We start from the raw sequence: 72,089 nt of genomic DNA, 5'->3' as shown, positions 1-72,089 counted from the left end.
CCACGTTTTAGTGTTACTATCTGTTTCTGAATTTTCCTTTGAATATTGAAAATTTTCCTTCATCACCCTAGCCACATTTGAATTTTCCTATCGTTGTTTCTACCATATATTTTATTGATTTTTTTCCCTGGGAATTGGTTTTGTGAATCTTGATACAGTAACTCACTTAGCACAAAAAATTATATGAGACGCTTGTTCCATTTCATTTTTAAATTTGTGCCAAGTGAATTATTGAGTGTAAAAATTGAAGAGTCCAAATCTAATTAGATTCTAAATTAGATTTCAATTAGAGTCCAATTTTTCATCATGTGTTCATTTTTTTAAATATTTGTGACAAGTGAATTATTGGGTGAAAAAAAGATATATATATATATATATATATATTGTGGGGTAGGGGGCCGGATCACATACTGGGCCTTGGGCCCTGTCTGAGGAGGTAAGTGACCCGAAGGCAAGCAAGCAGTACAAATTGTTTTGGGTCAGACTTTACGAGCAGAGCATGGAATTGAAGGTTGTTCGAGGAGGAGTGTCTCCTCAGACTGACTCAAAGTGGGTCAAACACCGGACCTAATGATCAAAGCTACCCCCAGGATGCATCGATGCTAAGGACGTACCCCCGAAACGTGCAAGAGAGAAGAAAACCCCAAAGGAAAAATATAATATATTTGAAGGAAAACTGCTGCCACCACATTAAATGCACCACAGCTACTTTTCTGGCCGCATTTATGTGGAGAAGACTCCTGAACAGTAATGCCTTGGCAACCACGACTCACAGAAAGCCAAGGACGATGCCAGATGGAACAGGTACTCAAGTAAGGGTTTAGATGGCCAACAAGTGTAAGATCAAGATGGTCTACAAGTGTAAGATCAAGATGGTCTGGGGAGGACCATATAACGTGAAAAACCCTCTATGAAAAGAGGGAGAAGAAACTGTAATGAAATCGGCCATAAAGCTTTAAGTATAGAATGTTTGAGAATCAGCGTCCTCGGACCAGTCCGAGAGCATTATTCTTTAACAAACTTTTGTCATCTTTCTCTTCTATAACAGACTTTTTTCATCTTTCTCTTTTTGGCACTAAAACTCATTCTTCTGCCATTTGGTTCACAGGAGCCCAGTCCCCCAACCCATTCTCTACAAATTTAATTGTGTTGGGCTGCTTTGGGCTTAAGTCCACACATCCTTTGGGCTAGAAGTTCAAATTAGGTCCCCACATATATATATATATAAAATGAGAAACCATTACATATTTTAGAAATGTATGGTTTAAAAAAAAAAAATATAAGCTAGTACTATGTAAAATTTGAAACTCTTTTAAAAAAAAATGCATATGCATGGGGCTACACACTAGTTATAGTAATAGCATAATACAATTTAATTGAGTGCTAAAATCAACCAACTTCAGACTTTAATTGTATAAACATTATATCATAGCAATTCTAAAATAGTTGTATAAATCAACTTAATACAAAAATATTTCATAAAAACTTTCAAAGGTTTGTGTCATTTGTATTTTCTAAATGTCAATGGACTTTTTTGTTTCATGCAATGATTGACACTTCACTTAATAGGCTCCTCAAGAAATAGCATAATATATGCATATTGGCCATTTTCCTAATTTGTGAAGGACCATTTCTAACACACATAGTTTGGAAATTATTTTGTCTTCCATGCCATTTTCTTTTGGTTCACTTCCCAAACATTATCATGGATCAAAAGTAATTTTAATAGTTTTTTTTTTTTTTTTGTTACATAGAATACATATGTGAAAATCTGCATATACTGTTTTTGGTCTTTTTTTTAAAAAAAATTATCAAGCATTAACAATAGAGGGAAAATTATGCTATCTAGACCTTTCAATTTAAGATGGTTGTGACTTGCATTGAGGAGAACAGGAAACCTATGGTCGCACTACATATGCATAAAGATGAAAAGCGTTGTCAGTAAAATCATTTGGAGTACAAATATAATAGCATTACTATTAACCACTATTCAATTGGCAAAATTGATCCACATATTGGGCTGATTTGCAAGTTTTGGCAAGTAACAAAAGTTGTTTTTACCAAATAGATAAATAGAGGCCCAAGAAGGCCAGCAGTAAATAGATAAAATTTACTAAATAAAGAATAATAAAAATTCTCACCAATTACAATACAAATTCTAGTATATAACACTAATAACCCAGAGGTCAGTTCGTGTTTTGTCTTTTCCAGGTGAAAAGATAGAGATGCTGAGAGCTTGAGAGAGAGTTGAACAAAAAGTAGAGATGTCTTCGATTTTGCATGGGTTCAACCGTAATCAAAACCAATAACCCAAATACCTAAATTAAAGAAAATCAAATCAATAATCCAAATACCTAAATCTAAGATAAGTATTCAAAATAACAAAACTGAACTGGTAGTGGCTCCGACGATATATGATGGTGGTGGGAGGTTGGCACTTTCAGCCACTGAAGGAGTGAGCGAGCGCCCATGGGCTATGGTTTGGTGGTTTAGAGAATTGAGAGAGGTAGAGAGAACTGCTTCTACAGCTCTTAGAAAGGTAAAGAAGATGGAAGAGGCAAAGAAGAAAAAGGGTTTATCGAGAGAGAGTAGTTTATCGGGTTTGGAAGTAAAAAATTAGGACAAATTACACTTTATCACCCTAAATTATGCACTAGATTACACTTTGCACCATAAACTATTCGACTACACTTTGCACCATAGACTATTTGACTAGACACTTTGCACCCCGGTGTTATTTTTGTTATTATATTTAACAAAATCTTGCTACATATGACAAGCACATGCCTCTTGCTTAGGTGGAACAAAATTAAAAAATTGAAACATCCTTCTTCAAAATCAACTAAAATAAAATCCAAAATTTTCCACATCTCCTTTTGTCTCGTGTGCGTGCCATCGTCTTCCTCAGATTTAGTTTCAAAATATTTAAATTTACCTCTCTAATTCCATAATAGAATTCATTCACTGTACCCCATCCACCTTCCCCGAATCATTGTTTATTTTGTTTTCATCATTGGATAGACATATAAAAATGGCCTATAGAAAGTCACATAACCCTTTCGTGTAATAATCCTTTGGCAGATAATTGGGTGGATTATCTGGGAAAAGATTGGAGCTATTGGTACAAGGGTTCTCTTGAAGGACGAATTGTTCTCAATAAGTGTTTAGATAATTGGGCCGATTTATTCATCAATGATTTTTAGTGATTTCTGCACAAATGAGTGGTCACGACAATGTATTAAAACCCACTGGGTGTTGTCTCCACACTCCATCTCCCATTTTTGTATATGAATTTTCTGCCAATGGTGTCCTTGCAAATCAAAGTTTTGTCTTCAGTGTTATTGAATGACAACGTCAACCTATGATGTGGGAGAGAAGGTTAAAGATTGCAAGGCAAATTGCTCATACTATTTCTTATCTCCATATTGCCTTCCAAAGACCTGTCATCCATGTCAATATGAATATGCATAGTATCTCCTTAGATGTACATGATGTTCCCAAATTGTCCAAATTTTATTTTTCTGTATTGATTCCCGAAGGTGAAACTGATGTGGAAGTTCATTACCGTTATTTGAATTCAAGGTTATATGCCTTCGAGCTTAAACCAACAGACGAGGTAACAGAGAAAACAAACAATGATTTGGGGAAGGTGGATGGGGTATTGTGAATGAATTTTGCTATGGAATTAGAGAGGTAAATTTAAATATTTTGAAACTGAATCTAGGAAAGAGGATGGCACACATGTGAGATAGAGGGAGATGTGGGAAATTTTGGATTTTGTTTTCACTGATTTTGAAGAAGGATGTTTTGGTCTTTTAACTTTATTTCACCTAAGCAAGAAGCATGTGCTTGTCACATGCAGCAATATTTTGTTAAATATAACAACAAAAATAATGCCGGGTGCAAAGTGTGATAGTTTAGGGTGCAAAGTGTGTAGTCAGATAGTTTATGGTGCAAAGTGTAATTTAGTGCATAGTTTAGGGTGGTAAAGTGTAATTTTTCTAAAAAATTAAAAGAAAAAAAATTAATTTATTTAAAAAATATGAATGAGGTGTAAAATTGTGGAGGGAGCAAATGAAGTCAACAAAAAGTCAAAGGCTTCGATTTTATAGTATATATAGACTGTTGTGTAGCTCCATGCATATATATAGGTGTAATTAAAAATAATCACAAATATTCATTTTTTTAGAAGAGATTCAAATTATAAATAAATTTCTAAAATATGTAATGATTTCTCATATATATATAATTGAGAATTTAATTGGATTTAGACTTTTTGGTTTTTTTCACTTAATAATTCACTTGTCACAAAAATTAAAAACAAAAATGGACACGTGGTTGAAAATTGGATTCCAATTGAAATCCAATTTAGAATCTAATTGGGTTTGAATTCTTCAATTTTTACACTCAATAATTAATTTGGCACAAAATTAAAAATCAAATGGGACATGTGGCGCAAAATTAAAAATTATATAGATTGTCTATGGAAATCACACTAAAATTTTAGCACACGTTTTATAGAAAATTATGTACTTTTTCACAATTAAATTGCAAAATGAGTAATTCCATTAATTAAGTGATATCTCATTTGGTTCAAGCCCTATTTTGCCCATGAACAACCGAATTAAATGGAATTTCATGATCTTAAACATAACTCCAAAATTAATCTAATCACATTGGTAGATTTCAATTAAAGCTCAGTTAAATTTAGCCAGCCACATATCATTTGATGAAAATCAACAAAAAAGGGCCTAACTATTAAAATAAAAAAATTCTTTAATTTTAGAGATAAAATTTATATCAAAATTCAAAGTTGGACAAAATACAACATCGACAATACTTAATCTAGTGGGTTTAATCATATCTTAACATATCTTAAGCCTAGTTCCATTAAGATCCTATATATATATTGTAAGGTTGAATTTATTCAACCATCTAATTGGCTTTATTCCGTGCCAAATTTGCTTGTAATTCAGCATTTAGTAACCCTGTATTTAGGTGGGATTGTTGTAAGGGTAGTGAGTGAGATAATGTGAAGATTGCTCAAGAGTGTGCAAGAAAACAGAGTGTCGCGGCTGGGACTCGCGACTGGACTCGCGGCTTCAACCCGCCAGAAGATGCACACGTGCCAAGCATGCTGGTAGATGAACAGTCATGCTAGCTGGAGCACTACAGGACAAAACAGGACAACTGGCCATACGGTTAACTCGCGACTGGAACTCGCGACTTAGTCAAGCCGCGAGGTCAAGCCGCGAGCCACCCCTGTTTTGGAAAAACCTGACGTTTCGCATTCCACTCCTCTTCAGTATAAATACCCTTTTAACCCACGATTGAAAGAGAGCTTCCAGAGAGAATTTTGAGAGAGAAACCCTAAAGAAAAACCAGATTGTTTTACCCACAATCTCTACCTTAGAGTCTCATCAAAATCCCTCACTCTCTTCCTCTCCATTGTCAAATCCTTGAGAGGCCTTTATACCAAACCTGGTTCTCACCATTATCATCTCTGTGAGACAGACGTTTGGAGTTCTGGGAAGCAGTTAGGAAGGAGCCAATATTCATTGGTTGATGCTACGGTGTAGTAGCGGAATCCGGAAAGCTAGAAAAGAAAAAGGTTCGGCGCAACCTCGTTGGAGCAAGAAGCTTGGAGGGCTTAGATGCATTGGGTAGATTAGGCTTGGAGGGTCTATTGCTGTCCTTGTATCCCAACTGTATTTTCTAGTGGATTGATTACCGCTTGGAGGGCGGAGGAGAGGTTTTTCGCCGAGGTCTTCGGTTTCCTCTTCGATAACATATCTGGTGTTATCGCTGTGTTTGCATCTTCCTTCCTCTCTATCTCTGCCTTTACATTATCTGCTGTGGTTTATTTTGTTGTGGCTTAGATAGTTGTTTAATCAATACCATGTTATAGCATATGTTAAGTTTCCGCACACTATTGTTTAACATATTGCGTGTGTTGATTAAATTGGTTTTTGGGGGTCTAAACGTTCAAAAGTGTTTTTGTACACGTTTTTGAACTTTCAATTGGTATCAGAGCGGGTACACAGCTGTTTGGTGTCTTTACCATTTGTGTGATCCTAGACCCCTGTGTTGTGGTTGCTGTTCTTGTTTATACCATGTTGAATTGTAGCTCAAGTGTTTGTGAAAATGTCTCTATGCACATGACTGAAAGGTGTCTTACTGATGACCTTGTAGAGTTATTAAAAACTAAGAAACATGCTAGAGTTTTTGTTCACATGCTGAAATTTCTTGAGAATCAGAATCTTGTCTTACACAGTATCATATCTGAATCAAAATCATTGATTAAGAAATATAAAAGAAAGAATAGAATGTTGTGTGAAATGATTGAGAATCTGAAAATGAAAAATCAATCTAAAAGTAGCATGAAACCTGATGATGAGTTTGTGTTTGAAGGTCAAGAGTGTCTGTCACATGTGAACCTATTTGTGCATACCTCTTTAAAGGTGTTTAATGCTTGTCTGTGGTATCTTGATAGTGGGTGTTCTCGCCATATGACAGGGGATAAGTCACTGTTTAAGTCACTCAAAGAAAAGGTGGGTGACTATGTGACCTTTGGGGATGGAAGCCATGCTCAAGTCCTAGGCAAAGGAACCATTGAGATACCCGGTTTGCCTCTGTTGAAAGATGTGCTGTTCATAAAGGGGCTGAAGGCAAATTTGCTGAGCATCACTCAAATTTGTGATGACAACTTTCTGGTACAATTCTCCAAGAAAGGATGTTTGATTATCAATAAAGAGGGGATTCAGGTTTTGGAAGGAAATCGGACTACGGATAATTGTTATGGAATAGTTCCCACGGCACCAATATCATGTAGAAGTGCTCGGGTAGATATGTTGGAGCTGTGGCATCACAGATTTGGGCATGCCAACTTCAAACAAGTCGCCAAAGTCTCCAAACTTGAAGCAGTTGAGGGACTTCCTAAGTTTGGAAAAGTAGAGAAGACCATTTGTGGTGCATGTCAAATGGGGAAGCAAACTAAGGCAAGCCATCACAAGGTAAATGTGATAGCCACCTCTCGTTGCTTGGAGCTACTTCATGTTGATCTGATGGGGCCCACCAGAACTGAAAGCCTAGGGGGAAAAAGATATATCATGGTCATTGTGGACGACTACTCAAGATACACTTGGGTTGAATTCCTTAGAGAAAAATCAGAAGCTTGTGAGAGGCTAGAGATTCTGTGCAAGAAACTACAAAATGAAAAGGGGATTCCAATAGCCAAGATTAGAAGTGATCATGGGAGAGAATTTGAGAATGCAAGATTCGAGTCCTTCTGTGAGAAGAGTGGTATTAAAAGAGAGTTTTCAGCTCCCAAAACTCCACAACAAAATGGAGTGGTAGAGAGAAAAAATCGTGTGATTCAGGAGATGGCAAGAGTCATGTTGCTTAATAAGCAAATACCTCAAAACTTTTGGGGAGAAGCTGTCAACACCTCGTGTCACATTGGCAATAGGATTTTCTTTCGAGCTGGTACAAAGAAGACTGCATATGAGATATGGAATGAGAAGAAGCCTAAAGTGAAGTATTTCCGAGTATTTGGAAGTAAATGTTATATCTTAAATGATCGAGAGAATCTTGGGAAGTTTGATGCAAGAAGTGATGAGGGTACTTTTCTTGGCTACTCTACTACAAGTCGAGCATATAGAGTGTTCAACAAGAGAACAAAGACTGTGATGGAATCCATAAATGTCAAGATTGATGATGCCTTACCTAAGGTGGAAATGATTGATGATGTAGAAGGGCCGAGCATCGAAGAGCCTGATGTTGAGGTAGAAGCTTTGGATATAGAAGGTGAAGAACCTATACCAGAAGTAGAATCGACTCCCATCAACCCAAGAAGGGAAACGAGATCGATGTCTAGAACTTCAAGTCCTCTTACTCCACCAGAAGTTCATCCTCCTATCTCTCGTAGTGATGAAGTTTCCACTTCAAAAAGGCCTTCCTCAAGAATTCTCAAGAATCATCCGGAAAGTAATATCATAGGATCACTTGATGACGGTCTTCGCCTCAGGAAAGGAAATATTCTGCTAGCCAATCATGTAACATATCACTGTTATCTTGCACAGTTTGAACCAAAGAGGGTTGAAGAGGCTCTTCTAGATGAGAATTGGGTTGAATCAATGCATGACGAGCTGAATCAGTTTGTGAGAAATGACGTGTGGGAACTTGCTCCACGGCCTGAGAACGTTCATGTTATATGCACAAAGTGGATTTTTAAAAACAAAACTGATGAAGATGGGGAGATAATTCGAAACAAGTCTCGATTGGTGGCTCAAGGCTACACACAAGTAGAAGGGGTGGATTTTGATGAATCATTTGCTCCGGTGGCAAGACTCGAATCCATTCGAATCCTCATGTCCATTGCGTGCACCTTGAAGTTCAAACTTTATCAAATGGATGTTAAGTGTGCGTTTCTGAATGGATATCTAAATGAAGAGGTTTTTGTTGAGCAACCAAAAGGATTTGAGGATCCTCATTTTCCAGATCATGTATTAAGATTAAAGAAAGCACTATATGGTTTAAAACAAGCGCCTAGAGCCTGGTACGACCGTCTTACACATTATCTTCTAGACAGAGGTTTCAAGAGAGGGTATGCTGATCGAACTCTATTTGTCAAAAATGATGAAGATTATCTCCTTGTGGCACAAGTCTATGTTGATGACATAGTGTTTGGAGCAACTATCGAAGATCGTGCTACTGAATTTTCTGAGGAGATGAAGAAGGAGTTTGAGATGAGCATGGTGGGGGAGCTCACATTCTTTTTGGGTCTTCAAGTCAAACAACAGAAGGAGGGTATATTTGTATCTCAAGAGAAGTATGCCAGAAATATTGTCAAGAAGTTTGGCCTAGACTCCAAAAAACATGCCTCCACTCCCATGAGCTCTGCCACTAAACTGAATGTGGATTCATCAGGAGTTGAAGTAAGTCCCACGTTGTATAGGAGCATCATTGGAAGTTTGCTCTACCTTACAGCAAGTAGACCGGACATTGCTTTCAGTGTGGGCGTTTGTGCCAGGTACCAAGCTAATCCGAAGGAATCTCATCTGACTGCTGCTAAGCGAATCATTCGATATGTGAGTGGTACTGCAAACTATGGTCTGTGGTATTCAAAAGACTCAAATGCGTGTCTTGCTGGGTATTCGGATGCTGACTGGGCTGGAAGTGTAGACGATCGGAAAAGCACTTCAGGTGGCTGTTTTTATCTTGGTAACAATCTTGTTTCGTGGATGAGCAAGAAGCAGAATTCAGTGTCTCTATCTACTGCAGAAGCAGAGTACATCGCTGCTGGAAGTTGCTGCACTCAGCTTCTTTGGATGAAGAAATTACTTCATGACTATGGAATTCCTCAAGAAACGATGTGTGTCTTCTGTGACAACACCAGTGCCATCAATCTTTCCAAAAATCCTGTTCAGCATTCAAAATCCAAACACATAGAGATACGTTACCATTTCATTCGGGATTTGGTAGAGGAAAGAGTTGTGTGTCTTGAGTTCATACACACTGACAATCAAAAGGCGGATATCTTCACCAAGCCTCTCGATGGTCCACAGTTTGAATCCCTCCGTAAGACCATTGGTGTCGGTACAATTCCTTGACTCTCTTGTGTGTTGTGTGCTTCACTGTTTATATATCTGTCTGTGTTGGAGCACACATTTTTTTTGCAACTTGTTTCTTGCTTGCTTGTTCTTTTGTGTTTGCTGCTGGTTTTGTTTGTGTTTGATTCATTCTTTTTGTTTCTTGAGTCAAAAATCCAAAAATCACATAAAGAATTTGAAAATCAAAACACTTGATTGACTTTGTTGAGTTTTTGTCTTAAAACTCGTTTTGCCTTGTACCTTTGTGCTAATGGCTTTGTGCATTGTCGAGCATTGCTTGTTTTCATGCACTCATATCACTTTGGGAAAAATCTTGAAATCTATGTGATTGTTGTAAATAGATCTTCAAACTTGTCATGAATGATTAGTGAATGGTTATGTTGATCTTGAAACTTGCATAGACTTGTGTCTATATCTCTTCCCATTTTTTATTTTTTTTTTGCTAAAAAGAGCTCCCTAAATGTAAATCTCCAAATGAAAAGAGATATTGAGCTGCAAAAGCCTGTCGCACATTCTAGTATTTGACTAGGAAAAAGGGTAAGCGACTTTAGATTTAAAGTGAAATTTCTTTCAAAAAGGCCAAAGGCCTATTCTTCTAAGAAAAATGTTATATATCCCTCTCACAATGAGAGATGATTGCCTCAAAAGATCAAATGTTATGGCTGAAAGTGGAGTCAAATGAAAGGCTCCAAGTTATGTTATCAAGTTGTGTGGGAAGTCATATATTCATATTTCTATAATTGAGATTGGTCACATGATCTAGTGCTAATTGTGTATGCCTTGGTTGAATTGATCATTGAAGCTTCACATTAGACAAAGGACTATTTCATTGTTGATATCCACACACAACACACAAGTTTATGTTTGATAAATGCCATATTCATTTGTGTGATTGTACTTGATAAAATGTGTTTTCACATACTCAATCTTTGTTAATTCAAGCACAAAAAGATTTTTGAGTGTTTTAGGTGTTTTTGGAAAGTGTTTTGCTGAAAAATCTGAAAATTTCAAAAATACAGTTTTGCCCTGTTTTGGCGGCTCAGTCGCGGGTGTGTCAAGTCGCGAGTTTCAGTCGCATCTTCGCTGGTCAGTTTTGGCGACTTGTTCGCGAGTGGAAGGTCCAGTCGCGAGATTCACTCAGAGATTTTCGCGGCTCAGATCGCGACTCACTCGCGGGTAGACCTTCCAGTCGCGAAAAACACTTAGAAAAATTTTTCAAAATTTTCATCTTGAGTGCTTTGGCGGCTTGAGCTGGCGACTGTGTGGCGACTTGAACCAGTCGCGAAAATCGCGTGTTTTGGTCATACAGGGGCAGTTTTTTTAAAATTTTCTGTTTTCCCTCGATCTTTTTGTGACTGTTCATTGTCTTTTTCTTCTGCACTTTCCCTTTCTCACCGTGCCTTCATTGTCGATCTCCATTGTTTGCTTCTTCTCCGCTAAAAATCGTCGACTCACAGGTATGGTTCCTTGTCTTGCACTCTAATTGTCCTGTTGTTATGGTTTTCCCTCTGGATTATTCACTTCTGAGTGTGGGTTTTGTGTTGGGCTTTGATGTCATCGTTGTCCTTTCTTAGCTTATGATAACCTGTGCTTCTGGTTTTGAGCTCATTTATTTTGTTGGCTGTGTTCTTCATCATATGCTTAGCTAGGGTTAGCTAATTTTTGTCTGATCTGTTGTTGCTATCATATTTCACTTTGATCTTGTGTGGTATCTTGTTAATGTGGTGTTGATTTTGGTCCCTTTACAGCTGTTTTTGTGGGCATATTTGATCTCTCTACTGTGTAGTTCTAAGTTGGGCCTTTGGTGTCCCTCATTGTTATTTTCTGACCATACTCATCCAGCTGTTAGGGTTTCTTCATTGTTCCTACATTTTCACTAACCCACTGCTGATATAGTCTGTTGGATTGTGTTTTTGTCATTTCCCTTGTTTATAATACAGACTGGTCATGTCTCCATTCAAAAAGGCTGCTGTGAAAGGAGGTTCTTCCAAAGGGAAGGAACCCGTAATTGATGTTGATGAAGACACACCTCTCCCGAAAGTGACTCGCTCTTCATCACAGCGATTCGATCCCAATAAGTTCAGATCCTATTCAGCATATCAGTCATATGAGAACTTCTTTCTTCATGCCACACCACTACTAGAGAGAGCAGTGGATCTGCCTTCACTTCACAACACTGACATCCCGATATGCTTTGCTCACAAGGATTGGAATTACCTTCTCTCGGATCCGGATATCGTGTATGAAGAGTTGGTTAAAGAATTTTATGCTAATGCAATTGTGGAGGGAGATGAACTTAAGTGCTGGGTTCGGCAAAAGAGCTTTTCTGTCTCTCCTACATACCTGGCAGAAATTCTTCACATCAACAGACCAATTTTTCGTCATTCACCGGTCTATGATGATCTATGTCCTGATGAGGAGCTTCTAAAACAAAGTCTTGGTCAAGACTTGGAATTCTCGCCAAATGGAAAATCCATCAGTGTTTCCTCCCTTTCTCCGAAACTGCGAGTGCTTACAATTGTGATGTTTCACAATTTGTACCCTTTGTCCAGTACTGGGTATATGAATCTCGGACGAGCTTTGTTTCTTCATGATCTGGTTTCTGATGAAGAAATTGACATTTGTGCTCACATCTTTCATGTTCTGCGCAAAACAGTTCTTCGCAGTGAGTCTCGGATCTGCATTCCTTTCTGCAGTCTCATTTCACGGATCTTGAAGCTCAAGGGGATCTATCCATCGACTGATGAGTCTCCTATCCCCAAACCGAGTCCGATTAACATGCGTACATACAATGCAAGTGTTGGACATAGTCGGAAGAGAGCCAAACCAGAAACTTCTGCATCTCACAGTGACTCTCAGTTCAGCAATCTCTCCCTCGATGAGAAACTTGATCGCATTGTTTCCTCTGTCCACGAGGTGAATACAAAGATGTCTGGACTCACTGCTTCTCTACACCATCAAAGCAACCGATGGGACATGAAGTTTACTTCTCTTCAGACTCAGTTGGATCAGATTCAGAGAAAACTAGAAGAGGATGACTAGCCTATTCCATGACAAAAAGGGGGAGTGATAGGCATAATCAGAGGGGGAGGATATTACCCTAAGGGGGAGTGTCACTATCTAAGGGGGAGTGTCTTTATTTTTTTTGTTTCCTTCTTCTCTTTAAGTTGATATATTATGTTTTGTAAAACTGTTATTCAGGTATTTGTTGGTTTGTACCCATATGCTTTTGTAAGCTTTGAGGGTTTATGGTTTATGCATAGTTTGTAGGCCTTGTGGTATGTACCATGCTTAAGTGCTGCCTTTATGCTATGTGAAATCAGTATTTTAAATCTAAATGTTCTGCATTGTGGTTTATGTACTGTCACTCTTGTGCCCTTGTAGGATTGTTCCTAGATGCATATGCCATGTGTGCTATGCATTGGTTGAGTGTTGAGCATACACGTGTCTTGCCTTGTGCTTGTTAACTTGTATGTCTTTGTGTTCATTCCAAGTGTGAATGAACACTGTGATCACTACTTTGTGGTGTTCACTTGGTTGATCAAGCCATGGTTTGTTCATTAACTCCATCTTATGCTTGATCTCTTTTTGCCTGTTTCATATGCATTAATAATTTTCTGCTTACAATGATCATGGTGTATTGTTGTGTTTCAGGAGTTTGTGTTCATATGATTCAAGTGCTTCACAGCTTCTAGAATTAGGTGTGAGTGAGTTTTGATCAACTGTTCCCAACTCACATGTTAAGTCTAGAGTCTGTTTTAGGGTTTTGTCACGGAATAGCCAAAGGGGGAGATTGTAAGGTTGAATTTATTCAACCATCTAATTGGCTTTATTCCGTGCCAAATTTGCTTGTAATTCAGCATTTAGTAACCCTGTATTTAGGTGGGATTGTTGTAAGGGTAGTGAGTGAGATAGTGTGAAGATTGCTCAAGAGTGTGCAAGAAAACAGAGTGTCGCGGCTGGGACTCGCGACTGGACTCGCGGCTTCAACCCGCCAGAAGATGCACACGTGCCAAGCATGCTGGTAGATGAACAGTCATGCTAGCTGGAGCACTACAGGACAAAACAGGACAACTGGCCATACGGTTAACTCGCGACTGGAACTCGCGACTTAGTCAAGCCGCGAGGTCAAGCCGCGAGCCACCCCTGTTTTGGAAAAACCTGACGTTTCGCATTCCACTCCTCTTCAGTATAAATACCCTTTTAACCCACGATTGAAAGAGAGCTTCCAAAGAGAATTTTGAGAGAGAAACCCTAAAGAAAAACCAGATTGTTTTACCCACAATCTCTACCTTAGAGTCTCATCAAAATCCCTCACTCTCTTCCTCTCCATTGTCAAATCCTTGAGAGGCCTTTATACCAAACCTGGTTCTCACCATTATCATCTCTGTGAGACAGACGTTTGGAGTTCTGGGAAGCAGTTAGGAAGGAGCCAATATTCATTGGTTGATGCTACGGTGTAGTAGCGGAATCCGGAAAGCTAGAAAAGAAAAAGGTTCGGCGCAACCTCGTTGGAGCAAGAAGCTTGGAGGGCTTAGGTGCATTGGGTAGATTAGGCTTGGAGGGTCTATTGCTGTCCTTGTATCCCAACTGTATTTTCTAGTGGATTGATTACCGCTTGGAGGGCGGCGGAGAGGTTTTTCGCCGAGGTCTTCGGTTTCCTCTTCGATAACATATCTGGTGTTATCGCTGTGTTTGCATCTTCTTTCCTCTCTATCTCTGCCTTTACATTATCTGCTGTGGTTTATTTTGTTGTGGCTTAGATAGTTGTTTTATCAATACCATGTTATAGCATATGTTAAGTTTCCGCACACTATTGTTTAACATATTGCGTGTGTTGATTAAATTGGTTTTTGGGGGTCTAAACGTTCAAAAGTGTTTTTGTACACGTTTTTGAACTTTCATATATATATATATATATTGTAGGGACACGGTTTACCGCCCAAGCCCAAGACGTATGGGATCTTGGTCCAATGAGTCCAGTACAATAAATTTGTAGAGAGTGGGTCGAAAAATTAGGCCTTAATGAATTTGACAATGGCTAGAATAGATTTAAAAGATGATCAAACAAGAACAAAGAAAATAAAGCTGAATGAATTCACTCTTCGAGGGGGTATTTTTCCATACAAATCAATAATAGTTGGGTACAAGTATAATTTTGATTGTTACAGTATTCTTTCTCTATTTTTCCGATTCCCATCTCATGGAGGGTTTCTCACATTATATAGCTCTCTTTGGACCATTTTGATCATAGATTTGTTGATCATTTGAACCCTTACTTGAGTGTCTATCCCATTAGACACTCTCTTTGGCTTTTTGTGAGTTGTGGTAGCCAAGACAGTACTGTTCAAGGGTCTTCTCCACATAAATGCGGTCAGAAAAGTAGTTGCAGTGCATTTAATGCGTTGGTAGCAGCTTTCCCTTAGATATTTTTAGATTTCCTTCCTTCTCGTATGTTCATGAGGCACGTCCTTATCACTGGAGCTTCTTGGAGGGTCACTCTAATTGCTGAAATACATACTTGAGCTGCATCCATCATATCGGAGGAGGAGTTCCTCCTCGAACAACCTTCCATTCATTCTTTACTCATGAGACTTTAAATTGGAACCCCTCATAACTATTTGTCCATTCTCGGTTCATTCAACGTCGTCGGATAAAATCCAATGCCCAATATATGATTTTGAGCTCTTATCCCTAAGAGATTCATAATTAAGATAGGAAGTTAAGAGCATTTGCAGCAGTGTAGCTATATTGCTATAATATAGCTACACTGTTGCTAAAATGTTGCTCCAGCAGTGGAGCTAAATCTAAAAATTTTAGCTCCACTGCTACAGTACACATCTAAAAATAGATGTGTACTGTTCATGAGGAGCAAAAAAAAAAAAAAAAAAATTTTAATCACCGGTGAGATTAAAATAATAACTCTCATTCTCTCTCTCTCTCTCTCTCTAAATGTTACTCTCTCTCACTTCGGTCTCACTCCGGCCTCCCTCCCGTCTTACTCCGGTCTCACTCCGGCCTCTCACTCTCTCACTTCGGCCACTCTCTCATTCCGATCTCTCACTTCGGCCTCCCACTCTCTCAACTTCGGTCTGCCGCCGATCCACCCCTTCTGCCGACCCAGCTCGCCGACGTGATCGGAGTGCTTGCTCGAGGTTTTTTTTTTTTTTTTTTTTTTTTTTTTTTGCTATGGACTGGTGGTGGTGGTGGTGGCCGTGGTTGAGGAAAAAGATTGGATTTTTGGGTTTTTTTTTTTTTTTTTTTTTTTTTTTCTTCCCCTACTGTGGACTGCTGGTGTTGGTGCTGGTGGTGGTTGTGGTAGTGGAAGAAGATTGGTGATTTGGTTTTTATTTTTTTTTCTTCCTGGTGGTGGTGGTGGTGGTGGTTGTGGCAGTGGCTGATGGTAGAGGTGGTTGTGGTTGGTTTTTTTGGGTAGTGAGATTTATTATTTTATTGTAGTGGATATAATATTTTATTGTAGTGTTTATATTATTTTATTGTGTTGAAAGCTAAAATAGATCTACTGCTGCGACATATGTATAGGTAAAATAGATAAAATGACTTTTTGTATAGCTAAATAGCTAAAATTTTGCCTCCACTGCTCTGAATGCTCTAAGGAACAATACCTCAGAATTGTAACTAAATTTTGCCTAATTTTTTTTTGTCATTAGAAAGGTAAATTATATAATTCAAACAAGTGGAAACATAAGAATCTCCGTTAGGAAAGAATATTTATATATAATAATAGTGTAGTATATTTTTGATAAGAATTCATAATTAGTGTGTGTGCAATTCTTTCAACGAAGTTGAGAGTGGACTCCAAAAATCAAATGCAAGTAAAACGGGAAAAAAGAAAGTCATTGTTGGCGTGGCGATATTAACAATAACATAGTGAAAGTAGCTCCAACTCCCAGCTTCCCAACACAACAAACTCTACCACCTCGTCTTCTCCGCCCCCCATTCTCTTTATTATTTCATTTTCCCTCTCCCTCTTCCTCTCATTCTCATACTCTCATTGCCAAACCCACTGAACCAACCTCTCTTTCTCTTTTCTCTCTTAGTTACCATTTCGCAATGGCTTCTCCTTTTCTCTCTAGAGCTCCTCTCTCCAACACCAACACCTACACCAATACCAATTTCACTTCCATTTCCTTCTCCTCTTCTCTCTCTAATTCCCTTCCCTTCCGTCCTTCCTCCTTCTCCACATTTCCCTCCAAGCGTAGAACCCTGACCGTCCGATCCAAGATCAGAGAGATCTTCATGCCCGCCCTCAGCTCCACAATGACCGAGGGCAAGATCGTCTCCTGGATCAAATCCGAAGGCGACGTACTCTCCAAAGGTGAAAGCGTTGTCGTCGTCGAGTCCGATAAAGCTGACATGGACGTCGAGACCTTTTACGACGGAATCCTCGCCGCTATTGTCGTCCCCGAAGGTGACTCCGCTCCCGTCGGCGCTCCTATCGGCCTTTTAGCCGAAACCGAAGACGAAATCGCCGAAGCCAAAGCCAAAGCCGCCTCCTCCTCCAATTCCACTTCTCCTCCGCCGACTTCCTCTCCCGCTCCGGCAATCTCTCAGCCTCCGCCGTCTAAGCCAGTCTCAGACTCACCAAGGAAGACAGTAGCAACGCCGTTTGCAAAAAAACTGGCGAAGCAGCACAAGGTTAATATCGAATCGGTGGTCGGAACCGGTCCTTTCGGCCGAATCACCCCGGCCGATATAGAGGCCGCCGCAGGAATCACACCTTCCAAGAGTATCGAAATCAAATCAAACGTGGAGTCTGCTCCACCTCGGCCACCGAAATCCGCGGCCTCCTCGGCTGTTCCGCCTCCAATTCCGGGTTCTACGGTGGTGCCTTTTACAACAATGCAATCGGCGGTGTCGAAGAACATGCTGGAAAGTCTCTCCGTGCCGACTTTTCGCGTTGGTTATCCCGTCACCACCGATGCCCTCGACGCCTTGTATGAGAAGGTACATTATTACATTGGGTCTAATCTAATCTCTGCCTAGTGCCTAATCGAATTGAGAGTTTGATTTATTTGGCACTGTGGGAATAAATGGAGATTTTATGTGATTCTGTTCAGGTGAAACCAAAGGGTGTGACCATGACTGCGATATTAGCCAAGGCTGCAGCAATGGCACTTGCTCAGCATCCAGTCGTCAATGCCACGTGTAAAGACGGCAAGGGTTTTACGTATAATGCTAACATAAACATTGCAGTTGCAGTGGCTATTGATGGTGGCTTGATAACCCCTGTTCTTCAGGACGCAGATAAGGTACTATAGGCCACTTAGGAAATTGTCTTTTTAATTTCCAGTTTTGAAGAGTTTGGGAGTGTTTTAGTTGGTGACATGTGTTTCATGGCCCTGGGGCAGTTGGATTTGTACCTGTTATCTCAACAATGGAAAGAGCTTTTGAAGAAAGCTCGGGCAAAGCAACTTCAGCCCAATGAGTACAATTCAGGTATTTACTATTGCTCCCTAAACTGTAGCTCTAGAGTGATTTTAGTGTCTTGAAGTTTAAAATAATCGCTTTTACTTCCTAAAAAACTTAAAAGTGATCGCTGTTAGTTGCAATGAAGTGATGACATGTCGGTTTTAAGTTTGGTACAACTTAAAAGCGATCACTATAAATTTCAAGGACTAACATCGCTAATGGGCTGAACTTTTGTATTAGGCTGAACACTTTTTCTTTTGGGGGGAACAGATAACACTAAGTTATGTTCGAATTGTATTTAGGGACTTTCACTCTATCGAATTTGGGCATGTTTGGAGTGGATAGATTTGATGCTATTCTTCCTCCAGGACAGGTGAGTTATCAATAATAATGGCTAGGCTTATATATTTGGTTTTTTAGTTATGAATTAATGAGATCGTTCTCACCCTTGTAAGTAATTAGTCATTTGGTCTAAATTTGGAACAATGTCCAGGGGGCTATCATGGCTGTTGGATCATCCAAGCCAACCGTAGTGGCTGATGCAGATGGATATTTCAGCGTGAAAAGTAAGATGCTGGTGAGTTTTGCTTAGTTTCCATTTCTTTATAATCTATAAATTTTGTGTTTCATGTGCTTATAAACTAGTGGGTAGTTCTTATGAACTTTTTTGTTAAGGTGTTGGCTAATATCTTGATTGGTCCCTTCCATAAAAAAATGTGTGATACTGTGATTTGAACAGGGAAATATGACAAAAATGTGTTTGTAACTGATTCTGTGGTAAACATTCTAGTTTCAATAATTTATAATCGTCGTAAGATGTTCAGTGACAAAAACTTTGTAGTGATAAGTAATACTGCGATTCAGGTTTTGGGAACAGCATCTACTTCTCAATTAGGAGAACAATGAGAATAATGCAGAAAGGTCTATGGCTGTGTGTTTCTGAAATGGTTAATTTGGTCCAATCATGGTCACATTCCCAAAATTTCAAAAATCTGGTATATAGAACTTCATATTCACTCTTGTTTGCAAGGTTGAAACAATGGAATAAACATGTTCCCGAAAATATTTGCACGTAGTTCTAAATCTTTGGAATATGATAATTTCTCCCAGTGCGAATGCAAACACTTCATTCTCACTTAGTTCTAAATCTTTCATTAAGATTTTATTACTTCATTTCTTAGGTTTTCTTCCTTTTTTCTTTTGTTTTTGCATGTCGGATGTGATTCTTGTATTTGTAGACTAGGGTTATGCCTTCTGCATGTTTGGGAATGTTTTCATTTTTCTGTTTTCAAAAGCATATTTTTAGAGATGATCATTTTTTTTTTTTTTTGGTTGAGCTTCAATGAAGAATTCATTCATAATTGCAAAAACAAAAAACAATTTTTTAAAACAAAAAAAATTGTTTGGATGCTCATGGTACCCAATCAACATAATATTTGGCAACTCCCAAATAATCCAAGATTACCCATTTCTTCAACAACCTTTGTACCTCCACATCCAAATCCACTTGACTCTAGCAACATCTCATCACAGCCCAACTATATGAAACCACCATCAACAACCAATTTAAGTTTCATCAAACCAACACATCACCAAACTCCATCAAAAGACCCAAACTAACACCAATAAAACAAGAGCCATAATCGAGCAGCTCAACCCAACACCAAAAAACCCCATTCGTTAATTGGTGAATCCACATCGAAAACTCCCATTACTCATGTAACTGATTGTGAAGGAGATTGAGAAAATTTGGAATCTGAGCTCACACTGGAGCTTTCCAGCATCATCAAGGTGGAGGAGTCAGGTTTTGCACTTGACGATATGCTTGAAGTGAGGGATGTAGTTGGGCCAATAAGCAGCGAGAGAGGGACGAGATTTGTAAATGGGGCCTAAGGGCATGTTAAGAGAGAGGGAAAATTTGTTTCATTGGCCATGAGTGTGTGGTTTTGGTGATTAAGTGACCCAAAACCTATGAAGCACGGGTGTGTTTTCAGATTCGGGTGCGGGTGCGGGACTCGGCAATTTTTAAAAAAATAGGGTGCGGGTGCGGGTGCGGTGATTAAAAAATTATTAAAAATATTTTTATTTATATATTTTATATTTAGCAATATAAAAAAAAATTAACCTTTAATTTTAATTTTATTATTTAATAAAAAATAAAGAAAAGCTATGGTTTAAAAATTGGAGATTATTTTTTTACCCATTAAAAAAAAAAAAATCAAAGATTAGATTAAAAAACTTGTGGCCTGAAAGAAGCGAAGAAGAAGAAAGGGGTTCGGCGCGAATTCTTACTGGCCAATTTCCTTTTTCCAGCTGAAACACACCGATATTCACCCGATACGGACTGATTCGGCATGAATTGGCCCGAGTCTGAGCCAAGTCAATGTGAGTCGGGAAACGAAAAAAAAAAAAAAAAAAAAAAAAAAAAAAAAAAAAAAAATCCGATGTGGCACCAACACGCAGGCAGCGGCGTCGCTCGCGTGTCGTCGCGTTGGACGCGGGTGCAGTGGCCGTTTTGCCGCGTTCGTGCATCCCAATCCAAAACCATGGTGCTGTTGACATCAACCGAACCTCATATGATCTGAGGAGTCTTTGTTCAAGTCAGAGAGAGAGAGCTCGCGTGTCGCCGCGTTGGACGCGGGTGCAGCTGCCATTTTGCTGCGTTCGTGCATCCTAGTCCAAAACCATGGTGCTGTTGACATCAACCGAACCTCATATGATCTGAGGAGTCTTTGAGAGAGATGTCATGAAGTTTAGTATGGAATTTAGAAAGGTGCTAATAAGCTTTTGATTAAATGGCCTCTCCACTTTATGTCGTGATAATGGGAAATGGGATACAGAAAAATCACCACCCAAAGGAAATTACCAAGGATACTGGGCTAAACAAACTCACCACTTAATGGAATTCACCCAAAGAGATACAGAGAATAAAATACAAGTATTTCTGAAAAATCACTCTCTAAGTTGATTCATTCATGGTAGCCGACTAACTATATATATTGCTTACCAAGGACACACAGCTAAAAACTCACCAGTCAATGGAATTCACCCAAAGAGGTACAAAGAATAAAACAACACAAGTATTTCTGAATAATCAGTCTCTAATTTGATTTATTCATGGTAGCCAACCGTCTATATATATTGCTCTGAATAGCCCTCTAAGCATGGGAGAATTAAATTAGTAAATAGTTCCCAAAACATAGAAAACATAGAGTAAATAAATGGTCAGATATTTCCCACAAACATCAGCTTTCAAGATTGACTAATTAAAGATATTAGGACTAGCAATATTGACTAAATAAATGTTGTAGGTTCAGCCTTAATGGGCTTTGAATAATAGTACCAGCTTTGGATAACTGGGCCGGATTTGGGCCCCCAAGTCCAGACGATAGGATTCCTCTATTTGGGCTTGTAGGACAACGAGGGCTGTGGGGTCTGTTGGACACTCCCATCTCATCTTGGAATCAAGTGAATGGTGTGGTCATTGGTTCAACATTCATTGATGCATATGTAACTCACCATTAAAAAAAATGCAGTGTGAAAGGGTATGGTATCCTTTTTGTTATCATTTTGGCCCTCTTCTGTTTTCCCCCTTATCTTTCTTTTTCCGTTCAAATTTCTTCTAGTAATTACAATTTTTGTTATGGGACAAAGAGATTTTTGGCTTATGAACGGATAAGATTTGGAAATGAGGAGTGATTCCCCTTCTATCCAAGGGTGAGTGGGCGACAACGATTTGTCACTGGTAACTTACAATTACAGGAATCTGACAGTAGTTATTAATTTAATGGATTTAAAACTAATACTAGATTCAGAAACATTATGCAGTAAGGCAAGGTTGGGGTAGAGCTGCTGTACCCAATGTTGAACAAGATGAGAAATTACAGCCCCAACCTCCACCCCACCCCTGTTTTGTTAAGGGTTAGATGGAACACAAAGGCAGGCATAATTCCAGGTCCTCTGTTAACTTCGCCTCTTGCATTTCACAAATTGACGAATATATGCTTCCATTCTGCTTTGTATTATTTGGCATGTTATTACTGAGAATAGATGTTGTCCTTAAGGGTTGAAGTCTTTCTCAACTTGAATCTCCTAGTATATCAAGTCTATTATTTGGTAGAGAGCATCTGAAAGGAGAGAGACAAACGTTGTTCCTGAACTTCATCCTCATGCATCTCTATTGAAATGACTCTAGGGGAGCAAAATCCTCACTCTAGTTCTTTATTTGCAAAAAATTATGTTCTTTGGCTCCGGTATTTGGAGAAAATATCTTTTTAGTTACTGTTTGGATTGTCCGAGATAGGTCCCCTCTGCTATCCATGAATGTAATATACTATGTATTTAATGTTGTCAATGAAACATAGAACAGCTTCTCATCTGAAAAGATCACCAAACTTTTCTAGTAAAATTTCTGCAGAAGACCTAAACCGAGTTGATGTGTTACTCTTTTTACAGGTAAATGTAACAGCTGATCACCGGATTATTTATGGAGCTGACTTGGCTGCCTTTCTTCAGACCTTTTCAAAGATTGTAGAGAACCCCGAAAGCCTGACATTGTAGATGATGTATCAGGTTTCTACAAATTGATACCTGTTGACGTTGAGCTGCTATTCTTTCATGGGTTACAGGTGATAATGGTGTGTCTACTTGACAGAGCCTGACCTAGTTTTGCAGTGGTCCCCCACAAAATTATGCTTATGTTGTCTTTCAGTTTGTTTTGGTTTTTAAAGGTTTCCAGTACATTTCCTGATACTGTTGAGTAGATTTTGATAGAGGAGAATAACTTTGAAGTTTTTTGATGACCTAGAGCCTGTTTTATTAGGAAGTGAGTGGTCTTATAAGTTCATTTTTCCAGCCTTATTAGGGCGTAAATTTTACGTACACATTGGCAGTTCATGACATGGTCAAGGTGGTGTTGAAGCGTATATGGTATCTGTTTTTGAATTGCATTTGTGGCAACCATTAGCTATTAAATGGGCCTCAATTTTCATAAATAAAAAAGTGACAAATATTTACTTTGTTTACCACCATGTTTAGACCGTCAGAAAAAAAAAAAAAAAACTTTTGGTTTATAATTAATTGCATATGGAAAGAGAGATTTCCCACACTGGATGAATGTGAAACCTTCCATTTTGGAGGGGAGTGTGATGTAAGAATCTTGGGTAGGGGTTTTGTTATGCATAATGTGTCAGTTCGGATCAGCTGTTTGAAAACCTATGTTTTGACAATTTGTTCAGATAAGTTACATTTTGAAAACATATTTTATTAAAGCGCAATTAAGCATTTGGTAAATTATGTAAAAATTGCTGTTGTGGAAAACTACAAAGCGAAAAAATGCAGTTTTCTAGAGATTTTAGGAAAACACTCCATGAGCTATGATTTGACGCAATTTTATTATAAAGTAAAATCAAATGCCAAACCTGCATTTTCGTTTTCAAAATCGCTCTTTATCGTCCATTTTCTTCCGGAAATCGTAATGCTAAATGGGTCTTTGCAGTGATAATTATCTCTACCAAAATAGAATAGTAACCAGGCTAACCACCAGGATCAACCAAAGCCAAAAAAGCGTGCTGCTAAGTGGGGTGAGACCCTCTGGAGGAGAGAGAGTTTTTCTCTCTCCCTCAGTAGGAGTTTTTCTCTCTTGCTTTGTGCAAGTCCTTCTCCCTCTTCCATTTTCGGGTCTCTCTAAGTCTTTGTAGCCTACAAAGGTTTGGTTAAATCCTCTCAGCAACATGGATCAAGCAGATACTGGTGGTTTTTTGCATTTTCAACTCACTTCAGTGGAGGAAGTTAAAATCTCCATTTCAGCCAGGAGATTGGACCTTTCAGAGGAGTGCATGCGAGCCTTCAAGTCATCTCTAAGAATTGCCTGGAAGATGGGTCCAGTTTTAAGGTTTGTTGTAGATTTGAGAATAAGGGTCTTCCATTTTAAGTTCTGTTCTTGTTTTCAAATGGAGTGACTTCCTTTCTTTTGCTTTATTTGTGGTGCTTTGGGTCTTGGTGTGAATCATTGTGTTGGGATTAAAGGTAAGTTCGAATGTCACTGGCATTTTGGGGACTGGACCGGTGAAAACAGTGGTCTTTTAGGGGTTTTTGAGAAACATGGAGCTGATTGCAGAGGTGGGTCGGTGGAGAAAAGAAGGGAAGAAGTCGCTGGTGTCCAACACGCTCCAATGGGCGCTTGTTTGACGAGTCTGGGTACGGAGCACTCAATTGATTCATCAAATCACCGGGGGCTAGGTGGCTGGTCAGAGATGCTGTCAGTGGTTCGCCCCTTGAGCCCAGTGCCCTCCTCTGTTGTGCACTCTTGTGTTTCCCAAAGATTCTCAATGATGGGTATGAGCTTTTAACTGCTATACCCTGTGGCCCAAAAATTATCAAGCCCGAAACCCACAAGTAAGCCCTCCCCTAAATATGAGCCCATAAGTATCCCTTTATGCCCAATGAGAGGGACTTTAAAAAGGGTCGCTAGAGCCCAGGAAAAGAAATTCCAAAATTTTAATAGGCAAGCACAAGAATACCTCTGGGCTCTTGGGTTCATTAGGGGGGGCGGGGTGTAGTTGTTTGTGGTGTATTCTCCCCGTTATTTGTTTGCTTTCCTTGTTGTATCTCTTTTTAGTTGAATGAACAGTTCATGTTTTCTATCAAAAAAAAAAAAAAAAAAAAAAAAAAAAACCAGGCTAACCACCAGTGAGAAAAGGTTAACGGAATGCTTTTTCAAGAAACTAAACTAAGATATTGTGCGCTTGGGCTGAGTTTGGTAGAGGTCTATCATACGAATCCAAACAAGCATCGGGAATATAATCATTTAATTTCAAATTAGTAAGAGTAAGTGTAAGGGAACAACTTTTTTTCACAGTGACAAATTGTGAATGATAGAAAATACAGTTGTGAATGATAGAAAATATAATGATGTTAGTGGTAGTATATGAAAGTGATTGTTTGTCCCTCACAACTTATCATCACAATAAGTTAAGAAATAAGATGCATCTATAGGAAAGTTGAATTACTAAATGATCTTTCTAAAATTTGTCTGCTTTGCCATACGGATCTAAAGAAATATTGTCCTGTCTATTTACCCATTCTTGGTGACGACCTCTTTATTTACAGATCACCACAGTTCACTTAAAATATTGTCCTATCTTTAATATGCTTGCCAACAACTACAACAAAACTGACTATTGTATAATTACTATAAGAAAAAGCATTGATGGTGAAAAAAAAAAGGACTACTAGAAATGGCTATTGTTTTGAATGAGAGATGCTTCAATGGAGCTCTGCGAACCTCTTCAACACGATCTTCAAACATCAAGATGCATGAGTCATGACAGACTTCCTCGTTGACTGAACAAGAAATCCCTGCATTTTTTGTTTTTTGTTTTGTTTTGTTTCCCACAAATGTGAAGTCACCAGTCCAAGATGATATTCCTAGAGAGGTAAAGTTTGTCAATGTACTCTATTACCGGAAGTGCTGCACTGATATACCTTCTCATTTTCTTCTCTGCTGACTGATCTGCAACAACATTGATAATAAAAGTTGAGGTCTCTTGGGGAGGCCACATTTCTAATATAAAATTGAGAGAGAAAATGGAAGCTAAGATGTTATGCTCATCTGGTGAAGAACAAAAGAATATATCATTGTTAGTGCACTATCAGATCAGGCTTAAAATCACTTAAAAGGATCAACTGTGATAAACCTTTCTTAGAATCAAGCTTCAAACACAGAGACAATGATGAAAATAATCATGTCATCTTCAGCTTGATAACAAATCATCTACAAGATAGGTATGTATCACAAGGACTGGGCTACAGCTCATCTAGGAATTGATTACTCATTTATTCACATTAATGTTCCATAATTTATGATTAATTTGGTGAAAATAGTTCTCTACTAAAACAAAACTATGGCATTTACCTGAAAGAAAAAAAGAAAAAAAACTATGGCAGTATGACCTCTGAAGGAAAAAAATATGTCAAGTATTAAAAAAAAAAGATTTTACCTCTCCTTTCCCAGCCTCAATGCAAACCTATGGTGTCATGCAACCTAATATAAATTATCTAAACAGTGCCAACGTAACTTTAAAGCATCGTTCATAACATAAATAGCTTGTTATAAACAAGGAGATAGTGTAATGTTTTGGTAAGTTATTAAACTATCCATATTAAATATATCATAATTGAGATTTTAAAGAAACTTTAGATTGTACAAGCATCCATTTGCACTTCTTACTATTTATGAAATAGAAAATACGCCTAAACTTGAAATTTGAAGTTTAGTTGATACAGTTTTAATGAATTTTAATAGCTCTCTTCAGACATAGTATTTCTAACAACAATTTCTAATGCATTTACATCTACATATGATCAACATTTCTTTTATTTGCTATGTTTACAGGCATTATCAAGGTGCTTTGGTTTAGTTCCTGGGGTTACCTTTAGCATTAGCAATCTACAATGCAAATCTCTGATTGCAAGGTTCAAACTTGGTACTCAAAAAGTAAAATTAGATTCAAACTCACCAGTTTCATTGAGTCTCAGCAGAAGTTGGTCTCTTGTAGGAAGAGCATACATTCCAGCAGCAACTGCTGTCCTGATTGTCCATGAGTGGTATGGTGCACAAACTTGTGCATAAGCTGTAGAAGCTGCTTCCTTTAAAGAGTACTCTCTAAAAGTGACAAAAGAAAATTATTACATGTTAGCAGTGAAGGGCAAGTACAGAGTATCGAATTTAAAAAATAGTGAAATAGAACAATTTTGTTTTGGCCTGCATAAGCACTTAAGCACTAGGGAAATTTCAATTAATCAGAAAAAAAAAAAAAAAAAACTTCGATGGACTTTGAGTTCGTGTTAAGCAGTCATTTGCTTATAGCCATACTGACATATAGCTGAATAGAGAGAGAGTCAATCTTTTTTCATGCCATCACATTAGGATTTTATTTTGTATATACAATTATGTATAGGTGATATGAAATAACCTGCCTAGTCGATTTGAATGAATCTATACTAAACCACTAAAGAAAGTGCTTATATCAAGTATTTATATAAAAGGAACCTTTGTCTTTTTTCCTGTTCTAATCTGTATTTTTCTTTTCCAAACAAAATTGACGGTTAAATGAAAAATAATCCCAGAATCAACCAAAATCTCACTGTCTTTGGTTATTCAACTGAAAATTCTCAATTAATTTGCAAAAATGGAATGCATACATAAATATATAGAGTTTAAACTCACTGCATTTAATTTTATCAAAAACATTGACATGAACGATGATGGGTTGTAGCATTGTAGGTAAGCTACATGGGCAGCATAGAACAACAGCCAGGAATTTAATTGCTGCTAGGAAATAGAGCTCGACTTCCAAACAAAGATTTCATAACAGATTGTTTAGTAATAGATGAATCACAAAAGCATCTATGAACATTAAACAAATTGATGCTGCATCTTACTCAAGTCTATGTAAAAAAAATAAAGATGCAATCATGAAGGGGTGGAACTTACTCCGTTGACAAAAATTGTTCAAACAAAGCTCTGATGAGGTCAAGACCCTGTCTTACTCGTCGTAAATTACGTGAAAGGCTTCCTGGTGTCTTTACCGTGTCATTTGCAACATCAAGCTCAAGTATATCTTCTATAGTGTCATATGTCCTTGATGCTTCCTTAAGATCACGTACCTGAATGTATAAATAGGAGAATTAGATTCAGAAGTCCAATTGAATGCAATCATGAAGTATTTACAAATTAGAGGGCATTAGGAGCAGTACATGTAAATAATATAAGAAATATAGAATTTAGAAGGCAAGCTCGAAGGCTTACAGAGAAATAGAGGCATTTATAACAACTACAAAACCCTTATTCTCTAGTGGCATGAATTTACCTCATCCATGACCGTCAAAAATCTTAGAAAGTCACTAAAGAATACGAAGACTGCCTATCATGGCTTTAAATCTACCCTTAACACACAATACCAGATACACACACACACACATGCTCTCTCTCTCTCTCTCTCTCTCACAATGAATGAATCACAGAGCAAATATGACTCAGTGTTGTCCTGGAAATTTATAATTGTGTGAACCTCATTATTTACATGAAATAGTTTCAATTAAATTGTAAGCTTATTAAAATTTTCATGTGTCCAACATATAACAAAGAATAGAAAGGATGTTCTGTTTCAATGTTCATAACCCTTTTTTTTTTTTTTTTTGGTTTCCCACAGTGTATCCTCAAAGCTTTCAACCAGAGACTAATCACTGTTCGTGCCGGGTCGGCCCACGAAGGGGTAAAGCACTGGCCCAGGGATTCTTTTCAAAGTGCAGGTAGCAGGACTCGAACTAGGGAGCACACCTAGTTGAGCCAAGTACAAGCACTCTGAGACCAAGCGCCGAACCGCTTGGCCAACCCCACTGGGTTAATGTTCATAACCTTTAATAAACCTAGAATAATTTCTCTATTTCCAAATTGATAGAAGCTTTGCTTTGAGTCTATTTATGAAGACATTATCCATTCGATGTTCGAAATGGAAGCATCCTCGAAATGTGTTATTTGTAGCACCTCACAAATGGCAGAATTACAACATAGGAGATAAGCATTTCGCTTTTTTTGAGGAAACCAACCTCTAAAGTGAAATTTCACTCAATAAGAAGATTTTTCATCCTCCTTATTCAAAAATAGATTGCCTTACAAAATAAACATAACTCTCAAATTCAAAATGAAACACATTCTATCAGATAAAAAAAAAAAAAATATATATATATATATATATATATATATTGATTAGTAAATACTAAGAGTCTGTTTAGATATCGCTTATTGTTGAAAATTTTTTAAATGTATAAATAATACCGTGTGATCCAGTTTTAAAGTTAAATTTGTATTTTTTCCAAATTACAGGTCCTATAAACAGTGTCATGGACCCACTAAAAAAAACAGCTGCAATGGATAGTGCAATACGCGCTATCCAAAAGTAAAGAAAAACTAGATATGATTTATTTAAAAACTAGCCTAACAATATATCCCACCCTTGACTATTTAGTAATTACTCAGTTCCTAATAATAAAAATACAATCTTAAAAAAATGATAAAAAGAGATAAAATAGAAGCATATAATATTCCACCTTGTTGTCTACCATCTTATTTCTATTCGAGTAACTGATACTATAAATAAACTTCTCCTCCAAAAGTGAAACAAGAAATTTTTTTTTTTTGGCTTTGAAAAATCATGTATTTGATGATCCAAATAAAAGCATCATCAAAATGTTAAATTCTGACCAAAAAAATTGACTGCTTCCCTTATAATCACAATTCAAGAGGGAGAGAGGAAAACAAGAAGAAGAAATATTTTGTGTTTAGATTCTTTTACATGTTCATAATCATAACATTAAAAGTTTATAATAAATAACTGAAATCAACATAAACTCTATTTGGTTAGGGGAAAAAGAAAAAGAGAGTGGTTAATGTTATAGAAGGGAAGCAACCTTGGAGACGTATTCCAACTCGGCGAACTTGAAAGCGAGGCCGAGGCAACCAAAAAGAACAGAGACGAAAGAGCAGGCGTCGCAGAAAGTGTCCAACCTCATCTCTTCTTCGGAGCCTTTCTGGTTTGCTTTTGAAATCTCGAGTAGCTCCTCGAATGCCTCCGCCATAGCCGATAGAGGCGTCCTCATGCTGCAAGCATTATTGCCCTGCCTGTACGTATCCATCGCCTCTTTTCTTTAATTTGCTGGAAAATGCTGTAAAAACAAATTAAGTAGACTTGGTATATAAATTAAACTATTGCTTCTTGTTGTATATATTTGATTCTTATTCCATTTTGGTTTCAGCACCAGCACCAACGCCAACGCACCACGACTCTGTGTCTCTTCTCTTCTCTTCTCTTCTCTTCTCTTGGGGGATTTTGATTATTATCAAAGTAGGATAGCTGGATAGGAATCGAATTTGAATATTATCAAATAAATAAAAAGGTTAATGCGTTATTATTGGGACCCCACACGCTAAAAAAGAAAAACTATTTTGGTTGCTTTGCTTAGGTTCTCTCTAAAACTATTGGAAAGACGTGCGGAGAATTAGGAACGTGATGGTTTGAAGTTTCGCTACGGATGCGCTCTGCCTAAGGAAAAAGAACCTTCTTTTCTCTCTCTCTCTCTGTTTGTTTGATACAAACACAGAGACTTTTATATAGGAAACGAAAAGTCAATCTCTGGTCTATATAGCTTTTCCACACGAATTTCGCTCCACCTCCATCCATCCCTGTCATGATCGTGGGCCATCATCTCCCCGGTCCAAATTTTGCAGGGCTTGCTTGACTACTGGACCCTGGTCCTCTTGGCCCATATAATTTTCTAACTTGTTACTTTAATTTTCTTTTTCCCCGAGTTAATTGTGATCATCAATAAATATATATATATATATATATATATATATATATATATATATATATATAAAATCGAAACTTTTGAAACTCTCACAAATTTTCACATCAGTATAATATTAAAAAAAACATATAAAAAAAAAAAACTAATAACATCAGCATAATATTAAAAAAAACATATAAAAAAAAAAAACGTAATAAAACTATAAAAGACACCCTTTCACGCCACTTATCCACAAAACAAAAAAACAAAAAAAAAAACACAGACCCTAAAACCCAAATCGACTCAAACTTACGATTCTTCGCTGCACCTCCATATACACACAGATCGAAATAGAGAGGTGATGAAAGAGAGAGAGAGGCGACAAGGAAACGGGGAAAGAAGCAGAGAAAGAGAGATGGAAATAGAGGGGGGCGATGAGGCCTAGGACACGGAGAGAGAAACTGAGAAGAGAGAGAGAGGCGACGAGGAAACGGGGAAAGAAGCAGAGAAAGAGAGATGGAAATAGAGGGAGGCGATGAGGCCTGGGACACGGAGAGAGAAACTGAGAAGAGAAAGAGGCAAAACACGATTACTGTCAGATTTTCCGCCGCCATCCATTCCCTCGCCAGACTTAGAACACCGAAACCGCAGGCACACATAGGAATTGAGATTGAGGAAGAGAAATCTAAGTGACATTAACTCCGTTCAGGCCATTTACCTGCCATCATCAGATCGTCGAAACTGCCACCGGTTATTTTTTCCCCCTTTCTTATATCTGGGTATTTAATATGACTCAGTTTTTGGGTATTTTGGTTGGATAGGTATAGATTTAGATATTTGCTTAGATGTTTTGGGATTTTCTGTTACGATTTGTAGATTTCAAATTTTGATATTGTTTGTTTGGTTCTTTCCTTCTTGCCCTAACTCACTTTTTCTCTCTTGCTTTCCATCTCTGTTTCTTTCCCAAGAAAGCTGTGATTATATATGCTTTTTTATTTGTTATTTTTCTTTAAAGAGTATAACTCAAGGGATTATTCAGTTTGCGTAATTAGAAACAATGAGGTTTTTGATTGTTTGTTGAGAAAATGGAGGATTAAGTAAGGGAATGATGAGGGAAAAAGGAAAAAACACGTTATTCTGCTTAATGTAATAGTAAGTTAACAGGTATTTCCTATTAGCGTAGGGAGCAGAGAGTATTTTTGGAAATGGTTATTTTGAATTCGTGTCTTTTGGAAATCCAAATTCTGATATGTGATTATTATTATTATTATTAAATCTTTTTTTTGTCAATGGGTATCTTTGATCTCTTGGTTTTTGTTAAATTTCTTATTCAAAATCTTGGTTTCTTTGTTTATGCTTACCTTTTTGGTAGGGCTTCCAAATTTCCATAGACATTGATTTCATGTCTAACATTGAAAATTTCATTGCAATGTGGCAACTATGGAATGACAATGGTTAAACACACATGCAAATGTGGATTTAGCCCTATAGATTTTTTTTTTCTTTTTTAAATGCTTGATGTAATTATTTCCCACCCCCTTATTTATGATGCTTTGATATTGAGTATTTTTTTCCTGTTATCTGTTATTATATGCCTAGATAGCAAAGAGTAGACGAGAGAATCAAAAGCGTGTCCAACAAAAGTTACTAGAAGATCTAGGAAGCAAAAAACTCATGCCAAGTTCGCTGTATTGGACAAGGGAACCGAAATCTATTCTAATTTAAAAGAGATCAGTGACTCAAATATGTTGGCACCACACCAAATCCAAGATAAGGTTCTGAAGGATGGCTAGAAGAAGAACGAGAAGACTATATCTAGGTAATACTAACTGTTATGCTCGCATCCGAATTGGTTATGAATAAATAGTTTAGAAGAAGCTATAATTTTCATATATATTAATAAATTTTTTTTTTTAATAAACCTGAGTGGTTCTATCATCTGTCACTTAGATTTGGAAACTTGATCCTATTGATACAGTTTACTGAATACATTTGACTACATTTGTTTCTCCTAAGTGGTTCTGTTTGAAAATGTATGAAGGATTTGTCACTTTGTTAAAACTGTGAAATTTGAAAGTATAATGTTATTTACTTTTACATTTTGATAGAGATTTATTTCTTAAAATATTTTTAACTGTTGATTTGATTGTTTACAATGCTCGATTTTATAGTTTTTTAAAGTTGTATTTCATTCTTAAAATTAGATTGGCAATCTGTTTGGTGCTAAGAATTAAAAAGTAAAACAAAGGTAACCAGTTCTCAAGTTTGTTTCATCGTACCCTTTTGTTATTTACTTTATTTTTTGTTTTCTTTCAGATTATGAGAGATTTAATATTCTATATTTAGGTTATGGTTTTATAATTGTTGGAGGATTTGTTTTAGTTTATTTATACCATATTTTTCATTAAATTTTCGGTTTTTTCATAGGATATTCCGAGTATCCTAAGACTTATATCAACATGAAATTCAAGTGATGTAATATTTGTGATTCCAGCTTTGAACTCAGTTGTAATTTAACCTAATGTTGTTTGCTTAATTGTAGTTATGGTTAGGGGGTTTTTAGGTAGATCTTGCTTACATCTCAATGTGTTAATGTCATTCTTTCCATCTTATCATTTTCTGTGTCTTTGTTCAATTGAAGAAAATTTGTGTTAAATATTATTTAGGTTTTGTTATTTGTTATTTGTTAGTTTTTTTTTTTTTAGATTTAATTTTGTGAAAAATAATTATTAATATAACTCATATTTGTAGTCTAATTATTGTGTTGATGGTTTAATTAGGCCGACAACTGTTCACAACTGCTTATGCTTCACTGTCATCATTCTTTTGAACCCTTGGAAGGGTGAGCTTCAGTAATTTGAAATAAAATGATTTAGAAAGAAGATAAAGTTTTTCACTTACCAAAAAAAAGGAAAGAAGATAAGGTTTTAGTCAATAGGCTTTCTATGTTGCTCCTATGGTCATAAGGCTAATCTTCATTTTCCAGTATTCAAACTAACATTATTGCTACTGTGTGCTACTATACTAAGGCCTGGTGTTGCTGTTTGTGAAATTTTTTTGTTGTTGTTGTACATGCTAATATGCATTATGCTTCTATTGTACTTAGTGTTAGCTATATTGTGATAATTGGTAATTGTTGGCATTGTACTAGGAATTGATGCAAAGTCCAGGATGTTTTGGTAGTTATTGGCAGATTCTTAAAAAAGCACTTAGTGAGAAATATTAACATAGGTTGTGTTTGTTTGCTTCATGTTAATAGAAGGTTGCAAGGAAATTCAAATGTTAATAAAAAGTTGGCCTCTTAAGAGTGTGCCACCTCAGCTTTGGAGTCTTCACAATTTTACACCTCAACAATATTTTTAATTTTTATTTTTAGCACGGTATTTTAGTTAAATATTTTACTTAGTTTGAACTTAGAACTACTTTGAACCCGATAATGGACTCCCCCTCTCTCTATCTCTATAACCTCAATAGGCTATGGCTGCTATCGTGATTTCAGATATCTCTAATAGCAACCTCTGAGGACAACCATCCAAAGGCAAGATGGAATGTGGGGTACCGCTGCAAGTGTTGCCTTGAAAAGAAAAGACTGCAGTTGATTCAAATGCTCCAGCTACTGCTTGCAGTGCACACAAGACTGAGACAGGGACAGGGCTGATGAATAACTTTATATGTAATAACATTATAACCTTATTTCACAAAGATCAAGGTCCTTAATGTTTTTCTTTTAATATGTTTTTTTTTATTTAAATGGATGTAGTTTATTTAAAGATATGTATTCTTGTGTTTGCATGTTGTGCTCCCTTTCTACTGTTTATTAATTGCACCATATATGACTTTTCAAATGATACTCCTAAACGTGATTTTTAAAGCACATTGATGATGACAAAAACAAGGAATAAACAACTAGGATTACCAGGATTTTGCAAACAGACTGAATAATAGAAGGGATTATGTTAAAAAAAATGATAGACCTTAAATTTCATGAAAGAAAGGATACAATTGATAATAGACGTAGGATGCCTACCAGTAATTTGAGGTTGTTAACTAAAGGTACAAATAAGTAATACAAAGTTAGATGTTGTTTTTAACTTTGTACTTAGGTAGAACACAACAATCAAATTTCTCATATTGGTGTAGTGTTTTAAGAGATTTGAACTTCGATAAATACTCATGTATATTTAACAATCTTAAAAATAAATAAATAACACTATTTTGGAACTTAGTTATTAATTTTCCCATGCATCGCACGGGTTAGCGACTAGTTAGAAGTATTTACAGGTCGGGTTTAGACTTTAGTCAAGTAGAGGGCTAATTCATCAATTGACCTTATCTCTTTGCCTGTTTATTTGTGGTAATTTTAAGAGGGATAGATAAAGGAGAGAAAATGGAAAAGATGGTTGTTTGGTTAGAGGGGAAATGTGAGGGGATTTTGGTGAGGTCTAAGTGTTTTTTCTTCGAGCCCACCAAAATCATATTTCCCCAATTTAGAGAGATAATAGGAGAGAAAATGCGGGAGGAGAGGGATAGATGACAAAACACCAAAATTACCTTCCCTCAATTATATCATTGTTGTTGTTGTTGGTGTGTGTGTGTGTGTGTGTTTTTTTTTTTTTAATTTTAAAAATCAACTGTGGATTGAATAATATGTTAATTTTGATTGATAGTAAGTAATATATATATATTTTTAATTTAATGATTACAAGAAATCATTTTGTATATTATGTAATAGGGGCATGAAAATTTATATAAACTACATTTTATTTTATTTATTTTATTTTTATTTTCAACAAAATAAAAGAGTTTTCCATCCCTTCACTTTTTCACCTCTAGCTAAACAAAGCCTTTGGGTATGAAAATTTCCTGATTGATGCTTGTCCAAAAGGGTCAAGTTAATGATTGAACCTCAATTTTAAGTTGATGGTTAGATTGATTGATTCCAAAGATTTGAGAATGATATGATGGCCAAGAGTGAAAGCATGTTGAGGCTAGTGAGTAGGGTGTGCAAAAAACCCGCCAAACCCGACCCAACCCAACCCAACTTGTCGGGTTGGGTTACAAATTTTTATTTTTTTTTTATAGCGGGTCAGGTTGGGTTTGGGTCATAATATTACAAACCTACCAAACCCAACCTGACCCACCCATATTTTAATATATGTTTAAAATATATTATATATTTAATAATTTTTTTTTAAAAAAAAACCAGCTATAGAGCACTTCCTCGGTTTTTACTATCATATGTAATATAAAATCCTATTAGTTCTTTTAATATATATTTAAATATATTATATAATTAATAATTTTTTTTTAAATTTTAGATATATTTTGTTTATAATTGAGTTAGGAACTCATGTATATTTTGTTTATAAGTGAATTAAGATACTAGTTCATTTATATTTTGTTTATTAATTAAGTTAGATACTTAAACATATTTTGTTTACAACTAAGTTGAAATATTAGTTTATATATTAATGTATATTTTGTTTATCAATTCAGGTGGCAAGTGTGATATATTTTTTTCTGCTTAATTTAATAATAATAGTAGTAAAAAAAATTGTCCAACCCATGGGTTCAACCCGACCCAACCCAACCCATGTGGGTTGGGTTGAATTTTTTTTGACCCACCATGGTGGGTTGGGTAAAAAAATCTCCTCAACTTGACCCAACCCGACCCATGTACACCCCTACTAGTGAGGGGTGGAATCATGATTTTTGTTTGGGGAAGCCGGGGTAAAACTATAATATTTATATGCAATTCAAGAAAAACTCAAAATACTATATATATAGTACAAGATTATAGTTAGAAAATAGGTGTAATTCTTATTAGCATTAAAAATGCTAACAAATCATGAAAGTTCATAGTAAAATACTAACAAACCCACAAAAACTTTTATTAACACATCATTTTATAAACATTTTGTAGCCAAATTTGTAAATGCTTAAGCATTTTTCTTTAGGAAGAGTTGAATGAGGCTTCTAAAGGAAGTTAAAAATAAAAATTATAGCAAAAAGTTAGTAAAAATTAGGGGTAAAAGTTATGGAATATAAATGACGTGTTGGGAGGGGAATGGAAATGGCCAGCAAAAGGAATTGGGGTTTGGGGTGGCCAAACGGCTGACATGTAAGGGGGTGGGGGGGGGGGGGGGGGGGATTCACGTCTAACATAGTTCCACCCTTGAGTGAGGGAGCCTTAATTTCGATAATAAACATTCAGGTTTTGTGTTTGAAAATCCTAATTCAATAAGAAGTGTAGGCAAAACTATCCCAAAACAAGTGAGCTTAAACCATTGTTTTATTAATAGGATTTAGGGATATAAGGACCTTTAACTTAGCTATGTTGGCAACACAAGGATGGAGATTGTTACAGGATCAAGGATCTCTCCTTTATAGTTGCTTTAAGGCTAAGTATTTCCTAGGATGTAGTTTCTTAGAGGCATCTGATTGTCCAAATAGATCATATGTCTAGAAAAGTTTGTTTGTTGCTCAACCAATCTTAAAGAGAGGCTGCTACTGGAGGGTGGGGGAATGGTGCTTCTATTCATGTTACACAGGATAGGTGGATCCTGAGCCATCCAAAAAACAGGGTTCTTTTCCAACTAGCAGAGGAGGAATGGGAATGGCGGGTGTCAGACTTGATTGATTGGAGAGTTCATTAGTGGGTTAGAGAACGGATAGAATTGATCTTTCATAGGTTTGATGCAGAGGCCATACTTAAAATTTCTTTGAATAGGAGGTAGGTGCAAGATGCTATTGTGTGGCTCCATTCCAAGAATAGGAAATATTCGGTGAAGTTAGGTTACCATTGTGAGTGATCGCAAACCTGGCCCGCCAATTTTTTTCTTAAACTAGGCCTAACCCGCGTGAACGGGTGGGATCGTGGTGCTCAAAATGTCGAATTCACTATAAAATGTACTCCCCCCTAGATCAAGGGTTTGACATGGAGTCGCCACTTATTTAATTTAAATGGAAAAATAAGAAAACCTTCTATATAAAAAAAATGTTTTTGTTGTATTAATATATATGACAATTTACATCAATTTTGTAACAAAATTTACAATGCTTTTTTTTTTTAATCCTAGATACAATCTAAGAAAGTAAATTACATTACTTTGTTTCCTAGTTACATTCTAAAAAAAATGTAAAATTGCATATACAAGAACCTAGTTTAGAACCCTTGATCTTGGTTCGGAGGCTAATTTACTAGATAGGAAGGGATTAAGCACCCATCTTGCCCGGTAAAACTGGTCTCCTAGGTTAAGTTGGCCAATATCATGTCATGTCAAACAAATACAAACAATATATCATATAAATATGTTAATTTGCAAGAATTGTAAACAAATATGTATTGGGGGATTTAACATAAAGAGAAACAAAAAGTAAAATTTGTTAGATAAAAATTTAAATGTAAAGAAAGCATGAAAGTAATGACATGTTCATCCAAGAAATTAATGTAAACAAGGAATTCCTAGCCTAGACATGTTCATCTAAGCATGTGAAGGAAAACAAAATCGTCATGTTATTTGTCATCAACATAATTGCAAAAGAAAATTTATATTTAGGCCTACCAATCATCCAAGCAATCATGAGAAGAACAAAGAAAATCACCCATACATGTTCATCCAAGTATTTAAGCAAAGACCATAATGTTAATTAGACCTGTTTGTTTAAGCATTCAAAAAAGAGAGAAACAACTACTTAGACATGTTCATCTAAGCATGTTATGAAAAGCAGATAATAACTTAGAAAATGTTCATCCAAGCACATGAAGGAAAATAGAGAATTGTCATGCTATTTGTCATCATCCACAGAGAATTGTCATGTGAAAGAAAACATAGAATTGTCATGCTAATTCTCTAGACATGTTCATCTAGAGAAAATCAAAATACTTAGACATGTTCATTTAAGCGTTTAAAAAAAGTAAAACAATTACCTAGACATGTTCATCTAACCATTCAAGAGAAAGTTGCACATTAGCCTAGAAGCGTTCATCTAAGCATGTAAAAGGAATATCAATGAGATATATAGGCATGTTCATCCAAGCATATCATGAAAGAAACAAATAATGACTTGGAAGCATTTACTCAAGCGTGTGTAAACTTAAAGAGCATAATTAACTACTTACCAACATAAAGCATAAATAAAGGGGGAGGTGATCACTTAAAGGGTTAGGGAGAAAGTAAGGAAGTATTAAAGTACAACCAAAGTAAGAACAATAGTTGCACAACCGCTTTTCTTTTCTGCTCACTAGCTCTTGAGAGAGAATTGGGGTGCAGAAAATGGAATAGGTCTTCTCTCTTTATAGGGGAAGGGATGGCATAGCTTTAAAGCTAAGTTATTAGCTTTCTTCTGAAGCTAAGGGAGGAGATAAACCTGTTTAAATAAGCTGGAATGGATTTGGTGTTGATCCATATCTGAAATTTGAAAGGAAGTTGAAGATGATGCTGAACTGGTGTTATCTTCTGCACCTGTTTCATATTTTGGCTCTAACTTTCTGCTTAAAATTCCAATTGATTCAAGATTGGTTTTTTTTGAAAGGAAATTCAATTCTCTGCAACGTTTCCAGAAATAGAGAAAACCAAATTTCAATGTTTTGCAGGCCAAAAATGCGATTCCAGTTGCTGCTGAAAATAGTAACGTTTTTTGAGCATTTTTCTGTTTTTGAAAATTTTCATAGAATTTATCTGTTTTTCTATCCAACTTATTTTTCAAAAGCTTTCTTCCGAAGCTAAGGGAAGGGATAAGCCTATTAGATAAGCTTGAACAGATTTGATGTTGATCCCCATTTGAAATTCTGAAAGAAAATTGAAGATGATGCTGAATTTGTGTTATCTTCTGCACCTGTTTCGTATTTTGGCTATAACTTTCTTCTCAAAACTCCAATTGATTTGAGAATTGTGTTTATTGAAAGGAAATTCAATTCTCTACAACTTTTCCAGAAATAGAGAAAATCAAATTTCAATGTTTTCCTGGCCAAAAATGCGATTCAAGTTGCTGCTGAGAATAATAACGTTTTTTTGAATTTTTTCATATATCATATCTTTTTACAAACTTAATTTTAATGTCGCGGTGTTTGCAAATGGGGAAGCATCAGGTGTAGGTGCTGTGGTTCACAACGAGAATGGGGAGGTTATGGCTGCACTATCGGCGAAAGGGGATGCAGTGGCTAATAGTGAGGGGGCCGAGGTGTTGGCATGTCGGACAGCTTTGGAATTTTCTGTGGATGCTGGTTTTTCGGATCTGATCATTGAAGGTGATAACGCGACTGTGATGAAGACTATCTCATCAGCACAACATAATTTGTCTCGACTGGGACTGGTTTATGAGGATATTCGTTGCATTGTAGCAGGTCTTCGGTCTGTGTCTTTGAGTTGTGTCCATCGTAGTGCCAACTAAGTTGCCCACTCTTTACCTCGTTACACTAGCCTAATAGATAATGACATTGTATGGATGGAAGAGTCGCCACCGCCAGCCACTGAGGCTTTGTACTTGGATTTTAGATTTTCTAATGAATGAATGAAGGTTGTTTTCGGTTTCAAAAAAAAAAAATTATTTTGTTCTAATGTAATTCCTTTTTTCCCCTCTCTCTCTCTAGAGTAAAGGTGTTTGTTTTAATTTAAATATTGTTATAGTCGTGAATACCAGATAATCATGGTAGTTATCTCATATAACCAATAATAATAATAATAATAATAATGAATTTATTTTAGTAAACTTGTGGATGTTATGTATTTGGTTTTCTTTCCAAATTTCATATGAAACTTATACTGTCTTTCTTATCTCTCTTTCCCAAATGGTAATGATATTTAATTAGGGAAAAAAGCCTTAACATCCCCTCAACTATAAGGTAGTAATTATTACACCTTCAACCAAATGGGATTGGTTGAGTGGTTGGGCACTCGGTCTCAAAGTGGTTGTCTTGGGAGGAGAAATTATAAGGTCCATATGGTAGATAAGTGATGTGGTCCACCATTCCACTAAAAAACTTCCACCTATTTAAAATTGTTGGTTAGAAATTTTTTTAAAATAGAAATTAATTACTGACTCAGCAATTTTAAACAAGTAGAAGATTTTTAGTGGAATGGTGAACAAGTGACGTGGTCCACCAGAAGACTCTATAATTTCTCCTGATTGAGAGAGAGAAAAAAGTTAGAGTTCAATTTTTAGAGAGAGAGAGAGAGGATCTCTCTCAATCAAGCTGCTGATCTAGTTTTTCTTATTTTTATAATTATTATTATTTTTTTTTTATGTTGCCGACCATTGGAGGAGAGGGGTTTGGGTTGGGGTTGTCGGAGTTATTAGGCAATCAGTGGTATATGGCGGTTGCACCACGACTTTTGGTTGATGGATATAGTGGTATTTGTGGTGATGTGAAATTTTGGGTCTGCAAATCAGTAGCTACTCAGTTTACACTCACTGATTCAACTTGATCTACTCTCATTATTGTTAGATTTATCTCGGCCATACAACACCGATATTGAGGAGATGAAATTTTGGCTATGAAGGTTTTTTTTCTTTGAGTTTTGTCATTAAAATGTCCAGTATAATTTTGTCTCATTAGAATGTCCAGAATAACATTAATCATGTAATTTGGAAATGGTTGTTGGGACTTTACACTAAAAATATCTGGATGGGACAATTGTGGTTATCTTCACATCTATGAGAAATACTTTGTAGTTTGGTGGAGAAGTGTCAGAATTTTGGCGACGTGGGGTACGTTGTCGTTGTTGTTGGGGATGGGACAACTGTGAGAATGGGAGGAAGGGATGATGCGGCTCCATTGAGAGATCCTCTCTCTCTCTCTCGTTAACCTGAACCCCAAGTTTCTACTTTCTATCTCTCATCGAATGCTTTGGTTATTTTATTTATTTATTTATTTTTTTTTACTTTTGGTGCGTGCCACATGAGTTTATTATTAATTTTATTTAATAGAAGAGTGACCGGAGTATCTAGTGTAAAGTTCCTAGGAGGGGACTTAAACAGAGGCTTAGGCTTAAGAGTTTTTCTTTTCACTTTTTGATTCTTTTTGTGTGGAGGAATGTATATCAATTTGTTTTTAGAGGTAACACTCATAATAGATACAAAATCGGGTACCACAACATGAATGAAACAAATATTTTCATCATTTTCAGCAATAGGTTTAACAATCAAACACTTGGTATGTATCTTAAGAGATTCATTTTCACATTTTAGCTCATCAACAAGTTTGTTAGACAAAACAAGTTTAGCATCTAAGTTCATATTCAAACATTCAAACTCTTTCAGCTTTTCAAGAGAATTTTCAGCAAGTTTCTTATATTTCTCAACCAATTTGTTGGATTCAGAGTTTAGCAATCAAATTATCATTTTCACAAAATAACTTACTCAAATTCTTATGAAACTTGTTAGCCTTTTTCTTCAAGAGTCTGACATTTGGAATATTAACAACACCCATAAATTCAAGTAACATGTCATCACAATCATATGGATAAACACTCATAGAGGCATTTTTACAAACACATGGCACGTTACAATAAAAAATATCCATAGAAGCATACAAAGTATTATCTATGGCAAAACACATAAGGGGTTAAGGATCACATTTAGGTAATGAAACCAAAACAAGTGTACCCGCCCTAATACCAATTGAATGCTCGAAAATGTGTTAAGATTAAGCATATATGGTTTTCAAACATTGACATTTAAGCCTCTACAGAGTTTCTTCAATCATCAAGCAAACTAGATGTCAACATTTCTCATTTTTTGTAAGACAATGAAATACTAGTTCTATGTCCCAAGGTTCTAGGTTCTAGGTTCCAGGGCTAGGAAATCTTTGAAAATCAACCTCGATTAAATCATGGTTAGCAAAATCAGTGTCTTTGTCTTACATTGACATTCGCTTTTCAAGTTCTGTTAATAAGGGGCATTTTGTAGACACTCAATTTTGCGCCCGTAATTTAAGTTTTGGAGGATGACTAAGATGATCATTCTAAGTACCCAAAAATCACAATTTCATTTCATGCATTAAATCATCCATCACATATCACAAAAAGGATCTTGAGACTCTAACGATCACGACGATATGCCCGATTCCCAAATCGGACCATTGGATTGAAAGATATCACAAAATCAAGTTTTCATGGTCTGCATGCATTGTATATGGGCGAAGTTGATCACGTGTGATTGATTAAAATTAATTCTGATTGATTAACAATTAAAATTGATTAGAAAATTTATGAGATTGGTTGTTGGATTTGATCAGAGATAAGTTTGGTTGCATAGGAATAAAATGAATAATTAGATAATAAGGGAGTTGTTGAAAATTGAGTTTTTTTTTTTTTAAAATAATTATCATTCAGAAAATTATTATTTTAAGGGCCTGATTATCAAATTAAAAGGACTTTATTGTGGAATACGAGTTGAAAATACGTCCAAGTGCAATTCCCAACTCTTAAAATCCCTAAGAAAGAGTCCAAAACGAACCAAAAGAGAAAACTGGGCCTAGCACTCAAGAGTACCAATTGGCACTTCCACAGTGCCGATTGGCATGGGTTCCAAATCTGGCCCAAAAACTTTCAGATCAAGCTAAAACACGCCAGATTTGATTTTTTAGGCATAAAAATTCAACCTAATTTGTATCTGAACAGATCTAGCTTATTTTCTAAGCACAAAACCTCTATAAATAGATTATTAAAATCAGAAATCAGCACCCCTCTCTCCACTTATGTTAAAGAAGTTTTGGAAGCTCTACTTTAGGAATTTCTTTTCTGTTAAGTGACCCTATTTTAGATCTCAAAGAGATCCATTCTCTTTGATTTCTAAAATAGTCCATTCTTGTAGAATACATTCATGCAGGTATGCTCTTACTTTACTTTCCATAAACATGATTTTGTTTTTATTTTACTTCCATAAACATGCTCTCCTCTCTGCTTCATCTTCTATGAATATGTCTTTACTTCTTGTATGGATAGCCATGTTTTTAATATGTTATTGCATGTTTTCTTTCTACTTTTGAAAAATTCACATGCATAAATCTAGGGTTAAATTTCTTCTTAAGATTTTAGATTTGTAAGAAAATCTATCACAAAAGTTTAATTTTTTTTTTCTTTTAAACTAAAAACCAGATCTATATTTTTCATATAAATTCAATTCATGTTTTTTTCAAAACTAAAACCCGATCTGTATTTTTCTCCATGTTTTTCAAAACTAAAATCGGATCTGTATTTTTAATAAAAATTTGATTTGTATTTTTTTCCATAAAAAACTAATTTGTATTTTTTATGAAAATCTTATCTGTATTTTTTTCATAAAAAACTTTGATCTGTAATTTTTTTACGAAAATTTGATCTATATTTTTTTCAGAAAAATCTGATCTGTATTATTTTAATAAAAATCTGATCTGTATTATTTTAATAAAAATCTGATTTGTATTTTTTTAATTAAAAATCAGATCTATTTTTTTAACAAAACCATATTTGTATTTTTCATAAAAAATTTACATTTTCATAAGAAATTTGTTTTCTTTCACATTTATAAAAATAAAACTAAATCTGAATTTTTATTAAAAATTCATTTTTTTATGGAAATTCAAATTTAAACTTTTCATCAAGCATTCTCATCAAATTTTTTTCATACAAAATAAGGTTGCAAGTCTAAGGTTCTTTAATAGTATTTTAACCCTAGATCAAGAATTTGACATGGCATTTGTCGCATATGATTTAACATTTTGAACATGGGTATTTAGTGGTCATTTAGAGTCTAGAAGACCAGATTCTGTCTGGGTAGAATGGGTGTCTAACACCTTCCCATTCTGTAATTTAGCCTTCGAACCATAGGTCTTGGTTCGTAGAATAGTGCTTTATCTTTATTTTTGGTATATTGTATTTAGGACAAAAGTTTTGTATTTTTTTTTTTTTTACATTGATTTTATTTAGGACCAAAGTCTTGTAACAATATTCTAACAAATTGTATTCATATGTTCAATTAATGAAACTAGAGGTATTTTAGATATGTGAATTGTATATTGTATTTTTTTTCTTATTTTTTAATAAAAAATTAGTGTTGACACCACATAGCCCCAAAGGAGAGGTGCCGATACTTTCTCCTTTGATTTGAGAGCACCAAAAAGTTTGGTCTCTCACAACGAGTTTTAGTGGTAAGATGGTTATTTATGCCTTTCTCTTAGGATTTTTTAGTCCTTCCTGTCAAAAAGAGTGATAAAGATATGAATGATAAAAGATCAACCAAATCATACAAATCACATAAACGAGCCACAAAGCTCACATTGCTTAGTTGTGCATGAAGATGCTCATCTGAGCTACAAGTGATACAAAGTTGAGAAATTTTGTTTCAATGGCCATCCAAGGTTCATAAGTACCAATATACATATACACACACTGTTTTGTATTTTTCAAAAATTTCCCTTTGTTCTATTGAAAAGAAACATAAAACAAAGCACTAAAACAAACACACAAAAACATCGAAAACTAGAATGACTCAAACCATAACTAACCACCATGCATGAGACCAAGAAAGTGAAAGAACCACTTGGAATCTTTTTCCTTCCAAATGGGAGACCTGGATGGAGGACCTTTCTTTTGCATAAATCTTTGTTCAGATGGATAAGTAGGAGAGTTGAATCCATTGAAGTTTGAGAGTAACATGATAGCCTTAAGAAGTTCTTCAAGAGGGGCCAAAGAGAGTTGGAGTTGATTTTGGCTCCCGAAGGATGATACACTATTGCTTTGTTGACTGGCTAGCCACTTATAGCAATTTGGACAAGTGTGCTCGAATGCTCTATAGTAATGGTAGAAATGTGTGGCTTCTTTAGTTGAGATTTTTTATTAGTAGAGCGATGATTATTCTACTTAGTCTCTTTCTTAGCAACCTTAGGGGGTGCTCCTAGAATGGATTTTCCCTTATCATTTTTATCCCCACTCACATTTTCAGTTTTAGGTTCAGTTACCTCATAGTTATCATTACTAGTAGGGGGGACAAAAATGACTTTATTTAAAGTATTAGAAGAGGTACTGCAAGAAGAGAGAGAATGATCTTACCCGAGACTTGTTTTGTCAGATGCAGATTTTTGGAAGTTGAGCATTTCATCCAGCTTGGAACTTGAGGTCCTTTCCAATTGTGCTTTTACTTGAAACAATTCTGCATCCAGTTTCTTGGTCATTTCAACAAGAAAGTTGTTTTCAAACATCAGTGCTCCGATGGTTTGATTAGCTTCATTAGCCTTGGTGGAGAGTTCCTCTTGTTTTAAATCCACTTCACGTAGCTTCCTTGTAGCTAACCTGTAAAGCATTTCATGCTCCTCGAAAACTTTGTACAACTTAGGATAGGTAGTGTGGATGTCATCTTGTTCATCCATCTTCTCAAACTTGGATTCCATCGGCTCTTCCTCCTCATCAACCAGTTCTACTACTTCCTCAGGAGACTCAATGGTAGCTGTGAAAGCGCTCACTATTCCCTCTTGGTCACTATCATCAGAATTTGCCTCTGGTTCTGTATCACTCATGGTGGCAGCTAAGGCATTGCTCTTGCCAATAGATTTGAGATATGTGGGACATTCTTGCTTCATATGTCCATATCCTTGACATCCATAGCACTTTGGCATGGTAGAAACATTATTACTTTGTCCAACATCTCTAAATTCTCTCTTGCCTTTGTCTTGGGACTTGAACTGAGAAAATCCAGATTGTTTGCTATCCTTGTCACTTGCCTTGACATTCGTATTCTTGATGAACTTCTTGAATTGTCTAGTGATATATGATTTGAACTTAATGTCGTCATCTTTAGGTGATTCATCATTATCATCATTCTTGGCCTTCAATTTGACTAACTCTAGCAATTTGAATGATTGTTGTTAGTTGTAAAGTTCTTCACTTCATCAACAATAAAGATCAGGAAGCACTTGATTACAAAACCCTATATAGTATAAACGCAATAGCTTCTCATAGAGAAAATAAAGCTCTTGGTCTCTGTATTTGTGTATGATGGCTCTTAAAATAAACCTTATATATGTCTAGGGTTGTAAGAAAAGAAACCCTAAAAAAATACTTAAGCTTGGGCTGAATTTCAGATTTGGAAATCTGAAATTGTAATTCTCGGTAGATTGAGCTTCTATCGAGCCATTTGTCAAGCTTCTCATTTAGTCTCCATAGCAGTATCTGTCGAGTTATTTGTCGAGACTTAATGAAACAGCTTTTCTTCACTTGTTTCTTGGATCAATCTTCATGTCTTTAATATGGACACTTGATATGCTTGAACAACATATTTCTTGATGTATTAAACCCAACTTAGATTTACCCAATTATAAGTAAAGTGCATTTTGTCAAAAGATTAGCCAATTACATAAAATATGACCTTAACAATATTTATTTAATTTATTATTTCATTCATTTTTTTTTTTGTTTTGTTATGTACACTTGTTTGGTTAAATGGACATATAATAGTTATTTTAAACATTTTATTTTTCAATTGGATGCATGTGTTAACAACAACATGATAATTAAAAAAAAAGGGTTGATTTTTGCTTTTTTGTTTTTGTTTGTAGTTGTTGCGTTAACATGATTGTTGAAGCTAACAGATTTTTCTTTGGCAATATAAATACTAATGCAAAAGATGTAATTCAATATATCACAATGTAAATGATGATTGTAAAAAGGTGTGCATTTGTGTTAGAATCTCAGTACTTTTTTATTGTGTGTATTTGTTACTAAAAAAAGAAGAAGTAATTGTCATATATTGTTTAAGAGAGTGTATTGTGCATAATATAACTATTAGGGTACATATTTTTTACAACTATTTTTATTTAAATACCACTACTAAATTGGACCAAAAATATAAAATTTTATAGGACCCAATATTTTGTAAGGCTTATAATTCAGACTCATCCCCAAATTATTTTATTGAAGGTGTTCAAATCCCATGATCAAAAACCATGATTCAAGTCTATGGCGAATTATCTATCAAAAAGCTCAATTCTCCTTGGCAGTATTAAAATATTAGTTCTCACTAGTAATATTAAAAGCACAGTTCTCACTAGCAATATAAAAAAAACTAATTTTCATTGGCAACATTAAAAGCCCAGTTCTCATTGGCAATATTAAAAACCTAGTCCTCACTGGCAATATCAAAAAACCCAGTTTTTACAGGCGATATTTAAAAGCCCAATTGTAAAAAAACCCAATATTGTTAATATTAGGGAAATACCATACTGTTAAATTACCTATGCCCATAACTGCAATTGTTTTAAAATCTTGAGTATTCATAACTACTTATCTATTCCCTAAACTCGTGGGAAATTATGATCATTTGATTTTGCGGTCACTATTTATAATTCTATAATAGTCATTCATCCTACAAGCTCATCTTTAAAATTATGACATGATTATTGGGTCTTGTTCGGAACTGTAAACATTGCCTATGCTATTCTCAAAAAATCATGGAATTCATCATTTTAAAAATAGTAATTATTATTTACAAGGCATTTAGAAATAGTCAAGCTTACACAATTATTTTTAAAATATTACAAATCATTATCCAAAGGCCCATTACAAATACCAATCAAATCCCAAAATACATTGAATATCTACTAACAATAAAAAGTCCATGAGGGATAAAAACCCATGGCAATATGTGCCATTGCTGCCCATTTTGTAAGACCCAAGATGTGATGAAAGAAAAAAAAAGCCCAAGTGAAGAGGAGCATAAACACAACCCAACCAAAGGGTCTAGCCCATGTAAAATAGCCCAACTTGAAGTTCCAGCCAAGGCAGCCCAAAGCAAAGGATTAAACCAGCCAGACAACTTCTCTCTTATCCATCCTTGACCAAGGTTTAGCTAGAGAATTCCTTAGGGGACAACCAAATATCTTAGACTAAACTAAGGGCTATCCCATCAACTTTCTACCACTGCCTCCCCTGACATGAACAATACCTAGAGATTGTATTAGCAACTAAAGTCTAATAGGTAATGGGATTTCATCATTTTCCTCAAAGCTCTAGCTCCAGTGGAAGGAAGCCATGACCAAATTACTCAAATCTTAGCAAATCACCTCCATAAATGCAAAAAATGTTCAAGAATTGGTTCATGCACCAAGCCCATGAATCCTAAAGGGGAAATTTGGGAAAATGTGGTTTGAAGGGCATAAAGGGATCTCTAGTAGAATCCTCTGAAGTAGGCCTAAAATTTGACACTTGGCTTAGGGTGTTGAATCCTACTCTCTAGGGTCCAAATCTAAGTTGCAGCACCAAGATTATACCCTAATACTTGCCTTAATCCCATTGGCCAAAGCCAATCCCAAAAATCTTAGCATTTAATGCAAGATTACCCAAATATTCACTCATGTCTAATATTGCCCAAAGAAGCAAGGCCCAAAAGAAAGTATACCCTTTATAGCCAAATCCTAGAATGTACAGTCTGCCCCTCTTATTGCTGATCAGCCCTACGTTTTTGGATTCTTGCTAATCATCCCTAAGCTTTACTATAAAAGGGTAATCACATCAGCTCCACCTACACACACACACCAACCTCCCTGAAATTTCTGTTATTCTTGTTGCTTTGCCATATTTTAGCTTGTAGATTAGTTTCCCCAACTCATAAATGATCCTTCTCAGTTCGTAAAAACCCACACTCACCTAGCCTCAAACATTCCTTTTCCTTTTTTTTGCAAATCCTAAGTCTATAAATGCTCCCTAATCAATCAAAAACAACCCTCTTCCCCACTAAAGACTTAGCCTCATCATTATTTCCCTCCATTTTACTACGAACTCACACACCCATTCACTCAAAATAGCCTTTACTAGCCAACACATATCCTACATTCCCTAAGAATCTTGGCTCAACATCTATTGCATTGAGCTGGAGTCTCTCTCTCTCCCTTCATATCATGCTAAATAACCCATTTCTTCTCACCATGGAACCTTTGGTCTTTACTTTTTGTTTTTCCATTGAAGGATATAATGTATTTGTAACAATGAAATTTTTTCCTGATATTGACGTAGTAGTAGCAAAAAGTACCTTGGACCACCTTGACTGAGACACACAAGAACTTTTTGAAGTGAACATTTTCTTAAATTTGTTCAATAATTGACTGTTGGACCATCAGTTTAATTTTACCTTACCGCTGAAGAATTTTATTTTCTTGCATTGTTGTAACTGAACTACTAATCTATTAATCAACCATCATGAAGTGTTTTATTGGGCCTTGATGCTGTTCTTGCTAAGGTGCACCCTTTATTTCTTTTTTGGATAGGCTTATCACTACATTGAAAGCCTTTGGGTATCATCTTAAAGCCCAATGTTGAGCTTTGGCTTGGCCTCCCCATATTTTATTCAAGAACATCAATTTCCTCCTTAACGATAACTTACTCCACATTCCTTTTAAGAGTTCCAATAACTTTTAAGTGGATTTTGTGATATACTTTTGTGCTAGAATTTCATTCTCTTTATCTTGTGTGTGTTTGTTTCATCAAAAAAAAAAAAAAAAAATGATGATAGGAAAAAGGTTTTCGTGAAATATATTAATTGCCTCAAAAAAACAATAAATATGTACTTTCTCGTCTCATAGAATAGTGAATTTCACTAATTAAATTTATAGTGAAACCCATTTTTCATGCGAGAAGAATGAGTATGAATTTGTTATACTCTTGAAATTTTCTGTAATTTTCCTTTGGCTTCACCCATTATCTAATTGCAGTAAAAAAAAAAAAAAAAAAAAAAATTGTATAACTGTTCGAATAATAATTTGTGACTATATATTACTCTTTTTTATATAGTGATATTAATTGATACTTTAATTCTATCTTTATTTTACGTTCACATTATTGAACAGAATATATTCCCCTCATTTTCCCCTACAAGCACGGTCATTTAGAAGGAGTGAAGCTAGAAAAAAAGGGTCAACTGGACTGTATTGAACCCCAACTGTGGCTAAAGCTGCAACTAAACCCGGTTTGCAAGCTCAACTCCATCTTCTTCAGAAGTACCGCTTTCTTTCCCATGCACCTGAACAGGCTTAAATGTATATATTTTGGCGCAATACAAGTAGTAAATAAGATTTACGACTTGCAACAATGTGAGTAGCCAGTAGAAGTATTCCAACTTTCCCTTACTCAGATTGTCATTCCGAAGCCAGTTTGATCCATTAGGCCCAGCACTAAACTTGTGCACTACGAAAACAAGTAGCGAGCTGAAATAATTCCCAAATGAAATAGCCAACCAAAACAATGCCATAGCAGTGCTCCTCATGCTTTCTGGTGCCTGGTCGTAGAAAAACTCCAGATGTCCTATGGACATGAAAGCTTCAGCCAGCCCATGAAGGCAATACTGTGGTACAAGCCAAAATACTGATATAGGGATATCAGGATGAGGCTGATCGATGAGACCGTGTGCTAAAGCCACATTTTTACGCTTCACTTCCGCGAACCCGGCAACTAGAGTGGCGAGTATGGAGATAACAAACCCGATTCCCATTCGATGCAAGAAGGTGATGCCACGGTCAAGCCCAGTGAATTTGCGAGCCAAGGGAATGAAAAGACGGTCATAAAATGCGATTGTGATGAGCATGGTGATATAGGAGAAGACAGTCATGGAGCCAGCAGGGATTTGGAAGGATTTTGTGATGTGCCTATTCATGGTTTTGGCTTGTAGAATTGAGAATGTGCTTTGTTGTGCATAGGCTGTGATAAGAAGGATGCCTGAAGCCCATATAGGACCCATTCGGATCACTGATTTTAATTCTTCCACTCTATGAACAGTGTTCAATCTCCAAAAGTTTGGTGCTTGCCCAGATTTGAGGTTGTCTTCTTCTGTAACAATAGCTGCCTTGTCAAGGAACCTGCAATAATAAGCATATAGATGCTAGAAATTAGTACAATCTACTAGCTTCAAAAGTGTCGTCTGTGACAATATCTGGGTGGGTCTCTCATGGGCTGAAAACAGGGGGCCTAATTATGACCCACAAGGAAGCCCATTGGGCTTTTTAGCCGAAAGAACTAATGGCTACACATTTTTTTATAAATAGTATGCAACTTAGTACTGTATTAATTTGGTAACTCCATCGCAAAAATGGTGAAATATTTTGTAAGAATAATGTATGGACATATGTTTTTCACACTAACTGTATATTCCTATTTTGATAGGACTATACTATTTTGATTGTATCTATCTTGATATTACTTTTATTATGTATAAATAATTTGTAAAATTATTATGAAAAATGTTATGTTTAAAACCTACTAATTTAGTTGGGGTATATTATATATATTTTACTCTACAATCTCTTAAACCTCAAACAAAACAGGAAATAAAAACAATTATAATATATGTAAGAGAAGCAGAAAAATATAAAGGAAGAAAGAGGGAGAGAAAAGTAATAATCTGAGGTAGGACGACTCTTAATATTTCTTAAAGGAGAGGGGACACTCAGACTTTTGTTGCTTAGCTAAAAGGTTACCCGTATATCGTAGACAAAAAAAAAAGGGTTATCGTATATGATATAATAGAAATATAGTATGTGGTGCTGATCATCAACATGTTTATAAAAAGTGGCACGCTGCTTAACATGTTCTAAGAATGCGGCCCCTACATTCCATGGACAATGATTGAGTCGTCCGTGGGCTTCCAGTTAAATGACAGCCATATATGATAGTTGTCTTCCCCATAATAGATGATGATAATGCAACCACCGAATTGGTGATCCGTGATCTCCATTGATTCCAATCATAGCAAGACAAAAAGGAAAATAACAAAAATAAATAAATAAATAAATAATGAGAGATGAGGTAAAAATTTTTGTTGTCAGCATAAAGCAATATCAAGTTGTTTCCCATTGCATGACAATAATGTGGGTCATACAAAGGGAAATCCTTTTTCATCCTAGGGCCAATTTCTTTTTTGTAAAATTATTCATGTTTACTACTTATAAAAAATGTTTACCAGGATGACTTTTAGTTTTGTGAAAATAAATATGCAAGTTTCTCAGCCAAAAAAAAACAAAAAAAAACCCTTATACGTAGGAGTAAAATTTTAGGTGAAGATGTTTTGATGTTTCTTTTTATTTGATGTACTTCAAATAATTGATTTTGTTTCCTTATTTCCCAAAAAGAGAAATCAGATTTCTATCAATGTTCAATGGATGAATAACTTTCTAAAACTTACCATTATAATGCAAGATATTAGCTAATTTATCACTATTCTGTCTCCCCATTATTGTAAAAAAGGAAAATTTTGTTTCTATTGGCAAATCATATATAAAGATAATTACTAATCATATTCATGAGATGGTATTACATGCATCAGCTATATGTATCCCCCTTTCACATGGGGTCGGTGAACCTATCCCAAATGCGAGGGGGAATACATGCACCCCATACATAGTAAAATTTTCCCATATTCATATGTTGTTGTAATTCAAGACTAAAGTACAAGATGGGGATAATGTCACATATATATTATACTTGGTGACCATAGTGTTTTTAAGAGACACTAAGGTAATGTTTGGATACACGTTGCGTTTTGCTGCGTTTAGTTTCCTGCGTTTTCCCCTCCCCCCCTTTTTTTTTTTGCACGCGTTTTCCCCCAACAAGTGGCTACTGTTCATGCACTGTACATGAACAGTAGCCGCAACTTTTGACCAGTCTTCCATGAACAGTGCATCTGTGCATTGTTCACGGACCCATAAATTTCATTTTTTAATCAACTTTTTTATTAAAAATGGGTCTCACGGCACTATTCACACATTTAAAAATTATTTTGTTACAGTGTTTTCAGTTTTTAGTTTTAGCAAAATAAGTTTTATCCAAACAGACCCTAAGTAGATAAGTGAGGGAAGGATTTTTAGCTAAATTAAATATCAACGTACAGTGGTGGGGAAGAAAGAAGGGTGTTCATATTTGAAATAGATTTCTTTTATGGTTCATATTACATATTAGAAATTTAAAGATATAAAAACCGTCAAGTTATTTAATAATTTAAATGATTTGATAATTTATATAGTACTACTATTAGATCCAGGATAAAAATATTATTATTATTATTTTTTTTTGAGAAAGCAGGATTAAAATATTAATCTTGAGATGTACTATTTCTATTTCTAATAATACGGAGAGAATCATATTCTAATTAAGTTCATGGGTATATACAAGGATTGCTTGTACACCGTTTTTAGAGTTGATCGATGCAAGAGGGAAATTTGTTTTGATTTAAAAAAAGTAGGGGGCGAAAGGTTTTAAAAGCCGCGTGCAAAGTTTATGATAGCCTACTAAGTACCAAATTCTATAGTGCTCTTGGATGCAACTAATTTCCAAATTAGATAACCCTCCTTAATTGATGTAACTTTTGAGAGAGATAGAAAGTGGCACTTACTTCATGTGCTTGGTGTGAACAAGTTTCCCTGCCAAAGAAATTGAGGCATCAAGCTCGTCATTTTGGTATAATAATTTAGGATCATATACCGAAGGCAGCTTTCTCTTCTTGTAGGCGGCCACAATCACTTGTACCAACCGGGTAAATGGACTCCCAACCGGATCCAAGTTCCGGTAAAGTGGGTACCCGATAATAAAAGTAATAACTGAAATTAACATAGCGATGGTGGGAATGCCAAGGCCCCAACCCCATCCAACGTTATCTTGAATATAAACAAGAACGGTCACAGCCACTAGTATGGATGCCCCCATGACAAAATAGTACCAGTTGAAAAAAGTCCATGTCTTGGTGTTTTGCTTAGGATCCGTCTCATCAAATTGATCTGCTCCGAATGCCACTACACAGGGTCGGATCCCACCCGATCCTAGGGCTCCTAGTAGGAGAGATATGTATAGGATTGCCTCCTGTCCGGCATCGGCTTCTCTGCACACTTGATCACCTTTACATGGGGGTGGCCTAAGTTGTGGCAGTACTGCTGAGAGTGTTAAGCTAATCATGCCCTACACATATATTTTCCAAATTAGGAGGAAAACAAATTCCTTGCTTAGGTGAAGATAACACAAGAAAGGAAGGGGAGAAAAAAGATAACGTATTCCCCTTTTATCATATATTTTTTATTATTAGCACAGTAAATTTAAGACGTGACAAAAAGTAATTGAACTAAAATTTTGATGCAATAAGTATTCTGGTTTGTTAGTATAATTTTTATAGGGTTAGTCATTTTTTTCTTAATGGTGCTAGTTACTTACATGTTATAAGTAGTATGCCATACAGCTAATGCATACTAGAGAATCAAGACAGTTATAGAACTTTCATTAAAAAAAAAAAAAAATAAAAGAATGTTATAGAACTTATCTATATTGTCTAAAATTTATTTGTTGTTTGGATAATCTTTAAGAAAAACCACTTAAATTTCTTCAATTTTTATTTTTTGAGAACCAAACACACAAAGGGAGAGGGAAATTTCTTTAATTAAGTAGGCAATTCTATGTCTTTTTACCTTAATTAGTTGATTAGATAATCAAATGAATTTCTAAAAATTCTTTTTCTATTTCTAAAGATTTATAAAAACCATTTTGCAGTGTCAAAATAAGGAACGTGATATAAAAATGGAGAATTTATGATCTTTTTTCCAAAAGAAGAAAAAAGAAACATAAAATCATCTTTAGGGATTGTGTAATACTTACTCATTAAACTATTTTCTTTACACAACAATGATATTCTTTATTTCTCTTTATCACTCCATATAATCACACGGATATTATTGGTACACCTCAACATTTTATAAGAATCTCCTTGATGTATGTCATATTTACACCTCAACTTCTTTTTATAGAGAGAGAGAGAGAGAGAGAGAGAGAGAGAGAGAGAGAGTCTTTACTATTTGGTATACGATGGAAGCAACTGTTATGGTCCAGAACCGACCAACAAATGCATCAGAGATGAAGGCCCCAAGCAAAGGTGTCAAGCTTGCAGTCCCTCCAAAGTTGGTGAGGGTGTTAGCTGCTTTGGTTACTGGCATATGCAGCTGTGTTGTTAAGTAGTTAATCATATTAGTACTAAATCCTACCACAGCCAACTTCTCACTAATCTCGTTTGCTACATAAAAAAAAAAAAAAAAAAATCATCGTCAAAACTAGTATATCCTCATAAACAAAAGAAGCAAAATAGAAAATTAAGTTTGTTGTATGAGTGCTGCGAAAGCTTACCAAAGATGAAGGGCATTGTGACCCACCCTCCTTTTTTCATTCTTCCACGGTTCCCTTTCTCCTCCATCTTCTTAGTGTTTTAGTACTACAATGGCACCCCAAAGTGGCTAACCCTCTTATTTATAAGCTCTGTAGACTGAAAATTTGAACGCAGTAATTATTTGATGTAACTTGTCCTCGTAAGATTTTCTATTATACACGTGTATGGCCACGAATGAGATGTTTAAGACTATATGTTTAGGATTTTTTTTTTTTTGATAGGACAATATGTTTAGGATTAATCTTTGTTGAAAATTAAACACAAATAATGGTGGGTTAGGGTTGGACAGAGAAGTCATTGTCATCGTCATTTTTTAACTTTTTCCTCAACTTGTGTAACATATTACTGATGATATGTGATTAGGAGATAAGGACTTATGGACTGACTGAACTTTACTTCATTATAATTATTGGCTAAGACTCAAAGGGATCAGAAATGATATCACAATTCAAAATGCACACATGGTATAGCCAGTAAACTAAGGGTCTGTTTGGATAGAACTTATTTGGCTGAAACTGAAAACTTAAAACTGAAAACACTGTAGCAAAATAAATTTTAAATGTGTGAATAGTGTTGTGGGACCCATTTTTAATGAAAACGTTGATAAAAAGTGGAGTTTGTGGGACCCGTGAACAGTGCACAAGTGCACTGTTCACAGAGGACTGGGTCAACAATTGCTGCTGGGGAGAATAAAAAAAAAAAAAAAAAAAAGAAAACGCAGAAAACGTGAAATGTAGACGCGCAACGCTCTATACAAACACACACTAAGTGTGTGTTTGGCAAAAATAGTTTTTGCTAACTCATTTTACCATTTGGCTTATTTTTGTTACTATTTATAGGTCCTATTGCATTTTCTGATATTATTCATAGGTCTCATGCTACTATTTTAGCTAAAAGTTAGCTAACTTTTAGCTTTATCTACATTACTTTAAGTAAAAATTTTTTAATTCCAGCAACTAGCTAACTTTTAGCTTTATCTACATTACTTTAAGTAAAAATTTTTTAATTCCAGCAACATAAGCAGATTTCAAATAGATCCTAAGAATAATATCCTGTGTAGTGTCTAAAGTATAAATTAAAAAAAAAAAAAAAACCCTAAAAAAAGAGAAAAGGTTTGGGTTCTGGTTCTAGGGAGTGGAATCCGAAGCATGCTGGCATATATCTTCGATCCACTATATTTGCCACGTCATAAGTTTTATGTGTTGTTTTGTCATTTCACGGTTCACTGCAGTTCAACAAGAGCACAGTTCAGCACAGAAAATTATTGAAATTGGTTACTTCTACTAATTGAACGATAGAGAAAGACAGAAAATACGAGTTTTATTGACAGATGCCTTAGGGGATCCAGTAATAAAACTATTTTAAAAAAAATTATGAAAAAATGAAAAAACAATTAACTTTTCTTTTAACAGTTTTTAAATTTCACGTAAAAAGTTTCAAAAATGGATGATTGTTGATGCCTATGCAATCAAAGCACTTCTTCGACAACCCATTCTCTATTTGGTAGGATATTCCAGTGGCTATTGCAATTATCACAGTATGATTTGAAAGCGTGAACACCTAAAGCGGTTAAAAGCTAGGCCATAGCAAATTTGTAGGCTCAATTTCCTGAAGAAGAGGAATTCCTGCTAAATGATGAGGTACCTGGAGAAGTAGCTACGATAGAAATGGAAAGACAACAGTGGGTCATGAAATTCGATGGCTCCTCTATGGCAAACTCAAGGGGCGCGGGAGTGGTCTTTATCACAATGATGAAGAAACCATAACACTCTCATTCAAGTTGGAGTTCCCATGCTCAAATAATACAGTTGAATATGAGGCTTACCTAGTGAGATTGACAACGACCCTCGAAATGGGGATCAAACACTTGAGGGTGATAGGCGACTCTAACTTGGTGGTTTGCAAGCTAAATGAAGTTTTTCTTTAAAAGAACCAAGTTTGGCCTCATATAGGATGTTGGCCGAAAGGATGGAGGAAAAATTTTGTACATTTGAAATAGAGCATGCGTAGAGGAGTGGAAACTGATATGCAAATGCATTAGTTGCGTTGGGCTCACAAATAACCTTTAAAGGAAGCAATGCTAGAGTTGAGATTAAGAAGCGAAGAGAACCCATAATTGAAATACTCATGGAAAAGTTCTTGGAAAAAGAAGAATGCAAAGAAGATTGGAGATCTCCCATAAGGGAAGCCCTATTGAAGGAAGAAGATGTGGCAAAATTGAAAACAGTAAAGGACTATGTCCTGATGAAAGGAGAGCTGTACCGCAGATTGCTAGGAGGAATTTTATCAATATGCATGGGGCACTGCAAGGCCCAGAGAAAGCATGAGGAAGTTTATAGCAGGATTAGTGGGTTTTGCAAGGAGGTTAGCTTGTACTAAAGGTTGCAAAGAGCAGGCTTCTACTGGCCAAATATAAGGAAGGAGGCAGATCAGAACCAGACCCAGTACGAAGCCTGCCATTTGACCGTAAACAGAGAAGAGAGCTACATCGTGTTTATCATGGAGGATTGGAGAAGCCCATTTATGGGATACTTGGCAGAAGAGATTCTGCCACAAAAGCATGGAGAAAGGTATAAGCTTAGGTGGCAACCTACTATTTCCTACTTGAAGGAATTCTCTTTAAGAAAGGGTACAACGGAGACCCACTACGGTGCCTAGGGCTAGAAAAGGCCAGCGATATGTTGAAGGAAGTACATGCAAGAAAATATGGAGAACACCAGGGAAGAAAGAAGCTATACCGATGTATCTTGCAAATGGGCTACTATTGGCCAACTATGAGAAGGGACATAGTAGAATTTGTAAAGAAATGCCATGGCTTCCAAGTGCAAGCTGTATGTTTTTAGATCCCTTAAAGCACAATTGGATTAACCTAGTTAATTAGCCAAGTTATTACTTAGTCCAAATTCCAGATCTAGGTTATCACAATCAAACAATCATATCATGCATAGTAGCAGAAATATAAATAACACAATGATATGATGATCCAAGAAACCACATCGGTAAAAACCTAGGGAGGATTTAAACTAGCTATTCTCAAGGTAAACCTGAATCCATTATGAAAGAATCAAGTTTTACAATAGGACTTAGACCACTAACATCCTATTGCTACCCACCAGTAGAAACTTACTGACACGACCACGTGCAAGCTCCTAAACCACAGATTCCTTCTTTCTTGGATTCTCCAGCAAGTACAAGCACACCCGCTTGTGTTTCTTTAAACTCCTTAGTGTAGCAACTGAATGATCATCAAGCTCTTAATCAAATCTCCTTCTTGATAATCCTAAGTATGTGTGAAGGCAACCACCTCTAGATCTCATAAAAGATTCACACACACAGCAAAATAGAACAACTTCAAAAACGTGGCTAGGGTTTGCCTTTTATACTTAGGGTAAAATATAAAACCTTACACATTTTAATAGGGCTGAGTTGGAAAAATTCTACAGAAAAAACATTCTGCCCGAGATTCGATAGATCGAGTCTAAGCTTCGATCGATTGAGCCAGGCTGAAATGCACACTTAATTCTGCAACAGCTCGATTCCAACTTTACATAAAAGACACAACTTTGAGCAAGTATAAACAAAACTAAACAACCTGTTTTGATCATGATTTTCTAACAATATACATTAGAGTTCTAATACATTAGTTCCTAATTACTTAGAACCCAACAAACTCCCCCTTGGCAATCCGTGACAAAACACAACTTAAAGCTTAAAGTTTACAAAGAAAAGCCCTTTTAAAAAAATGCCCATTATAACAAATTCAATCCTAACTACTATCCATAAGTTGCAAGTGTAGACAGCAGCTTAATTGAATCAACCTGTATATTTCTTGAAACACTAAACAAAACGCATAAACGCATGTGTGGAAAGTACAAGTAAACAAAATAGATTCTTGATTTCACTCAATACAAAATAAAGATATATATCAATGAATAACTCATAAATATAAATCAATAAGCAGTGAAACAAGAAACATATGAAACAATAAATGTATCTCCCCTTAACATGAGTGGCCTAACAAAAATACATCAAGAGCCAAAAAAGGTAAATACGAAGTGAAGCACCTAGATACAATCTAATCTCCACAAGCTCCAACAAACAAAAATCTCTCCCCCTGAGAACAAAATCCTCTACAAATGTCCCAAATGTACTTTCCCATTTTGTGACGGAATGCCAAAGGTCAATCAAAATCCATCATCAAAAGGAGGGGGCGGTGAGGATCGTCGAAACTATGCCAACTCTGCTCGCAAGGCACGAATCTCATTGAGCACGTCCACTAAAATTTGTCCATGAGCTGCCTAACGGTCAAGACATGATCCAACGTACGTCGAATGTCTGAATCATCCGAAATAGTCAGTGTAGGAACATCAGCACCAGCAACAGCAGCACTAGATGCCTTAGTCGTAGCATCACCTGTAGAAGAGGGAGGAGGGGGTACAACACCAGAAGGCTTAACTCTAGGACGCATAGAGCCAGCTCTCAAATGAGCAGCCCTCTGCCTAAGAAAGGTGGCACCAATGGGAGCTACAACATGTAGGGGCTCACCAGCAAGGAAGTTATCTAAACCGAGAAACAACAAAATCCTATGAATGAAAATAGGATGAATAAGAGCATGAGCGACGACTGAACTTATATGAACTTCATTCAAAGAACAAAGAAACAGATGAGGAAAACTAATAGTAGCACCAGAAACAAAGACATACAAAAACACACATCACTCAAGAGGGATGGTGTGGAGATGAGAAATAGGCCACAAAGAATGACACGCTATCTTAAAGAAAAGATAGGTAGTCTTAGTAAGCTTAGCGGACGTGATCTGAAGATCAGAACCCCACTGGATAGAAGACCCAGTGATGTATGACATAACGTCATCAAGGGGTGGAGACTCCTCATAAGGATAGACGGGCTGCCTAACAACTGGAACACCAAGAGCTTCAGCCACTATCCTAGGGGTAATGGTGAACTCAACACCTCGTATCCAACTCTTAACAAGGGTGTTGGAATTATAGATGTGGTAAGAGAGGTTCAAGAAGAACTCTCTAATCAGGGTGGTTGGGGGTGGATGATCTACCTCCAACAGAGTCAACCAGCCTCTACTTTCAAAGTTTGCCCTAATGGCAGGATCAAGCTCATCTAACACAACAGATCGCTCAGCCCATATCTTTCTCTTACTATTCAGCTTCTCATATAACTCTTTACTCTTGTCACTCTGAAACAACTCACTCCAAGAGGGAGACTCAGAAGAAGTGGAGGGTGTCCTATGGGCTCTAGTCTTCCTAGGCATGATGCTAAGGTAAGGACAAAGACTCAAAGTAAACCAAAAAGAACAGAAAGAAAAACCAAGGGCAGACTGCAAGTTAGCACAAAAAAAATATAGAACAAAAATCTATATGATGCATGAATAGTTAAATGTCATGATGCATGCTCTAATGCAGTGAAACTAAGTTCAATTTAAGTTCAAATTCACAAAATTGGCTTGAGCATAGAGTTTCTAACAAAAAACCCCAAAATTTGAAAGACCACTTGTTCAATTTGTAAAACATTGACCAATTGATCATCACACAAGGTAGAATACAGAATATAATGATCAATTACATCAATTCAACAAGTTAATTTCATCAATTAAACTCAATTTGAACAAAATCCCCAAATCGGGTAAATACAAGCCCTAGAATTTTCAATTTCTCACAAAAACACCAAATTGATCAAATTAAACATCTTAGACCATGTTTATAACATTATAGGAACAAAACCCAATGATCAATTTCAGAAAAGAAGACTTGAATCATCAAAAACCCCAAATTTGAATAGGTCCGAAAATTCCAACAAAATGCATGAATTTATGCATGAAAACATGAAAATAAATGCAAAAGGAAGGATAAAATGGACTTACCGGCTTAGAGAGAGGAAAACCTTGCAAAAATTTGAGAGGAAAACAACAAAAATTTGATGAATGAGCTTGTCCGAGTTGGAGAGAGAAAGAAAAGTTTGAAAAAGTTTTGAAAAAGCTGAGTTGAATAAGTCAAAATTAGATTTTTAAAAACCTTATTCATGATTTTCAATTGATCGAAAATCAGTTTCGATTGATCAAAACAGACAGAGGCTCCCTTAAAATTTTTTAAAAACAATTTCGATTGATCGAAAAACAGACTCGATCAATCGAAATAGACAGAGGCTCACTTAAATTTTGAGAGAAAAACACAGTTTTGAAAAAAAAAAACAAAACACATTTTAGGAACACCTCAAAGCATTGAAATTGATGAACAAAATGCATGAGTATGTGGTGAAATGTTTTTCAAAAACAACAGTTTTAAACCCAGTTTTCCCAAAATTAAGATCTTCAACCATTTTCCCTTTAAATTCTCAAGCATCAAATATGTTTTGCATAAGACTCAAGGTATGTTCAAACTTGGTTGGTCAAACCAAAAACACACACAATTACATGTACAATGTTTAGTAAAGAGTAACTTGTGTAGTGTGTGCAACTAGCAAAAGCTTGAGATACATGTGAGGTGATATGTGAATGGCAATCAACCACAAGGTCTACAACAATCATCACATAGGATTTGAAAGAGACTATCACCTAAAGAGTTACATCATATAACTCCCACATCTCCTAGATCATAAGCTTGTAATCATGTAAGTTTATTGATTTTGCCTCATATTGTACACACAAAATTTAATTGTTCAGAAACTTATTAAAATAGTCGGGATAATGTACATACCAATTTTATTTGTTTGATTTAGTTTTAAGTCCAATAATGTACACACCAATTTTAACATTTAAACCGAGGCTATACTGTATGTTCTTTTTGTGCATGTGCTACACTTTCTCGAGTACAAAATCTTACGATATGCACTAAGGTATTCATGATTGGCTGGTGAACAGTGGTGAGATAGTTATTTATGCCTTTCTCAAAAGGCTCAAGTCCCACAGTCAAAGACATGTGACTTCAAGATCAAGACAAAGTGATCAAAACTATAAACATCTTTCCCACATAACATGCACTACAAAGTTTCAACTAGTAAAGTGCAATAAGTAAGCTCATCAAAGCTGAAAAAGGTATAAAAGACATGTTATGTGAAAATAAATTGACTAACCTTGTTTTCAAAACCAAGAAAATAGTGCAAAACACAATTTGCTTCCTTTTTCTTCTTCTTCTTTTTTATTTTATTTATTTATTATTATTATTATTATTTTTAATTTGGAAAAAAAAAAAACAAAAACAACCTAGAATGAAATACATGAATGTTATGCAATGTAAATCCTAAAAACAAAGAAAAACAAAAGCCAAAGAACAATGGTCACAAAGAATATATCAATGAAGCACAAGGACCATGACAGAAGGACTCAATTAGATTGAGCCTTTTGCATCCAAAACTTTTTAGATGCACCATGAGCATTGGAGTTCTTATTCATATGGGAATGATTTCCAACTCCAGGATTAGAATAAAGGTTTAGAGCCTTTACCAATTCACCAATGAGTACCATAAGATCTTCTGCTTGAGGCATAAGTACTTTTGGTTTGTTTGCTCTCTTAGCAACTTGCAGCTTGTAACAGTTTGGACAAATGTGTCCAGACTTCCCACAAAAATGACAAACCCAAGCAGGCTTACCATGCAACTTGTCCTTAGTAAGGGTAGACTCCTTAGGTTTAGACTCTTTCAGATCAACCCTAATCTTCCTAGGTGGTGTAACTTCTACAGATTTAGCCTCACTCACAGAGGGTTTGATAATCTCACTCACAGGGGGTTCGGAAGAAGAGGAAGGAACAAAGTTTGTGGAATGTAGTGCAGACATAGAGATGCTTTCTACAAAACCTATCAGTTTGTTCTCTAGCAACAGATAGTTCATCTTCCAATTTCTTGACTTTTTCAAGCAAAAGCATATTCTTAGTCTTCACATTATTCAAAAGTTCAGTAGCATCAAATAAATTCACAAGTAAATTTTTCTTATCAAGCTCAATAGAAGCAATTTTCTTTACGCCTAATTCAACACTCATAGCATCCTTTGAAGCAACTTTGCAAAGTTTATTATAGGCTTCTTGAAGATTTGCATCCTCAGAGAGTTCCCCATCAGAAGGGTTCTTTTCAGTAGATACACTTTCATTGACTACAGCAGTAGCAGTGAAAGTAATGAAGTTTCCATCCTCGTCACAACCAGACTCATCATCAGAAACTAAGGGTTAGAGCCATAGCCTTACCCTTAGACCTCAAGTATGTAGGACATTCAGATTTCATGTGACCATACCTTTGACATCCAAAACATTGAAGACCCATAGAACTATTAGAAGATTGACCTAATTTTTTTCTAGGTTTATCAGTGTTGTTAACCTTAGTGGGATCATTCTTCCTAAATTTTCTAGGTTCAACAGTGTTCTTATCTCTTGCCCTTCTGTTGTTGTTTCTAAGGAAATTCCTAAAGTTCTTGGCAAGGTAAGCAATCTCTGTAGTAGAGAGCTCATCGTCAAATCCACCAACATTAACTGACTTAAGAGCCATTGATTTGGATTTGCTAATCTTAGGTAGGTCCAACTCATAGGATTGAAGAGATCCTACAAGTTCATCAACAAGGATGGAGTCCACATCCTTGCTCTTAGTGATGGTAGTCACTTTGGGTCTAAAATCTTCAGTTAAAGATCTAAAAATCTTCCTAACAATTTTAGGTTGATCATAGATTTCACCCAAATTATATGCAGAATTAACAATATCATTAAGTTTAACATAGAATTCATCAAAAGATTCATCATCAGACATCTTAATGCTTTCAAATTTAGAAGTTAATTGTTGCAATTTATTGATTTTAACAGCTTTTGTGCCTTCATGCACAGTCTGGAGGATATTCCAAGCAGTATGAGCAACCTCAATATTAGAGATTCTCTTAAATTCCTCCATAGAAACAGCGTTAAAGATAACATTCATAACTTTGTTATTGAACACGACTGTTTCTTTTTGAGAAGTTTGCCATTCACTAACAGGAGTAGTGGGTTTCTCCCATCCGTATTCAATGGAGTTCCAGACTCTCTCATCAATTGATTTCAGGAATGCTTTCATCCTTACTTTCCAATAAGCATAATTATTCCCATCAAAGTGAGGAGGAATAGCAAGAGAGTGTCCGTGTTCCATAACAATAGGGGTCAAGGATCAGCTTAGAGATTAAAAGATCTACAATAAGAGAGCTACCCGCTCTGATACCATTTGTATGTTTTTAGACCCCTTAAAACACAATTGGATTAACCTAGTTAATTAGTGAAGTTATTACTTAGTCCAAATTCCAGATCTAGGTTATCACAATCAAACAATCATATCATGCATAGCAGCGGAAATATAAATAACACAATGATATGATGACCCAGGAAACAACACCGGTAAAAACCTAGGGAGGATTTAACCTAGCTATCCTCAAGGTAAACCTGAATCCACTATGAAAGAATCAAAATTTTACAATAGGACTTAGACCACTAACATCCTATTACTACCCACCAGTAGAAACTTACTGACACGACCACGTGCAAGCTCCGAGACCACGGACTCCTTCTTTCTTGGATTCTCCAGCAAGTATAATCACACCCCCTTGTGTTTCTTTAAACTCCTTAATGCAGTAACTGAATGATCATCAAGCTCTTAATCAAATCTTCTTCTTGATAATCCTAAGCATGTGTGAAGGCAACCACCTCTAGATCTCACAAGAGATTCACACACACAGCAAAATAGAGCAACCTCAAAAACGTGGCTAGGGTTTGCCTTTTATACTTAGGGCAAAACATAAAACCTTACACATTTTAATAGGCTAGGGCTGAGTTGGAAAACTTCTGTAAAAAAAACATTCTACCCAAGATTCAATCGATCAAGTCTAAGCTTCGATTGATCGAGCCAAGCTGAAATGCACACTTAATTCTACAACAGCTCGATTCCAACTTTACATAAAAGAAACAACTTTGAGCAAGTCTAAACAAAACTAAACAACTTGTTTTGATCATGGTTAGCCAACAATACACATTAGAGTTCTAATACATTAGTTCCTAAGTACTTTGAACCTAACACAAGCCAATTTGATAGGCCAAGAATGTATTGACCCCTTGTGATGAATTAACCAATTATAACTGGCTTGTCATCAGAATCCTCAAGGACTTCCTCAGACCCCTCATTGGAGGACAAGTCTACGTCAGGCTCTCGGGTGGCAGAACTGGGAATACAAGACAGGGTGACAACTAGTGAAGATCCATCCTTTATGGCTTGTGAGAGGGCAACAAAGGGGTCACTAGCAGAAATAACAGGCAGAGGAGTAGCAGGAGAAATGCTTTCGGTTTGGGATGCCCCCATGTAAATGACTCCCTTTTGGGGAGTAGAGATCTCGGTAGAAATAGGGGTAGACTCCCCAATGACAACCCCTTTAGCCTGGGTGCTCTTCTCAGTAGAAACAAGCTCAGATGGAGGATTTGGAGCCTCGACAGGAACTCCCTGGGTAGTAGCAGTAGTTGAAGAAGCCATGGCCTAGGCAACGACATCCGCTCCATCAAAGAAGCCCTCAATGGGTGTACCAATGGTAACAGGAGCCTCCTCGCTCATGGGATGGTAAACAGAAATGGGCTCGGGATAGACTTAAGGAAAGGATATCGAAATAAGAAAAAAAAGGGTAAATAGGCATATAAAAAGAATACTATAAAGAAGGGACAGGAATGCTTGCACAAATAAGGAAAGGCAAAAAAAAAAAAAAAAAAAGATAAAAAAAGCAAAAAAAAATGAAAAGGATGTACCTCAACCTTGGGCTCATCAAGCAATATAGGGCGAGTAGCATAAGTGTCCTCCTTATACTTAAACTGCTTAATGAGGAGAAAACACGTGCACAAAGTTAGCCGTAGGAAAGCCCAATAAATAACTAAAATAAAGAAGAAGCAAATTTTAAAGATAACATACTCTCCTCTCGGCAGTGGCAGATAGGGCCGGAGGAGATGTCTTTCTCTTGCTGCCATAGGTCTTACTAAAAGGAGGAGCATCCACAAATGGCTTCGATGTGGGAGGCCTAGGTCTAGCTATAGTAGAGTGCTTGCTGGAATAGGCCCTGGTAGAAAGAGGGGGAGAGCTCTCAAGGACTATATTACCAATAGGGGGAAGGCCTTCCTTGTACGGGACGATGTCAGAACAAGTCTTAGAGGAACCATCACCCTTCTTGGCAGACTTTGGCTTGGAGGTCCAAGACACCGAGCCTTTCTTTGTTGGCGTAAGGAAGTTCACCACCTTCACCTTCTTCTCCCAGCCAAGAGAGAACTCACCAACATACAGATACCACCCATTCTCCCTTTCTTGCCACTTAAATTTGGTTAACCTACTCTGCTTCCTAGCATATGCCATCACAGACTTGTTGGGAAGCAACAACCATGAGTTCACGGAGATAGTGGCATGTAGACCCTTAGGGGGGATAAGAGAGAACCCATGGCCACCCAATAACTCCTAGCTAAAAGAAATCATTACTACTTGCCAACACCTATGCATCTGGGTAGTACAAAGACCCTCTTTCTGGGAACTCGGAATGGTGACTGTTGTAAAATGCCTGCTCCAAAAGTCAAAAGCACTAGGGCACAAGAAAGGGTGAACTAAAGTAGTAGTCTCTAAGATCAGAGTAAAATCATCAGCTATGTCTTAATCAAGCCTAAATTGCCTCCTCACTCTATGGGTAGAATAGTGTACAAATTGAATACCCTCGTCAGCCAGGTAAGGCCACCACCCATCATTGGTGGCTGCCAAGTCATCAAAAGCTATCAATGGGGTAGTGGTCCCAACAATGGCTTAGCACAATGTTCTTAAAGAAGATGTTGTAGTATGGTACTGTGGGTAGAAGAAGTAAATATGTGGCAAGAACCTGCTTGCCTCTCATCACTTTACAGGATGTCTAACTGAATATACAGATGACCCAAAAACATAGGGGCCAATGGCAGATTCACTCCAGTAGAAATCTTTATAGTTAACCGAAAATAAAGGGGCTTTACAGCATAGTGTAGGTGTGAACCAAAGATGAACTTACAGGGCCAAAACATGATGAAGGCGGCATGGTGAACAATGGTTGTAGCCTTTAAGAAAGCCCTAACATAATGGGATAACTTTGCATTCCCACTCACCCCCTTCTTTAAGTCGGCCTCTACAACCTCCTCATCAGTGGAAAGCTCAATGTCATTTGGGTTTGTGTCACCGAGGATGGGTAGCAGCAATTGATTTGTCACATCCTCTCAGGTCACGGTGATCTCGTTGCAAGAGAGAAAGAAAGTATGGGTGGAGCTACACCACCGATGGATCAAATGGCGAAGATAGAACAAGTCACTGTAGTTGGACAAACACTAGGAGGAAACTATAGCCTTCAACACTTCGGCCCACTGAAGCGCCGTCATAAAACCCACATCGGTTAACTCTGTGTCCACCCACTCCTTCCAACCTAATGATGTACTCGACCCAAACTCAAAGATAATGGGCACGGGTAATACAGTTCATTGGTGGATGCCAAGGTCGGGAATGGAGGAAGCCAAGGGAGCCCAAGAAACTTTAGAATCACAATGACAAAGGGAAAGCCACACACGGCCCGGTAGAGGAGGAGAATAGTTGTCGGATACCACTAGGAAGTGGATGTGGGTATAGTACCATAGGTTGATAAGAGGAGGACACTCACTACCCAGATTGTGACCCCCTTGCTCCTCCTTAGAATGGTTCAATTCTGAATGGGGAGACTCTTCACCCATGGCCTCAATGGGTGGATCATCAGTGGCAACCTTTTTTCCTTTACGGCGAGAAAAACTCTCACCCTTTACTGGTGACATGGTAGATGAATTGAGTGGTAAGGGTAATGGGTAAAGAGATTTGGGAAAGGTGAGATGGTCAAGGGAATAAGAGGGAAAAGAAAGATTGTGGGAAAGTTAAGGAAAGTGTGAGAAAAAGAAAGTGAAAAGGCTGAGACAAATAAAAGCGCTATGAAGGGAAGCAACATGTCGGCCATTAAAAGAAGCATCGCATTAAATGAAGTGGAGATTGTGTTTTAGAATAATTGCTAAATTGGTATACTCGAAGAGACAAGCCTGCTCATGGCAGAAAGGAACACAAGGCAGGGTCCATTATTTAAAAAACCCGTGAAAGAAATTTGCATAAGTATTCGCGTATTAATTACAGGAGCAATCCATATACTCAAGGGGCTGAATGTTGATGCTAATTTTTGAAAAAAATGCCAAATAGCATAAGCAGCCCAACAATAAGGGAGATAAGAAGAAAACGAAAGGGAAAATGGTAAAAAAAAATAGGTAACAAGCGCAGTGGACTGATGTGGTAGGATTGATAGCCAGCAAGCCCATGAAAGTAACAAGAGGTAAAGAAGAAGTAAACGGGCCGAGGAAGCCTGACGAATAAAGTGGTAAACTTAATTGGGCTGACATGGCTAGAATAAGGGCTAATAAGCTTATAAGAGTTATAAGGAGTAAAGATGTCGTAAAAGGGTCGAGGAAGCCCAAGGAATCAGGCAGTAAACCCATGGGAGTAAAGGGAAGTAAAGAAGAAGTAAATGAGCCGAGGAAGCCCAAGGAATAAAGTGGTAAATTCAATGGACTAGCATGGTAGGAATGGTGGCCAACAAGCCCATAAGAATGATAAGAGGTAAAGATGTAGTAAACGGGCCAAGGAAGCTCGAATGAGAGAATTAATGGGCTAATATGGTAGGAAAACTACCTAGCAAGCCCATGGGGCTAATAAGAAGTAAAAGACAAAAAAAGGTCATAGCAAACACAATGAATCAATATGGCAGGATTAATGTCTAAAAGGCCCATGACCATGAAGAAGAGAGACAAGACGTGGGCCTAGTAGGCTATAGAGACAAACACTTTCGCCTAGACAATAACTAGCCTAAGAAGGGATAAAAGGAAGAAAAAATGAGCCTGAAAGCCCATGCATCCTTTGCGCCATAAAGGATAAATACAAACCATTACGCGCAGTAGAACAAGACAACATAAGAGCAGCATAAATGGTGTAAAGGCCAGAAGGAGACAAACATAGACATAGTGGAACTTGCACAAAGGACTAAGGCACCACCTACTTATACCCAGCCAATATATGGGAGGTAGGCCATAAGTCAAGGTATTTAGAGGGTGTGGTTTGGCGGTAGGGAGCAAACGGGGTCTATTCTAGGGTTCCCGCCCAAGCTTCTTTGGGGGAATGTCCTGCTGGGATGACATTTCACCCAAAAGAGGGAAGTGTGGGCTGGGACCACTTGATGCAAGCCATAGAGGTAGGTGGTGAGGTAGCTTAACCCTTATCCATTAAGGTGAAACAAAAATAGAGAGATGTAAGAAACAAGACAAGTAATTTTGTCTGGAAATAGGGAGTGGTGCAACCAACACACTCTGGGTAGAGGTAATGGCTGGACAACTGATAGGTTAGTGGGCAGTCCTAGAGAGATGCCCATAAGAAGCCAAAAATGGTTGAGGGATAAAAGGGGTAAATTCTATGATGGCAAACGGTGTAAAAAGGGGTAGCCATGAACAGTAAAGAGGGGGGGAAAGAAGAAAGCAAGAGGTTGGAAAGAATAGAGAAGAGAAAACACGGAGAGAAAAAGAAAAGGTAGAAAGACTGAGTGAAAGAAAACCAAAGAGAATGTAAAACAGTAGGAATAGAGGCATGCATCAATAGATCACCTTTTCTCTCCCTCATGACGTACCCATTCTCTGAAGATTGTAAATTGAAGCTCAAACCACTTAGCCCCTTTCTCTAGAGCGAGTAACTTCTATGGCAAGAACCCTTTGTTGAGTTTACCCACCTTGGAGATTGGTTCCTTTCTTGGGTTTGCTTCTGCCAAAAAGCTCAGCCTATAATCTATTAGACAAGTTATTCCGTTGGTTATGCTTATTGGATGATATTCTTCCTGTTTGGCTGGAACTTACTAAGTTATTTACCTTTTTATGCTGTAGTGTTATTTCTACTTCCTGTGTTATTCTGCTATAACTCTATTAACTTTATTTATGGTGTTAACTTTATTTAGTATGTTTTATTATCATAGTTATCCTGTTGTAGTGTATTCCTGCCATAATACTGTAACAGTCACTCCTATCGTGATCACGCCTTGCGACCAACCCACAGAACTCATATCAGGACATGTTTACAATGGGTAAGCTTGATTTGTGCACAACGTGGCCTGAAGCGCGGTTCTAGCAAGACCGGTCCTAACTCTCTTACCTCAGACTAACAGGCCATAGCATAATAGAAGGGGTTGAGGCCCAACAGTACAAAAAGGCCTCCACAACGATTAATGAATACTCTTAGGGCATACATTAATCAAACCCATAAAATAAATACAATAAACACCCTTAGTCGTGTTGAAGTCTACTGCATGGCTTTATATAAGATCAAATATAAAATGAGTACAATATTTTGAGATATAAATTTATACACAATAATATTATATTAACTACTCATTTTTTCTAGTACCATCTGACTAGGGGTGGAATTAGTTGGGACCCATAGGGGCTCGGGCCCCTAGTCTTGGGAGAAAATATATATATATATATATACATACATACATACATACATATGTATATATATAGATATATTTTTTACAATTTTATATTTGGGCCCCCTTACAATTTTACTTTGATTTCATTTTAATAGCATTTACTTCAATTGTAAAATACATAAGACCCTAAATTTGTCCAATCAATCCCAAAATATGCCCACATCAGTTTATGTATCATTATGTAAAAATACATTTGTGCTACACTAATTGTGTAAATGTACACAATTACTGTAGCACAAATGTATTTTTACAAATTTGCACAATTACTATAGCACAAATGAAATTTTGTACAATGATGCATAGATTGAAGTGGGTGTATTTTGGGGTTGATTGGAAAAATTTACACAATTACTGTAGCTATGCAAATGAATGTTTTCAAAATTATTTAGATTGAGAGCAGTGATTTTTTGCTGTAGAAGAGAGAGATGATTTGAAATAATAATTAAAAATTGATAAGGAAATAATATTTTGATGAAATACAGTGTAAAATAAATAATCTGATGTGAATTTAAAAAAAAAAAAGATTATTATGTTAAAATAGACATAAATTTTTGCATAAGCTAATGCAAATGCTCTAATGTAGAAAGAAACAATGGTGTTTTGTGTTTGTCTTTGTTAGTAGATGATTGCATCATAATGTATTATGAAACAATGATTTTGTGTATTTTTCTTTGTTGATGGTTTGTTGATACTAAATCGATACTTATTTAAAATTTCATGATTTTTTTTATTACTTATATTCTGGTCCCCTTAACTCAAAATCTTAGGTTCGTCCCTGCATCTGACATGAGACCTAATTAACCAATTACACTAATCATTAATGAAAATTTCAATAATATATATTACATTTAATTTGTACCTTTATTCATATCTTACAAGGGTTAGAGACTACTATTGTTTGTCTTTGCTGTAATGAAGGGTTAGAGAGTACTACTCACGCTCTTTACACAAATTCTGATTTGCCCTTACGATACAAAACTTTTCATACATGATATAATTCG

The 72,089-nt window shown here is 36.4% G+C and overlaps 3 protein-coding genes and 2 long non-coding RNA genes across 5 annotated transcripts; 3 read left to right on the top strand and 2 right to left on the bottom strand.

Moving 5' to 3' along the window:
- The first annotated feature begins 16,430 nt into the window (after positions 1-16,430).
- LOC126690074 (dihydrolipoyllysine-residue acetyltransferase component 4 of pyruvate dehydrogenase complex, chloroplastic) lies at positions 16,431-23,068 on the top strand. Its single transcript, XM_050385210.1, has 6 exons — positions 16,431-17,579; positions 17,693-17,884; positions 17,984-18,071; positions 18,347-18,417; positions 18,538-18,621; positions 22,500-23,068. Exons 1-6 carry the CDS (start codon positions 16,686-16,688, stop codon positions 22,602-22,604), a joined length of 1,434 nt encoding a protein of 477 aa, XP_050241167.1. The 5' UTR covers positions 16,431-16,685; the 3' UTR covers positions 22,605-23,068.
- Positions 23,069-25,063: 1,995 nt separating this feature from the next.
- Positions 25,064-30,136, bottom strand: LOC126690070 (ACD11 homolog protein). The gene is made up of 4 exons (XM_050385206.1): positions 29,517-30,136; positions 27,541-27,713; positions 26,564-26,709; positions 25,064-25,557 (listed from the first exon to the last, which is right to left on the bottom strand). The coding sequence occupies exons 1-4, from the start codon at positions 29,739-29,741 to the stop codon at positions 25,451-25,453; spliced, it is 651 nt and encodes a 216-aa protein (XP_050241163.1). The 5' UTR covers positions 29,742-30,136; the 3' UTR covers positions 25,064-25,450.
- Positions 30,137-30,692: 556 nt separating this feature from the next.
- LOC126714213 (uncharacterized) lies at positions 30,693-34,095 on the top strand. Its single transcript, XR_007651567.1, has 3 exons — positions 30,693-31,142; positions 31,992-32,211; positions 33,892-34,095. It is a non-coding gene; the product is annotated as an uncharacterized LOC126714213 (long non-coding RNA).
- A 4,518-nt stretch (positions 34,096-38,613) lies between these two features.
- On the top strand, positions 38,614-39,973 carry LOC126714206 (uncharacterized). Its single transcript, XR_007651566.1, has 2 exons — positions 38,614-39,022; positions 39,478-39,973. It is a non-coding gene; the product is annotated as an uncharacterized LOC126714206 (long non-coding RNA).
- Positions 39,974-50,112: 10,139 nt separating this feature from the next.
- LOC126690064 (protein NRT1/ PTR FAMILY 3.1) lies at positions 50,113-55,642 on the bottom strand. Its single transcript, XM_050385201.1, has 4 exons — positions 55,511-55,642; positions 55,183-55,400; positions 53,742-54,301; positions 50,113-51,213 (listed from the first exon to the last, which is right to left on the bottom strand). The coding sequence occupies exons 1-4, from the start codon at positions 55,575-55,577 to the stop codon at positions 50,319-50,321; spliced, it is 1,740 nt and encodes a 579-aa protein (XP_050241158.1). The 5' UTR covers positions 55,578-55,642; the 3' UTR covers positions 50,113-50,318.
- Between the last annotated feature and the right edge of the window lie 16,447 nt (positions 55,643-72,089).

The sequence above is a fragment of the Quercus robur genome, chromosome 1 (genome assembly GCF_932294415.1).
Source record: "Quercus robur chromosome 1, dhQueRobu3.1, whole genome shotgun sequence".
Taxonomy (NCBI): Eukaryota; Viridiplantae; Streptophyta; class Magnoliopsida; order Fagales; family Fagaceae; genus Quercus; species Quercus robur.
Note: the sequence above shows the minus strand (reverse complement) of the source record. Positions and strands in the feature narration are given on the sequence as shown.

Coding starts and splice junctions, on each gene's coding strand:
- LOC126690074 (XM_050385210.1), top strand. CDS start 16,686: ATGGCTTCTCCTTTTCTCTCTAGAGCTCCTCTCTCCAACACCAACACC. Junction 17,885..17,983: donor TTCTTCAGGACGCAGATAAG/GTACTATAGGCC, acceptor GCCCTGGGGCAG/TTGGATTTGTACCTGTTATC. Junction 18,072..18,346: donor GCCCAATGAGTACAATTCAG/GTATTTACTATT, acceptor AATTGTATTTAG/GGACTTTCACTCTATCGAAT.
- LOC126690070 (XM_050385206.1), bottom strand. CDS start 29,741: ATGGATACGTACAGGCAGGGCAATAATGCTTGCAGCATGAGGACGCCT. Junction 27,714..29,516: donor AGTTGGAATACGTCTCCAAG/GTTGCTTCCCTT, acceptor TTATACATTCAG/GTACGTGATCTTAAGGAAGC. Junction 25,558..26,563: donor GCTGAGACTCAATGAAACTG/GTGAGTTTGAAT, acceptor ATGTTGTTGCAG/ATCAGTCAGCAGAGAAGAAA.
- LOC126690064 (XM_050385201.1), bottom strand. CDS start 55,577: ATGGAGGAGAAAGGGAACCGTGGAAGAATGAAAAAAGGAGGGTGGGTC. Junction 54,302..55,182: donor CTTCCATCGTATACCAAATA/GTAAAGACTCTC, acceptor ATATATGTGTAG/GGCATGATTAGCTTAACACT. Junction 51,214..53,741: donor GTTCACACCAAGCACATGAA/GTAAGTGCCACT, acceptor TTATTATTGCAG/GTTCCTTGACAAGGCAGCTA.